General features: G+C 38.1%; 1 protein-coding gene and 1 long non-coding RNA gene across 2 annotated transcripts; both read left to right on the top strand.

Annotated features, from left to right (window-relative positions):
- The first annotated feature begins 24784 nt into the window (after positions 1 to 24784).
- Positions 24785 to 29252, top strand: TMEM18 (transmembrane protein 18). Its single transcript, XM_064650428.1, has 5 exons — positions 24785 to 25014; positions 25308 to 25428; positions 27518 to 27572; positions 28486 to 28579; positions 28654 to 29252. The coding sequence occupies exons 1-5, from the start codon at positions 24967 to 24969 to the stop codon at positions 28741 to 28743; spliced, it is 408 nt and encodes a 135-aa protein (XP_064506498.1). The 5' UTR covers positions 24785 to 24966; the 3' UTR covers positions 28744 to 29252.
- A 12137-nt stretch (positions 29253 to 41389) lies between these two features.
- Positions 41390 to 50687, top strand: LOC135412054 (uncharacterized). Its single transcript, XR_010429474.1, has 2 exons — positions 41390 to 46437; positions 48490 to 50687. It is a non-coding gene; the product is annotated as an uncharacterized LOC135412054 (long non-coding RNA).
- Positions 50688 to 72089: the final 21402 nt, after the last annotated feature.

Raw genomic sequence — 72089 nt, 5'->3', positions numbered from 1 at the left:
GCAACACAGTTGACTATCAGTGACTGACATAGAACTAGTTGGTTGCAACTATTTAACTGGAAGCTAAAGGAGTTGCAATTAATTTCCCAGAGAAAGATATCTCAGCATGGTTTTATGATTTGCTGTATTTTCCTTTTCCATCAAAATCTCTCGTTCTGTTGCTTTATCTGGATATTTTCTGAGGTTCCTTCTCTTCTCTGCAGCCATTGAAAAAGTGATTTTCATTATACTTCATTCACTGTCTTATCTGCTATCTCTAAAGGTTGCCCTCCAGCTGCTGTCAGATACTACATATTTGACATAACAGATACTGCAGGGAGGATAAAGTTAAGAGATTTGATAAGGAATGGCTGAGGAATATTGCAGAACAAAATACCTCTGGGGCAGGTAGATTTGCTGAGGTCTGGCAACAGACTTGCTGCCCTTTGAATGGTCTTGCCTAAGAGAGCCATGACAGAAAAGCACTGACCCACCAGCATGATCTGAGTTTTCTCTAATTCTGGTTGAACAGAAGAGCAGCAGGTCTCCCATAGATACAGAGTAAAATGCAGGTATTTTTAACTGTTATACAACTTCATCTTGAACTGTAACCTCAGTCTACACAAAATTATTTAAGGTTGAAGGTCTCCTTATATACCTTCTATTTTCATTTCAAATGCGTCTGTTGCTAGTCAAAAGTCAGGGGTTTTTTAAGGTAGAAATCTTTTATTTGGCCCATTGTTATAATGGTGCCTAAGAAACCTCTTGCCTTCAGTTGGTCTGAAAAAACATGTCAAAACATTCTTCCAGATGGAAAACTGACAAGAATTATCTAAGATTCAGTTTCAGTCCCTAGAAGTCAGCTGCATATTCTACGATTCAGCAAGGACTGGCCTGGGTATCAGTAGACTGAAACTAATGCTGTATTTGGAGGGTAGAGATAAAATAAGGAAAAAAAATACAGGTATTGAAAAGCAACTCAAAAAATCTCTCATAATCATTTACCTGGTTGTACCTCTATTCTGACTTCTGTTATAGATTGTTTCTCATTAATTGCTGGCTTAACCATTATAAAGGAATTGAGACCTTGTGTTCATTCTCTTTTAATGTATAGAAAGCCTAGCTCCTGACACCCTGCCCCTTGACCAGTATCACCAGCCAAGACAGGCTCTGATGCCCTGTCCCTGACCAGCATCAGACCCACTGACAGATGGCCAACACCCTGCCCCTGGCCGACATCGGCAGCATAGGCAGGATGCCACCCACATTGTTCATCTAAAGTAGGATTCTCTCACATTACAGAGCCAATGATTCAGCCAAAAGGTGGCATGATTCCTCATCACATTCAAAGGCATTTGCACAATTGGCTCTTGTGGCCAGATGATTCTGATACCAAGTCCACCAAAGCCATGGCATTGCTAATGATGTTGTTTGCTAGAGGGGTTTGGATGAAGTGCCATATGGCTGTGTCATTGCTCATCTTTTCCATTGCCTCAAAAAAATCTTGGTTTATAATACGTTGTCAAGCTCCATTACTGTTCAATTCACAAATTGTCTCAGTCTGAGGAGACTGGAATGTTTGCTAAAAAGGATGAGTTATGAGATAGACCAAACTTCTCCCTCTCAGCAAGTGTAAATTCAAAATTAAGGGGCTTTAATTGTGGAAGTGTGGAAAAACAGAAGAAATAACAACCCTTTATTAAAAGATATATGTATGTTGGCAAAAACAGTAACAGAACACAGAAAAAACCTAGACAGTAGTCCTAGGGAAAAAAAAAAAAGGTCTGACTGAATACTTCTCTGTCCTTTAGCACAGTCCTAACCGTGGCCTGCAGGGGGCGCTGTTGGATTGCTGAAGGAGCAGGGCCTGCAGTTCTCCGTGTTGGCCTGCAGGGGGCGCTGTCGGGCTCTGGCGGTCACCACGCGGGGAGGGGGGTCGGGGTGGGGGTGGTCTCGGATCGCGGGAGAAGCAAGAAAGAAACTGGGGGACCCTTCCCTCAATGGGAGAAAAAAGGGAAGGGAAGCAGTTCACTCCCACAGGATCACTCTTGTCTCAGATGATGGTGTCTCAAAACTCCTCCCTTTTCTCCCCCGTGGGCACACAACTCTCCAATGAAACACAGTAGATCTGGGCTGGAGACAAGAGACAACTTGCAGGCAAGTTGAGGCCAGTAGTCCGAGCTGACTAGGATGAGAAGCCAAAAAGCCAGATCCCCAGTCCTTCTCTCCAAATGCCTGCACACAGACCCCTGTCTCCACCCGAGAGAGACAGCTCCTCCGTCTGCCTCTCCCCTCCCAAAACTTCTCTCTCCTCTCCCCCCAGCCTCTCAGACGGGCCATTAGCTAGGAATTTGGTCAGATCTTTTGTAAAGCTAATTGACTCCCTTCCCCCCACTCACTCCATTTTTTCTTAGAGTGGAGCAGGGGAAGAAAAATTCCCCTATGGAATTTATAACCTATAACACAAATGTATAGAAAGCCTCATTCCTGACAAGATGTATAAATTCACAAAAATTGTTATATATGTAAAAGAGATGATAATAGGTATATCTTCCAGTAAAAAAAACAAACAAACAAACAAAAAGGAAACAAAAAAAATCCCCCCAAAACATTCATTTATAAAACATTTCAATTCATCGGCAATATTGACATTATAGCACCAAAATTTCAATACTAACATTATCAGCCTTGGTCACTGAAAGCAGAAGGTTTTGAAATTTTTGCATTTTTTATTTAATACATATGTGCTGCAGTTCTTTGAAGAGAGGGTCTTTGAAAACTCGAGAACCATTGAGGACAGCCAATGTCAGCAGAAGCAATGGTTTCATCCTATTCAGTTTCCAAAATGATTCACAGGAGCTGATGCACTGCATAAGGGACTTTGTAAAACAAAATACTCAGTATCTGTACTTTATTATCAATTTACTCTGCAGTTCAGCAGCTGTGCTATATATTGCTTAGTTGCAGGTTCTCACTCTGGTAAAGGACAGATATAGTATCACATTTTTAGTTTGAAATACCATATGAGTCACATTAACAGAACAGCACAGCACTAGTGTACATCTAGCTTTGTCTGCTGGGGCAGATTATGCACAAAATGGACATGAAAGAAACAGGAAAACATTTATAAAATTGCAGCAACAGGGAAAAGCTGTGTTTTCTTTCTGTAGTGATGCCTATGAATTTTTGGATTTTTAGCTTTTTGTAGATTTTAAAGTAGCTGTATTATATCCCTCACCCTTTATCACAGTAGTTTACACATTTTCCCAACACTGTTACCCCATTCCATATCACTCCCTCAAAATTCTGTTAGCTTGTTTAGACTTCCCTCAACGTAGGCCTTCATTCTGTTTAAGAACATCTGCACCCTGGCTTGAACAACAAGATACTACGCAGGCACAGCGACCTTCAAACCCAGAATTTTGGAGAAGCTCCAAGGACTGGACGTGCTGTGGCGAGGAGGAGGATGAGGAAGAGGAGGTCCCAGAGCCCTCTGCCTCAATTTCCAGAGGGGCATGCCAGGGGAGGCGCTGGGGGGTGGATAAATCTGAGGTTGGATGGGTTAACACCTTAAATTGTAGAACCCCGTGGACACAAGAGGTGCATCATGTGTATTCCTATGGGCCTCAGGCTTGGAATTAAAGGACCTACCCTCTTTATCTTATCTTATACACTAAGTTGGCTCAGAGTCCTGTTTTCTGCGGTCTCTTATGGCAAGAGTAGGGATTAAAAACAGCTCAATGAATGAAGAACAGCCTGTGATACTTCAGAAACAACTTGTCATATCACCTCCTATCCATGTAGTGCTATTGTACTTAATGTCATTATACAGTAGTGCCCTCATGGACAAATAATGTGGTCAAAGCACATTTCAGCATCCTTCAGAATTATACCTGTGCTTTTGACAACTAGTTCTCCCTTTTGCAGTAGTATGATCAGTCTTCTTTTATCTTCTGGTCAGTTGAAGTGGGCAGAACAAAAACAGTTGGCCATCTTTTTTAAGATGCAACTTGAGATAAAAATCTCAAGCCTACATTACAAAGACTTTTGTCTGCCTAAGCAGTCTAGTATAATGTTCTGTGAACTCTTTTCATAGTCACCAGCTGCAGGTTTGGAAATTCCAGGCATCCTTCTGATTGTTCTTCACCTTGCCTCCTTCCTTTACCCTTCTCAGAAACAAGAAAGATTTCCTATGGCTGGTAATGCTAAAAGCATAAAGATGTCCTCTCTGTATGCCAGGACAATGTGCAAGGACACAGTAACACTGAGAAGTCTTTTAAAGAAAAGTGGATTTGTTTCTTGCCACAAAGATATCTCGAACAAAATTCCAGAAAGAAGACAATGCTTTCCTAAAACTAGCCATGAAGCTCTTGGGGACTAGAAGAGATCCCATGGGGCGTGCAGGTGAAACAAGGTGTCAAGCACCATCTGAAGCACTCAAAGGGTGTCTGCATCAGCAGCTTAGTGAGCAACATAGACTCTTTCTAGGTGTGACTTCTACATATGTTCGTAGCTGGAGTTACGTTTATTGCAATAACAGGTAATACTGGATCACATAAGAAAAGTTACTCTTCTTGGTGGAACCAAGCAGGAAGCTGCACACTGGAGCCCATGTGAAGTGCCCCTTCTGCAGTGAGGACACAGAATACTGCAGTTCAGGGGGTAGGGCACCAGTCTTGCATTGCCCTAGCAACGACTGCATAGAAATACAATATTCGAAACACCTACAGATCATGCACATCCTCTCAGATTACCTGTGCAATGAACCTCTGTTGGTTACTTGCAGCATGAATTGATCAGATTCATCTGGTGAGAACTGGACAACAAATATACCCATTTTTCTGAAACATACCAGGGCAGAGCCTGAAGAAGAACATAAACTATAATTGGTAGCAACCTTAATTGGCCTCAGTGATGGAGGAAGTTCAAGAGCTGGTCTGAAGCTACAAAATTAGCAAAGCCTTTAGAAAGCAATAAATAATTATGGCACTATCTGCTTGAAAGAGAATCATAATACACAGATGTCTAACATTTACAGAAGCAAAAGTGCAAGGAAAGGAACCACCATGTGCAGGAGTTGAGCTGGCCACAGTGGATGCAGCACGTAACCAGTCAGAGTAAGCACCTTGCTTCCCCATTGGTACTTAGCTGGTCTAAACCAGACTGGTGGGGCTGAAGCTCTGATTCGTGTGTACATGTGCACGTTGGTGGGAGGGAGGAAGGTCTGCTCATAGACCAGGAATTGCTATATCTGTGCTGCTGAGTAAGTAAACATATATATCACTGAATGGTATAGTTCTCTTCTAGCACTCACAGCACCCTGACTCTGGTAACATTGGCAGTCAACAACAAACTTAAGAAAAGTCTTTAATTTTATGGGGGTTTTACCATTATGTCAAAATGAGATAATAAAAGTATTTGGACCATCTCTACTGAAAAAGAATCTCATATATTATCTTTAATAGTAGGCTGTAGTTTACCTCAGCCATTTATGTGCTAATGCTAAGAGTTAATCTTGTTTGGAACACGGGATGTTTCTCTTCTCAAGAAGTGAATCGCCCTTCATTGCTCTCCCTCCTGGGGAAATAAGGAGCTAACAGAAGGAGAGGTTTTTACACAGTGAATTGCTCTTATAGGGAGTAATTTCCAGTATTTACGCTTTATCTTTGACAAAGAAAGGGACGAATATTTGGTTAGGGTAGCTATCTCTTCTAGGAGGACATAAATGCACAGGTCATTGATATGAAGAGCCAAGTACAGGTGAGAATATCCAGAGTACTATCAAGCACATTTTTCCTGAAATAAAGGGGTTGAGAAAATCACCTTTAGCAGACATTTGGTCATTCATGCAGCTGTGATTAGTTCCAGTAATAATTATGTTTTGCTCTTGTTTCATTAAACAATATCTCCTTTTCCCTACTGCTAAAATCTAGACTGCCAGAAGAAGAAAAAGCAGAAAAGGCAGAGGCAGACATGAACACTTTATTTCAGCAGCTGCATGTGAGATCTCCTGCGAACAACTTCCAACTTTCTAAATGCAGAGCAGTGGAACGCCTTCATCTCACCCCTCACTGTCCAAGCTTGCTGAGCCTCCTTGAAAAGAGTCAGTCACTACTCAAAGACTTCCCCTCACTTCTCCCTCTCTCTTCCCTCACAAATTTTACAATGCTGCTTCCTCTGAACTGAAAGCAGCTTCCTTCAGCAGCACGTAGCTCTCCTTCGCTGATGTTTCTTATGTTTGCAACAATGAGTCTCAGTCACATTGACAGCAATGTTTGGGGGTTTTTTTGGCAGGGGGGTTCCAATATGTGTTTTCACAAAAGCTCCCCTAAACTGAAATTTTCTAATTATGCAGTTCTTTTTTGGCTGGCAATCACCTAAAGTGCTGCATGACTTTCCTTCCCTCTCTGGAGTGATGTGCTCCAGCACAGTAATTGTCAATCACTGCATTATGTTTTCCCAGTTCCTCTATCCTCTCTGTTTTTTCAGCTGTGTTCCAGAATGTCCTCTTTGCCGATCTATCTCACATTCCTCTTCCTGCTTCTCTTTTTACCCCTGAAATACAAACTCTTTGTGTATCAATGTCACTTCTAAAAGGAGACCTGTCTCTCCCTGCCACCCACTATAGGTGTGTTATCCTCCTTGCCACCCACCAACCACTCCTCTGGAGCTCCTGTTCAAATGACACATGCACTCCCTTCTGTATCTCCACCATGTAACTTCACTTTTGGACAAGTTCCCCATCCTTATCCACAGCTGCTGATGGAGATATGGGTTCTCTAGTTTTATGCATGTCCTTACAATCTGCTGAGCTACACACTGATGAAAAAACATGCTACAAGTTCACACATACACATCTAAGGTGTAGGTCTCTATGTTGCCCCCTGTACTGTCACTCCAATACCTGGATGTTCATGGCATATGACTGAGTCACACTCACTCCAAGGTCTCTCCTCACAATCACAAATTTTCAAGCTTTCTTTTACTTTCCAAGCTGATTTTTTTTCTCAAAACTGTCTTGGTAATTTCTTGGTTACAATTTAATCATAATGAAGGTCATCTAAAGCAAACTCAGTCACTGTTATTTTCTTCCAAGCAGTATCAGGTTTTGGGCAAACACACCTCAGAATAGTTTGGGGTATTGTGTTCACTCACTCGTATTTCTGTTGTATCAGCTGTTGTTACGCAGGCCATATTATCAAAAAAATGCCATACGGGTTTCCACACAAACTGTTATATGTGTGACCAGAGCTGGAAACCCTTTCCTCTCACTGCTCTATAGAGGTCTATCTTATTCCCAGCAAAGGTTATGCAGTTTCAACTGTCATATATGTAGTTTTGTTATGAGATTACATCTATAAATTATCCCTTAGAATAGACTACAGCAATTATGAAAGAGGCATTTACATTATCCTAAAATAGGGAATTTCTCATTTCATACATACTCATGACAATACCAGTCTTTGCATAGATTCTGACTCATCAAAGGCCAGAAGAGAAGACAGAAAGCAATTGAACTGGAAACTATCACAATGATGTCTCTGAAAATCAGGATGGATTTACGAGATAAGTAATTTTTTTTCCTAAAATAACACTTCACTAGCAATCATTTAATAGATTTTTTTTAATGATAGGGAGAGTTATCACCACCACTACTGATGAGTCTGCAAATAGCACTTCAGATTCTGAGATCCTCCTGTGTATTACATGTGCTGCAAGTAGTTGCTGTAGGCTGGGAGGAGAGCTGTTGCAAAAACTGTATTCCTGTCACGGTAAAATATTTCACCTGCATCTTCACATTGGTAATGAAGAGCAAATCAGGCTTCAATTATTCACAAAGTCTTCGAAACATTGGCACTTACAAATCCCACAGCCATCTCTGCCTGCAGAAATACTACCAAAGGAATGCTCCATCATGCTGTGGCACAAAAAAAGTGTATGCCTGAATTGGCAATGTGATCCTTTACTGTCTGGGTAAGGTTGTATTACCCAGTGAGAAAGAGGATTCACCCCATCAACTATATGCAGATAAGCACTAGGACTCCATTAATTACTTTTGTCCCCATTTGGAAAAAAATAACGATAAAATACTGCAGTATTCTTCAAATCTTATGCAGTATTCTTCAGATCTAGACCATAGGGAAGACTACAAACACCAATATTTTTCAAACAGGCATGGCCCAGCATGTAGTGACAGCACACATACCCTCTCTGTCTTCTACATTTATTGAAGAAAGCTGCCAGAGATGTCATGATGATTGTATTGGGTATACATGGTACAGTGCTGGACAGCAGGGGCTGCAAAAGCAGTCACTGTGAGCAGAGGACAGGGCTGTCCAGTACCTGACACAGCTGGTTCCAAACGGCTCCAAGCAATCCACCAGAGGGCACAGCTGAGCCCCACAGCCACGATGGTGGCACCTCTGGGAGAATATTTTTAAGAAAAGGCAAAAACCACTATTCATTAGAGTGTTAGGGGAAACACGTGAGAAACAGCTCTGCAGATCCCAAAGTGAAGCAGGCACGGAACAGATGCTCCACACATAGGAGCAGATTCCCCTGCAGTCCATGGAGAAGACCATGGGGAAGCAGGTTGTCACCCTGCAGTGCATGGAGGATCATGTTGGAGCAGACATGCACACTGCAGCCCATGGTAGACAGTGTGACAGAGCAGATGGATGTGTTCTGAATGAACTGCGGACTGGAGAGGCCATGCAAGAGTGACTTTATCCTGAAGGACTGCAGACCATGAAAGGATCCATGCTGGAGCAAGGGATAAGTGGAGGAAGGAGGAGTACAGATGAAGTGCTATGAACTGACTGTAATCCTTATTCCCCATCCCTCTGTACTGTTCAGTGTATGGATAGAAGGACATAGAGGAAGCAGCAGAGGAGTGACGTTTACCCTGGGAAGAAGAGGGTGGGATGGAAGTGGTTTAGTTTTTGTGTTTGTTTCTCACCAACCAATTCTATCTTTAGCAGACAATAAATTAATGTTCCTGAAGTTGAGTCTGTTTTGCCTTTATGGTAATTGGTAAGTAATCTCCCTGTCTGTATCTTGACCCTTGAGAGTTTCTATCTTATTTTCTCCCCCTGTCTTGTGGGAATGAGAGCAGCTGGGTGAGTGTCTTGCAGCTGGCCATAGTCAACCCACCACAATGCTTAACCATGGAAAAGTAAATGATGATGCAAAATCAAAGTTTGCAAAAGTGTCAGTTTCACATTGACAAAGGAAAAATTTGCAATATGAACAATATGTGGGTCGTTCTGGTTGAAGCCATAGTCCTCCCTACACAGCTTCTTTCTTCTTAAAGCATTTCTTCTCTTTGGTACTCAGCAGCTCTGGAGGACTGCATATATTTGAAAATCACTCACTGGGATAGCTAGTTCTAACCCATTGATGCTTCTGGCTTTTTTTCTGTTTGTTTCCAGACCCTTAGTCCTAGTCCTTTAAGTCCTTCTTGTTGCTTCCTTCTCTTCACTACTGCATGCCACACTGGCTTTTGCTACCTTCTCTTCATCCTGCCCCAAATGTGTTAGTGCCTCTTATGTTTCTGAACTTTAGCAATGGAACATTACTGTCTAGTACTGTGTAAAAAATTTGATGGCTAATATTAATCCATGTCCCCTCTGCAAGACTGAATAGCTTGCTACACTACATTTCATTTGATAAGCTGTTACCTTAAATTGCAACAGCACCTCAGTACCACTAAAATTATCATAGAAAAAAAAATCAAATCACTTTTTAATACTTTATGACTTCACCTCACTCACAATAATGCAACCACCAAAACCAGGATGATAATAAATAACAGAAACAGCAGAAAATTGGGTAGCTGCTAGATCTTTATTTTGTGCTAACCTCCTCTCCTGTATTTTTTCATAGCTTTCTGCTTTAAATTTTACAGTGCTGAGCTTGCTTTAGACAAGCTAGCAGAACTAGATAACTTGGTGCATGCTTTCTCCCCACCGAGAAAATTAAAAGCTACCCTCTCATGGCAAGGAAAGAAGAGAATATGTGGTTTTGTTCAGGATGAAATATTAGTAATTACATTCTGTCATTGTGTCACTGCATGTTTGAATTGTACTGTTAGCCTTTGGGTGGCACTGGGTAACACTACAAAATGCACAGTAATTTGTAAATTTTCCTGAACTGACAATGATATTAACTTCATCTTGATGTCAAAAAAATTATCTGAACAACTTTTATAGGTTTAGCTTTTGAGTTATTTCTTCTGTTTTAATATTGCATTTTTATATGTGTTTTTCAATTCCCATAATAGCTTTTAAAATATAATTCTTTGGTGTAATCCTAAACAGCCTTTGTTATTGGTTTTGTGAGTGGCAACATTTGACTTCAGCAAAGGTGTTGCTTAAGCACTGCCAGAGAGTAATTTCCCAGTTAATGTGTTCTCTGTTATGAGAACCTCACAGTCTCTAAAATGATGCCAAGAATTCTCAGCAATCAGCCTAGACTCTGAAGGACTGGGTATGTCTTGATCTGGATCTAGGCTCTAGATAATTTTGACTTGAGGGAAAAATGCCAACTCAACTAGCATTTTGAGGAACTGATATACACTGGGCTGTCACTCTGCTACACCTTGTGTCTGATTAATTCACATTTCAGCAGGATTATCAAAAAGGCATTTTCTCAAAGCTGAGCATACACACCTGGTTAAAGGCTCTTTGGTGAGGCTGAAGAAGCTATCTCATGGCCACCACCATGCCCTGATCCTGGAAGAGCCTCAAGATGCATGCAGTCCCCACCAATTTCTTTGTTCCCACTCCTCAGACACTCTTAACTCCTAAATGGCTTCTTTGGGAATCTCCCCTTGGTATGAAATTTGTGTTATCACCAAATGTATCACAACAAAAAACAAACATTAAACTCTCTCACTGCACAAGAAAAGTGCCTTCTAATACATTAAAAAAAAAAAAAGTGGGCAATTAAGAAATGCTTGGAAAGCACATGGAATGTTTTATGACTAGCAAATGGGTACTGATCATGTCTGTAAAAGTCTGTCTTCTTTAAAAAAAAAGTCTAATTCAACAAACACTATTCATCATCAAGGTGAAGGAAAAGAAAGGAATCTTCTCATTCAAAAAAAATCAAAGAGAAAAATTCTTATAATATTTGTTTATGGAAAAAACTGCTATATATGCCTTATAATGAAGGGTTTGTGTCAGAATAGAACTGACTTATCTTGCCTTTATAAAAGAGGTATTTTAATAGTTAAAACTGAATCTTCACGATAATACAAAAATTCACAACAGAAGGGACCATAGAGGCCATCCAGTCAAGCCTCCTACTCTCAGCAGGGCTAATTTCAAGGTTAGGTCATGTTGCTCAGAGACTTGTCCACTCAAGTTTTGAAAATATCCAGAGATGGAGATGCCATATTGATAGCACTCACCTGGAAAAAAAAAAAATCCAGTGAGGGAACAGTGACATTTTTTAAATCCTTAGTTATGCTCATTGATTCTCTAGACCAGTATTTACAAATCCATGTCTGAAGATGGGTGACTAAACAAGGTACCGCCAATTTTTTACTTACAAATACATAGAAAACTATGGAAAACTGAATATCCCCAGCAGCCTGACTGGCTAGGAACAACAGTTGGATATTCTACTTATTGATTTGTCTGAAAAAGGTGGATTAAGTGTTTATTTAGAGAATGTCCTAGCTATCACAGTAAAAAAAAAACACACCCCAAAACAAACAGAACTTTATATTATACAACTTTCAGGTCCTATTTTTCACGTGCGCTTAAGTTTTGGTTATTTCTTTTTCCCACATTTGGGCACACAGTCAGACTGAACTTTGCTGCATACCAATACATTTCCCAAACAGGCAAATGAGCACGCAGAAAGGTCAGCTTGTACTTCACCGCTAATCCCACTGACAATATATACACAAATTCAACAAGATTGGTTTCATACAGGGTTTTCAATAATCTTCAAAGCCATCTCAATAAGCCAGAGAGGCACATGTCCCTCCCCACACTAAACTCCCATTCTTATACTACTGTTCACCATCATGCTAACCCATTCTCTACCAAAACTTGCATTCTCCAAAAGGTGGGAAATACTCCATTCATTCTTAGGGTAGTTTCTCCCTACTACATCATCATAAGTGTCTAGAGACTATAAGGAACCCGGATTCTTGTGACAGCAGCCCAACGGCACCTGTCTGTAATAATTTGCTTTCACTTAACAGATAGCCAAAACCTGCTTTAGCCAAACACTTCAGCACAATATACACAAAATCAAGAAACTAAAGGAGGATGAACTACTTACCTAATAAGTCGGATCTTCCCTCCTCTGTGAAACTAAATTTTATGCCAAGATTCAACTTTCCATAACATCATCACATGAAGCTTGTCCACTTCTGTGCAGCTAGTAGAGTTTCCAGAGCCAACCTCAACAAAGATACCAAGAAGAGGCACCAGGATCCCCATTTTAAGTTGCACCATGGAGAGTGGCAGAATCCACAAGAAATCAGAACTCTCAGGTAATTCCTTTGTCCCCGTAAATCTCAAATTATTCTTAGATAAGTGTGATAAGTGTAATATGAGCACTTAGAAGGCAGTAGTGACCAAGTACAGCACAAAGAAATTCTGCTCAGTAAAACATGTCACAGGGCACTACCAGCTAAATATAGTTAGTGCTTAGGCTTTGTGTGCATGGCATGGCTAGAAAGCTCAGAATCGCTTTGGCTGTTCACCAGCTCTCCCGTGGTTAAAATTCAGACTTACCTTTCATACTGGTAGCAGCAAGAGCTGTAGGACACAGCATAACTGAAAGCAGATGCTGCTTCTCATGTACAGCATGGTAAATTGTGCACAGGGCAGACACACTTGCAGTAGCTGTTGGCTTACAGAAGACACTCAGAAAAAACAGTAACAGTTTTCAGTGTTTCCAACTGAGATGCCCAACACAGTTCTTTAAGTCTTACTGGTGGCATTTATTTTGCTTTCCTAATCCTTACGCGAAAAGGCCTCTGCCTGTGCCTTCTGATCGACAAGGAGGGTCCAACAGAAGTCTGCAGTGTCTTTGTACCCACAGAATATATTTAGCAGTAGGGACTAAAAGAGCAATTATTAACGCCTGCGGGAAGCATAGGTGCTTTTCCAAAACTTAAAAGGGTGAAGATCTATAGCACAAAACTTCCTTCATCTGCGTGTATCTCAAAACCTGTTTTGTGAACACTGCTCCGGTGCTCCCGAAAAAGCGATGTCCTGAGGAAAAACAAAGTCAGAGCGCCACCTACCGCTGCTGTTTAACAGCACGGAGGTGCTGGATGCCAGTTTCTACTCCTCACCTTTCGCTGTGCACTGAAGTACACCTGGGCTCACAGTCATCTGAGTGATACCGGGTTTCTTGCACGTGTAGTTGGACACCAACAAAAACCTGAATCTGTCGTTCACCAGGAATTGGTTAATGTTTTGCACTGAGCCTTTAGCAACTTCAGTTTAACTCGGTCACAGAAAATTTCTCTCATCCCTCAATATGCAAAAGCAAAAAGCTGCAAGACACAGAGAGAATTAACTGGGAAAATAATGCTACATGATTGTCCAGTTCTTATGTTCTTCCCTAGGAATCTGCTAGTGGACACTGACAAGCGAATCTTAATGTTGTACCAGTTAGTCCATAAAAGTTGATAGTCCATAAAAAGAAGGCTTTCCTCTAATAACCTTAACCTGAAAACAGTATGACAAAATAATAAGAGGTAAGCCCTCAAAAATACTCTGGATATCTGCGAGGAAAAAGCAATGATTAGTAGTTAATAGGTACTAAAGCCAGTATTTTGATTTTTCTTTTATATATTTAACACATCAAATAAAATAAACTATCAAACACAGAGATAAGCATTTAATTCCCTCAATTTTAAAAGAAACAAGCTAAAGTATATATTTCTCTGAATGTTTCCATGGAAGAAAATTCTTGCAGATTTCTTCAATTTTTCTGTATTAAGCCTTCTTCCTCGGACTGCCTTTAGGAATCTTATTTTCCCCAGTAAGGATGAACTTCTCAGTTAATTAACTAAGCATAACATACTTAATTTGAACAGTTAAGGTGAATCTGCATTAGTGGTTTATTGAGCAGCATCATGTCTCCTGAGTATGAATGTGCTTTGTATCCACGCTTGGAGTTACAGGAAGCATACTTTGGGTACACAACCTGTGCACACACTGTGGTTTCTCTCCTGATCTAAGCAGAAAACTTCACACTGAGATGCAATCCAGAGTGCCCAAGGTTAGTGAGGACACAAGGTACAGCCCTTAAAACAATAATTCAGCAACTCTGAAGTCCTCCTGTTATATGCAAGCAACAGTTCTTGAAACATTTATATCTCGTCCTTCCTCTGTAGCTGAAGGTAATCCAAAATGATCAGGAAGGTAATGGGAGATCAGTCACAAGCTTATGGATCTTCAAAAAAAATAATAATAAAAAAAAGCCAGAGCAGCATCTTGGTGGGATCAGCACTGCAAACTGCTATCTGAGACAAAAACCTGGCCTTTCCACTTTCAAAGAGGAGAACTTTAACACAGTGTTTATCTCACCAGTGTAAGTGGTTTTACATCTTCAGTTCAGGAGAACCAAAACAAGGGTAACTATCTGAGGGTATATGAGGTATATCACCCTCATTCTGTCAAGAGATTATTACTCTGGTGAATTCAGTCATGGAAAGGGCCAAAAATTTCATTGGGAGGTTAACAATCAGATAGCAGTCTGCACAGGTCACAAGGAAGGGCACTGCAGAGTTCCACCCTACAGAATCAATGTTGCATGAAGTTAAAATTAAAATGAAGAAAACATTTGAAAAATAGGGACAGAAATTAAGTCTACTAAACTCAGACAAATCCATCTCTATTACAAAGAATTGAAGAATTTTGTCTGCGAGAAGGAAATCAAGGCTACTGCACTACTCAACCTGCAGTCTCTGAAGCCTGGAAGAGACTAAGGACCTTCTTCAGAGATATTCAAAAGTTTTGTAAAAAGGAGATTAACCACCCTCCCCAATGACAACATCCTAATACTCTGGAGTCTCAGCACAGACATTTCTGAAGCAGAAGAGATGTGATAATGTTAGAGCTCTGTGACTCAATATTGTACTGGTCGGAGACGGTTAATTCCTATGGTTCATGATGTCTGGAAGATTGCCTATCTACTGCTAGTAGTGAAAGCTTAATCTTTAAGGGAAAGATCTCTGTCTACATCTTTTCCCTATCAACAGCTCATGACACAGGGAAGCCATGTTTCCATATAGCTGCAATAGTTTGATTTCGGGAATAGGGATCAAGGAAGGCAGAGTAGCTATTTCCATATGATCAGACATTTAATTATTTTTCATTAGGACAATAGTGAAACAGTTTGTCTCCCTGTCCCTATGTGAATGTGTTATCCATACTCATTTAAATGCAGCATCTGGCAATACATTGCGATAGTCTGTTCTGAAACCAGAGACACACAGTGCTGTCAAGCTGTTAAGCTGCGTAAAATTTAATTCCACTCCAGAGAAAACAGAAGTAATAAGGAAAAAATGCTACAAGGAAGACTGTTCCACACACTGCTTCCTTTGTGTTGGGTCAAGCACACAGAGAAGCACTATCCTTTAATTGATAATGAAGGCTCTAGAATAGATTTTTAGCGGTGTCCCAGGTGGCACCATATTTTGTCATTGTCCTTCCTCTGATGTGATTTTTCTTTCTTATTCTGTATTTTCCAGTATGCCACCAAAAGGCACTGCAGGGGATAATTATTTTTCTTTAAAAAATGGCTACTACCTTACTTTCTGGCAGTACTGTTTATGGTAAAAGCAGGGCATGGAAGGACTGGACACAAAAAGTAAAAATGGGAGGAGGGAGCTGGAGGAGGGGATCTCCAGGTGTAGAATACTTTTCCAGGAAGGAAGTATAGGATATAGTTACTAGAGAGATATAATTTTTGCTGAATTCCTCTATTTCAAGGGAACATGAGTTTTTCCCACCTAAGCTCCACAGGTCTGATTTTGTAACTGGCTACTTTTTGCATTGTACAGCTCTTCAACATGTCCTATGTACAATCACTCCCACGGTAGTCTTTCTTTGCCAATGGCAATTTTAAAACAGATATAGTTGTATGTGAGTGGGGAGTCAATAACTAAGCAATTCCAGGTATGGGGTAAAAACTGGAATACTTTATTGAACACTCAAACACAACTTAAGGGCCTTGGGGGTTGGACATGTTAATGAGGAGGATGAGCTGTGTTAATTAGGGAATTACACAAGTTTTTACTACAGTTACCCAATGGATTAATATTTTCCTCAATCAAAATTACATTGGGGGGGGAAAAGGATTAAGGGGTTTAAACACGGTCTGATACAATCATCTCAAAGTCCTTTCCTATATTGCTGCAGGAGCCAGGTTAATCCATATGGTTGAACTTTACAGGTCTTGCGAGGAAGGTCCAGTCCTTCAGGTCACGGGATTCCTCTCAGACCCTGTTTTCCAAGGTTTATGGCTCAAGCCCTCTAAGCTCCTTTCTGTTGACAGCTGGGTTTGGGCTCCTACATATGTGTTTCACTGTCCCAAATATCACACAATCCTGCAACTGCAAATATTAAGTCTGCAACTAAGAATTTTACAGTTAAGTCTGCAATTCTTTGGTCTGCAGCTCTAAAAATTAGTCTTTGCCCAAAATATTCTATGCAGTCTCTTCCTTGCATTCATCATTGACTTGGAATTTTGCAACATGACTTTTCCCACAGGTTTTTCAGGTATGCCATGTGTTAGCTTCCTAAACCTTTTTTCTGATTTAACTCTCATACAGTTCCTTTTCCAGTGCTTCCACCCATATTAATTCCTTGTAGAAGGATGATGTTTCAGCTTTTAGGGGAGTGGCAAGTCTCTGTCCCTACCACAGACAATATAGAAATGCCAAAAATAATGTTTCACCATTGTTTCTCCATGTCAAAACTTCCTACCAAAAATTCTGTCAGCTTTTTGCCAGAAGCCCTTACCAGAGCTTACTGCTGGAGTTTTCCTGCCAAAACATCCTGCTATTGTTTATAGTTATCATATCTCTTTGAATGCCTGAATAGGGCTACGTGCCAAGAAACCACGTACAACCTCCTTTGAACACTATAAAAGCTGAGGAAAAAATTTGGAAAATCAGGGAGAGGAAAGGGAGAGAGAACTCTTTACTGTAGCCGAGAATCTATTCTCCCCTTTCCTCTACCACCACATGCTGCCTGCCTGCCACTGGAGACTGAAACTCTGCCAGTCCGGAGAAGAACTGAAACCCACCGTGCCACATGAATGAGTTATATCTTCTTCTACCCTGACCATATTTCTGAGAGCCGAAAGGTGCTGCTGAATCAGGACCCTGCATGGCCTGGAACACAGCTCAACGTGAGCAGGGAAGCCACACATCCTGGCTGCATTCCAGAGAACTAAAGCTGCTAAGACTCCCCACAGCTAAAGAAGATAACATCGAAAAGCGGCAGAGATAGAGAGAAAAAAAAAGCAGAAACTGCTTCTCCCCCCACACACACACCAGCTCGGCGGAAAGGTAGTTTTGGTGGTATCTTTCCTATGCTTCTAAAAGTAATCTTAGCTTTTTCTGACTTTTTCCTATTTTTTCCTCTTTCTCTTTGCATCTCTTACAATTAATAAAAATATCAGGTGTTGGTATCAACAGATAACTTGTGTGAGTTTTAATTTTGCTCAGGGGAATATTCGAATCTGAAGTTCTTTCTGCAACTTTTAAGCAAACTGTAACACATAGACACCTACAAAGTTGGGAAACACTCGTAACTCAAAATCTCTGATGATTTCAGGGAAATTTCTGACACAGAAGTGTAATATAAAATCCATGTACAGAACAGTATCTAAAACCTCTGTCATAATCTTCCCAACAGTGGACTTGTCAGCATTGGTGTGCTATTGTGAGAGATATCATCATCATGGCTGGGCTTCGCGAACGAAGATTAAGGGAAAGATTTGTCACAAACATGCTGGTGGCTAAAAAGGCCAATACGAGACAGGCATGTCCGATTGCAAAAGGCACAACAGAAAGACTCCTTAGGTGGTAAATTCTGCAAGGCACGATTCTTTCTGCGTTGTCTTTTCTCCTCAAGAGTGATCCTGCGTGCGTTCTCAAAGGAAACAGCAGCGTTACAGATGGTGTGTCTCCAGGCCTACTGATTGGAGGCCAGAGTAGACCAGTTATGTTGATCAATATGGCCAAGGCTGAGATGTTGTTTCAGGGAGTCCTTGTATCTTTTCTTCGGGGCTCCTCTCATGCGGCAGCCGGTGGCAAGTTCACCATAAAGCAAGATCTTAGGGAGGCGGTGGTCCTTCATCCTGGAGACGTGCTCTGCCCAGTGCAGCTGTGTTCTCAGCAACATGGCCTCTATACTTGTGACTGCTGCTTGCTCTAGAACAGATGTATTGGTCACAAAATCTGACCAGTGGATGTTTAGGATTGTACAGAGGCAGTGTTGATGGAAGCGTTCTAGGAGTCACAGGTGGTGGCGGTAGATGACCCATGATTCAGATCCGTATAAGAGAGTAGTCAGCACTATAGCTCTGTAAACACTGATCTTTGTACTTTTCTTCAGGTGTTTATTTCGCCAGACTCTTTTATGAAGCTTTCCGAAGGCACTATATGCCTTTGCTAACCTGTTGTCTATCTCCCCGTCAATCTTACCGTCCGAGGAGATGAGGCTGCCTAGGTAATTAAACTGCTGGACCGATTTGAGCTCTGATTCACCAATGGTGATGTGGGGATGATGGAAGACTTCCTGAGGTGCCGGCTGATAGAGAACTTCTGTTTTCTTTAAACTGACTTCCAGCCCAAAGAGCTCAGCAGCATCTGCGAAGCAGGATGTTAAATGCTGCATTTAACAGCTCTGCAGCTCTGTGAGAGACAACTTTGAATTAAAATACACATATCACACATTGAAGAGTGGTATGTGAACAAGTCAAAACATCACCACAGCAACACCTCCAGCCAGTCAGGAATAGACCAGCAAAAGATAGAGACATATCCCACCAATCATGAGGGAATGACACTGTGGAACAACCCATGAATCTGCAAAACCTCAAACTGAAAAAAGCTGGAGGAAGACAAACTGACTGCTTCTCAACACTTCTGATGCAAGATGTTGCAACAGAGCTACCACACCCGTGCCAGAAAATTGCAGTGTGAATACTCTCAGGTCATATGCTTTTAGCTCACAGATAGTAAAAAGGAGCTGATAGGTGCTATCTCAGTACTGTGATGTGTTTAATGTACAAATGTTTATACCTTTGCAATTATCACTGTATTTGAAAGTATCTTATATAAGGGCTTATAATGTATGTCTTCGTTTCTATTTCCAGAAATCAAATCTTAACTAACGAGCTCAATCTGAGCCATGTGGTCAAACTATACCAACAGAGCTATGGATTGCTGAATATATGTAATAGACAAACATCAGAAAGCAAACCATGGATAGCTCCAGGATCAATGGCTGGATGTGCTGGCTTTCTAGCTCTTGGCTGTATTTGTTGCTTAATTACCACCATTTTTCCTCCCTTCACTCTTCATTCATTAGAGGAAGATGATAAACAAGAAGCAGCAGGAGCCCCAAAGTACCAGATTTATATCGAGTGTTCAGTCTCGGAGATGAGAAGGCTGAGATCCCTCAGAACAACGATTTGTTCAAACAAAAGTCTCTTCCAGTTGCCGATCCTGTTCCTGCTGTTCCCTGCAGCTGGTACTTCCCCTGCAGGTTAAGAATGACAGGCAGAAGCAGCTAGGATGTGTCTTAGGGGCATGCCCTTAAGCAGAAAATACAATGCTGACATCAAGCTCCTCAGTCAGATCAGATACAATCATGAAAATTGTCCTACACATCCTAAATATTTCTTTTCCCCCTTGCAATAGTTGTGTTGCAACTTAAATGCACTGTATTGTGTGCCCAGTTCAATGCAGTCACACATCAAAGAAATGTAAAGGTGCTTAATTTCCATACCATCCCATGGAATGACAAAAGGTGGTACTTCTAAGATCAAAAACAGTCAATACAGCAATTCTGTGAAAAGAAAACTTCAGAGGGAGTCAAAGAGAAAGTAAAGTGTATAATTAAGAACAGGATTTGAGATTGTCAGGACTGCTTTTTGCTTTCAACTACTCTTGGCCTCTTCCAACCTGACTGGACAATGATCCCAACAGAAACAAAATCTGGTTGCTTTGCCAGAACACAGCAGGGCTTTGAAATAATTCTGAGATCTTTGGTGGGATTAGTGGAACAATTTAATAGGCGGTCTTGTTAGTAGGTAGAGAAAAAAAAGACATTTGCATTTCAGACTGCCTGTAAAGTTTGGGAATAGCAGAGGAATAAAAATAAGCCTGAAGATGTCTGAAACTGCTCTGAAATGAGGAAAAAAAGCACTTGCAGAAACTGGATGAAAGAGATGATGTTAAGGGAAAAAGATTCTGAAAAAACATACAAAAGCATTTATTTAACTTTCAGACTAAAGCGATACTTGTTTAGTGAACACAGCTAGACAGTTGATTTTTCTCATTTTAAATTGTGGAATCATGGAATCAGAATAATTCAGACTGGAAGAGACCTTAGAAACTCATTTCAATCTCCTGCTCAATGCAAAATTCACTATGAAGCCAGACCGGGTTGGTCAGGGCTTTATCAATCTGGGTCCTGAAAATCTCAGAAAAATCCACAACCTCTTTGGATACCTTTTCCATTATTTGATTGTCCTCATGAGGAAAAAGCTTTTCCTTATATCCAGCCCAAACTTCTAGTTTCAATTTATGTGCACTGCATCTCATTCTCACAGCACACCACCAGAAGAGCCTGGCAGGTTGCCAGCAAGTTTCCCCTAGAGCCACCTCTTGTTCAGGTGAAACAAGCCCAACTCCCCCAGCCCCCGCCGCAGGACAAAGGTTTCAACTCCCTGAACATTTTGACAGCCCTCTGCTGAATTTTCGCAGTTTATCATTATTGTTCTTGTATTTGAAGTATCCAAAGGTAGATGTAGATGTGTTCTAATGAATGGTGAATCCATTAATCTCCTGAGTATGCTGTTAACATAGCAAAGGAAACTGTTGGCACTGTTTGCTGCCAGGTTACACAGCTGGTTTATGTTCAGCTTTTTGCCCCCCCTAGGCTCAGCAGTGGTGCCACCCAGCCAATCGGTCCCAGTCTACATCACTGGAAATTAAAAATTATAGAGCAATGTAGGTCAGACCTCTGCAGGTCATCCAGTCCAACTCTCATTCTCAAAAGCAGAACTAACCTCAAGCTTAGAAGTAGCATCCATCATCTAAACCTGAAACCCACAAATGATATACAAAAAACTATCCAGAGTAAGTTTTAAATTCTATTTCTAAAGAAATCTTTATAATACTATGACTATTATTCTTTTTTCCAAGTACATCATAATCAATAAAAGCTGCTACTATAAAAAGGTAAAGAGATGACAAAAGCTGCAAAAAATAATGGAGGCACTCAAAAATAATCTTTTGATAAAGGACAGGGAAAGTGAAGGATTTCAGTGAAACCTGTATTAGAATGAATACCAGACCCAGGCTTACTTCAGTTGCATTGGGAAGCAAATGCAAATTTAAGATAGCTTTTGAGCATAACCATATATATAAGGAAAATCTTCAGGACAGATAAAAATGATGGCCTGGAAGTGATCACAGCAACAATGATCCTCCAGACTCCTCTCCCAGGCTCAGGCTATTTTCATAGTGAAACTGCTCATGCCTCTCAGAGCTCTGAAAAGACTATCCAAGACAGTCAGTACAACATTCGACTCCCCAGGAGCAAGGCTGTGAGACAGGCAGGAGATGCAGAGATGAGCAGTCGCTGTCCTCACAGCAGAACTCAGCAGTGGGATCTTTGCAAAGCACAGAAATTGGGTGTACCTGTGACTAACTGCCTTCTATCTTTGCCTTGATTGATGCTCTGGAAGGGGGCTGCCCCATTCACTTGCTCGCGCATCTTCTTACATCTTCTCGCAGAGACTGAGAGCTGCATTCCCTCAGCAGGAAGTATAAAAGGCACTTCCAAATGGTTTCTAGTACAGCGCCATATGATCTGCTAGCAAACGTGCATGTACCACAAGAAACCTAATTTAGCATTTGTTTGGGATTCCCCATCATATGCAGGTTTTTACAATCCAGCTTGTTTTTTCAGCAATCTAAACTTAAGATTTCTGATTTTAGATCCTTTCCTAGGTAAAGTAGATGAAGTTTTTCTGTTGTAAAAAGGGAAAAGTATTCATTTTACCAATCAACTATTTTTTTTTTTTAATTTTTCATCCAATCTACTTGGATAATATTGTAGTGAGAAAAGAAAGTACACAGGAATCTGAATCTTACAATAGAAAAACTGAGACAGCTTTAGAAACTACTTAAGTTACTTATAATAACATGAACAGTAATATTTATATATTATTATTGGTACAGTATATTTATAGTTAGAGTATTTTAAAACTTATGATCTAACTGTAGCATGCTAGCTCTACAAAGAAACTATAAAAGGAAAAATAAACAGGTTTTTCCGTATAAAAGAGTAAGGTACCTGTTTATTGCCTTCTAAATATCTTCTGTTCACATTTCATTCTCCACTAAAAATAAATATAAGAGAACATATACCACACAAAGGATCTGGTAATCCTTATGTATCTGCTACCATCTGCTGACAAACAGCATTATTAACTTTATCCTAGCCAAAGAAGCAACTTCTACTTCCCTATAAGAAAGTTTCCACTGATGTGGCTGATAGTAAAAGCTACATGAAGTTTTAATTCAGCATGTTGTAGCCATAGTAAGCCAATATTTTTTTATCCATCCAGCTTGTCTGCACCACAGATTAACTACTGACCAGTATATTCCAGTCATGTAGCAGTGGCTGTATCCTGCATTTGTTGGAGACCTTCAGCTATTGCAGACAGTTTCTGTAGTCAATTACTGAACAATTACAAGAAACTCATTCCTTATTTACGAAACACAAAACCATTTGATTTGTTATTAGCTGTGAGACTTTCCAAACAACAAGTCACAGAATCACAGAATGACAGAATAGGTCAGGTTGGAAGGGACCACTGTGGGTCATCTGGTCCAACCTCCCTGCTCAAGCAGGGTCATCCTAGAGCACATTGCACAGGATTGTGTCCAGATGGTTCTTGAATATCTCTGGTGAGGGAGGGTCCACAACCTCTCTGGGCAACCAATTCCAGTGTGTGATCACCTGCACAGTAAAGTTCTTCTTCCTATTCAGGTGGAACTTCCTGTGCATCCATTTCTGCCCATTGCCTCTTGTCCTGTCGCTTGACACCACCAAGAAGAGACCGGCTCCATCCTCTTGACACTCTCCCTTCAGATACAGACAATTGATGAGGTCTCCTCTCAGCTGTCTTTTCTCGAGGTGTCTTTTCTCGAGGCTGAACAGGCCCAGCTCCCTCAGCCTTTCTCATAAGAGAGATTCTCCAGTCCCCTAGTCTTCTTTGTTGCCCTCTGCTGGACTGGCTCCAGGAGCTCCATGTCTCTCTTGTACTGAGCAACCCAGAACTGGACACAACAGTCCAGATGTGGCCTCAGTAGGGCTGAGTAGAGGGGCAGGATCACCTCCCTCGACCTGCTGGCAATGCTCTTCCCAATGTACCCCAGGAAACCAATGGCTTTCTTGGCCACAAGGGCTCATGGACAGTTTGTAGCCCACCAGGACCCCCAGGTCCTTCTCTGCAGAGCTGCTTTCCGGCAGGTCAGCCCCAGCCTGTACTAATGCAAGTGTTTATTCTGGTCTTACTTCCCTATCTACAACGTGGAATCAAAACATCTTTTTCCCCCAGTCTTAATTTTAAGAGCATAATGCTAGTAAAAATGACCACCGTTATATGACCTTACTTAATTTTACAATGTTTTTAAGTGAAAGTCTTTATTAGCCTCCAGATACTATTGTTGTTGGGGAAAAGATTAACAAAAACCTAAAGCAAAAAAGAAACACAACCTCAGTTTCAACTATCTCACACTAAATTGCAGAAGTCTGACAGTGAAGAGAGAGCAGTGCACAGTGATGACCTGCATTTGACTCTGTGGTAGACTAAATGAAAAGAGTGTATATAATATTTACTCATACAGTAAGATTTTTTCAAAAAAACATTTGGGAAAAAAAGCCAAAGCTTTACATCTGATAAGCCAAACTGTCAGAAAAAATAATTTAATGAAAGCAGAACGTGGAGGTATACATGACATATGGTTTGTTCGACAAAGCTAATCCTTTTAGATTTCACAAAATCTCCAGGCTTACTTGATAGGAATCTGAGTTTGAAATTCTTTTTAAGTGGTAGGTCTTAAGAATGGCTGGTTCTTCCAGACCAATGTACACTTGGCAAAAGGGATTATAAATTAGGAGGTTTAGCCTTTAAATGTGTTGTTGACCTTCCATGGTAATGATTTTTATTTTTTTTTAACTTGAAAACAAGTATTATTTTTCCATTTGACTTAAGTTCCTGCCTGGAGTGCTCATCTGTGTTTGTTAGGAAATTTCCAGCCGGGATTAAAATTACTTTTTTATCTGCCCTTCCATTGCTACAGGCAACAGTAGGTGTTGCTGAGAGGAGACCAAAAAGCCAACACCAGTGCTGGGCCACGGACCCTGAGACCAGGCTGGCCCGAAACAGCAGCTGGTGACACTGGTGGCTTCCCAACGGCAGCATCAAACGCCGGACACAAGGGCAGAGCTCCCTCCCCGCTCGGAAAAGCCAGCGCCGTTTCTGTCAGACACACAACCAGGAGAGGCAGTTCTGGCCCAGTGCCACCCTCAGGAAGAGGTGTGAGAAACCACTTCTGCTCGTCCCCCAAACGCGGGACGAGCCGCCGTCCCTTCCCTCCCGCGAGATGCGGAGCCGCGCCAGGAGCCGCCGCCGCCCCGCAGGGGAACAGCCGGCAGCCCGAGTCTCGCGAGAAGCACCGCCGCCGCCGCCGCCATGGAGCCGCCGCTGCAGGGCCCGCCGGGGCTGTCGGCCGTGCTGGCGGTGAGGGGGAGCGGGGCCGCGGGGCTGCCGAGGGAGCGGGGCTGCGGGGCTGTCTGAGGGAGCGGGGCTGCGGGGCTGTCTGAGGGAGCGGGGCCGTCCGGCGGGGGGGAAAGAGCCCTTGCTGTGTGCGCGCTCCTTCCCGAGCACGGCGCGGGAGGGCTGCGGGGCGCGGTCTGTGACCGAGAACGGCCGCGTTCGGTGAGGGAGAAGGAGCGAAGGAGCTCCGGTCGCGGTGGCTCCCGGCGACGCCTCTTTTGCCGCCGCTGCCTGATGCGCTTTCGTTCCTCCCGCAGAGCACGGACTGGTCCGAGCCCTGGCTGCTGGGGCTGGCCGCCTTCCACCTCTTGTGCTTCTTCCTGACGTGCGCGTCCCTGCAGCACCGCCGGGTGCAGGTCGGGCACTTCCTCTGCATGGGTGAGTGCACGGGCACACCGTGCTGTGCTCGGGAGCAGATGAAGTCCTCGCAAATTCGTATTTCTCTTGTAGCAATGCATGCGCCTGTAGGTGATGATGTGCTGTAGAATCTGCCGTGACCTGTAAATGTGTATTTGTTTTCTTTCCAAGAAAACGTATGAAGTAGTGACTTAAAATTCTGGCATTAGTGAGGATCTGGGATGAGTAGGGTTTCTTCAGGGTCATTGCCGCGTGTATCACAGCTTCCCAGTAAATTGTTGCTGTGCTGGAGAAGCAGAAAAGAAATCGACTGAGTACAGTTACTTTGTACTCTGTCTTGTTCTAATGCTGCAGTTCAGTGAATATGGTCGTCTTTAGTTTCCCCAGCAACTTCACCATGTGCCCTGCTGACAGCCATGATAATGGCATGAGGAATAACAACTTGTATTATCTCAGGGTTTGACAGCCTTCAGCCTGAGAATCCACAGTGACCTTGCTTTATCAAAGCTATATCTTCACAGCTGACTGACAGAAGACCTGCTAGCTTTGGTTTAATTAAGATCACATAGATTTGGATTAGATCCATGTATTATGAGCACTACCTTGTGCCATGTGTTGGATTTTCTGCTGAGTTGTGTTTCCTTACACAGTACCACAGCTCTGTCATGGTTGCAGGGTGGAGTTAGAAGAATGAGCAATTGAAAGAGATTTGCAGGCAAAAAAAGCCACTGGAAGACTATGTTGACTTTAAAAATACCATTTATTTGGTAGTCAAGTTGGTAGAGGAATTATAGCTTCTTCAAAATGGCAAATAACTCAGCTAAAGCTAAGGTTTTAATAATATGTAATACTCCCAAAAAGGAATCTAGAAACCTTACTGTACTTCCACTTATATGTAATGTCTCTACATCCAGTTGTACCTGGATTTATTAAATGATCTACAGAGGGCAAACTAACAATGCCCTGTTCTTGACACATCAGGCCTGAAGTTCCCTATAAGAATACAGCCTTTTCTGTGTTAGTATTAGACATTCAGAATTTCCAATGGCATGCTGTTTACTTTAGACTCCTAGGAATTATGTAAACTTACTGATAATACAGAATGCATAAAACTACCCATATTGAGTACAAGCCTTGTTTGTACCTGAGAAACTGAACCATTTTTGATATGTCTGCAATAGAAATTATTTTGTATTGTAGATAATTAGAAATAGCTGAGGAAATTATGAAATTATCAGATTGGTCTGCCTTGGCAACCAAGCAGCCATAGGTATGTTTATACCGTACAGTACCAAGCACAGGTAATGCAGTTGATGGCACATCAAGATAGCACTCCTTCAACCACCAGACTAGTTATTGAACTGCCTTGTGCAGGTCATCTTTAGCCATTGAATCTGGGGGGTTTTCTTTGTTTGAGGTTTAAAATTTTGTAGGTGTGTTACTTTTCTGTTAAATGTGATTGTGCTGAAAATTGCCATTTTCTTAATGTCTTGATGGCTTCATATTGAATGTAATTCAAGTAAGAATATGCTGAACTCAAGTAAGAACATGCTGGTTTGCACCTGATTACAGTAGACTACTCTGCTGTATACCTCTTGAAACAGTTTGTATTTTACCAAAGTGCTTGTATATTATTAGTAGCCAAACATGAGATAATAATGTTAGATGTAACAGTGTGACACCATAAAATGTATAATAATAACTTAATTCCATACTAACTTTGGGGAACGCTTGCATTTCTTTTTACAGATGTAACTTGGAAGCAGTCACTAAGAGGATTGTTGGGAAAAAAAGCAGTTTGGTGTTTGGGTCTTTTCATTAGTATTAATTTGTATGGTGAGCTTTTTCTATAAGCTGAGATGACTAGGATTTTACATTTGTTTGTTTGTTTGTAATATAGGGGGTATGTTTTGTGATCACTTAATACTTTTTAGTAACTATATGAGACATTTAAATCAGAATTGGTTTTGTGCAGTTAAATATTGAAGGATCTTCTGAGGATCAAGGGATTCTAATATCTGATATGTACACATCTTTAGTATACATCACAGAACTGATGGCAGTATTTTTAAAGAAATACTGAATCTAATAGTTTTCTTTTGTTGTACAGTGGGCTTAGTGTACTGTGCTGAATATATCAATGAATTAGCAGCCATGAATTGGAGGTAACTGCTTTCACTTTCATTTTTTAAATAAAACTATACAATACAATATAAATATCACTTAGCTGATAAGAAATGATAATTTTTTGTAGCTAGCATGCCTTTATTTTACTGCTTAAAATCTGTGTCTATAGGTATGGTTGTAAACTTAACTGGTCACAGAACTAAGAGAAAAGCAGAGTGCTATGGTTAAGAGGAAAAGGGTGCAAACTTTGGGTTTTGTTTTTGCTGGGTTTTCTTCAGTAGTTATTCACATTTAATAAGCTGAAGAACTCCTTCTTAAAAATATCACTGCTGCTTTATATACATACTTGTATGCATAAAAAGCATTAAAATTTGTCTGTTTTATTAAACCTGTATACCAGAATTAAACTGATAGCTTATTTTGATAAACTTGAACTAATCTTTCCCTGGCAAAACTGCAAATTATGCATTTAAAACTACTTGATGCAGGCAGCTAACTGTGAGTCTTTTATGTTTCACTTCAGGCATACGTGATTTAAATTACGACTTTATTACATTTACTATTTCTGTTATCTTTTCTAATATAAGTAAACAAAATACCTAAGAAGGTAATTGCAGGCACTTTAGGATAAAAATGATTTCTGAGGTACAAATATACGTACCCTTGTAGTCGCGTTGCTAAGTTTCTTAATTCATAGTTGTTTTATTTAGTGTTTTGCAATAAAACTTTAAAGAAGAGAAATGCTGGTATTGTAATAAATATTCATAACTGATGAGATATCAACTGCCTCTTTTTTCTGACTTAATACAGTAGAATGCTGGCCTATGCTTGGGGATCCCGAGAAGTAGGATGATTTTTACAATGTCCATGTTAAATAACTACTGTGAAAGTCTAATATATGAACTACACTGAATAAAGCTTCCTCTCTCATTTTTACTGTATTTCTTTCAGGTTGTTTTCTAAATACCAATACTTTGATTCAAGAGGAATGTTTATTTCGCTTGTATTTTCAGCGCCACTGCTGGTGAATACTATTATAATTGTGGTATGTATATGTTCATTTATATGAATGCTTTCATTTAATTGATAAGTGGATTTCATAATATACTTACTTTTCAGGTCAGCTGGGTTTACAGAACTTTGAATGTAATGACTGAACTAAAGATGCTACAACAGAGAAGGAAAGCGGAAAAAGAGAAAAAGAAGTGAAAGCACCTTACGCTATTTTTTTCAGTTATAATAGTGCTTGTCTGGGTAATCAGTCCTTCTATATGATTATTCAGAAACAGAGATACTTTTATGTCTGATGTCAAGAGGACTTTGTAACATGTGCCTGTGGACAAGGTGAAAGCAGGTACCTACAATACATTTGAATTGGCTGTGAACTTGAGAAACCAATCAACTGGTTTTTGTGCCCTTCATTGTAAGATACTTTTCCACTATGACCGAGGTGAGACACAATGTTCCAGTTAGTTTCGATTTGCGTTTGTGATTTTCAACTGTATCTGAACTCTGTGTTTATCAAGTATCCATTCTTCTGCTGCTTAAGCCATTGGAGAAGCGTTCTGAATTACAGTAAATGAGAGATTGTATTCAGAATAACTCAGGAATCCATGCTTCTGTGAAGCATTTCACTTCTTTATAAGTCAAGTTTCATACTTTCAATGTGTATTGTGTGCCAGTGGCATTTTATAAATAAAACTACCCACTGTGTCTTACATTAATTTGTATTAATTTTTAATCAGACTTTTCCCTTTTTTTTTCATAAAAATTCCTAGTTTAGCAAAATCTTGTACTTAATTTGCATAAGTAATTCAAAATGATCACTGCCTTTTTTTCAATTTACAGTTCATGGTTCTAAGTCTTATAGGTAAACATCTTTTCTTAAAACTGGATGAAATTTTTATAGTTTTTGGCTTGTTTATAGAACATAAAGGAACGGGAGAAACTATAATGGTTTTTTAATAAATAACTGAAAATGAAAAATTAACTGGTAAAAAGAAGAAGACTTCAGTTTTGTTTCAAGTAGTCTGTTTTTATTGAATTAAGGAAATTTGAAGGGGGGTGTGAATACAGAGCAAACTGTCTGTATTTAGTAAAAGTTGTGTCTTTGTTTGGAGATGTACAGTTCTATCTAAAGCAGGTTTTATTTAAGACATAGGGAAAATGATCTACAAAACTGAACTTAGACTAATGTGAAAAACACTTGGGTACAAAATCCCAGACCATTGGTAAGTTTATAAGCTAAGTAAGTATTTCTGAAATTAATTTTAATTACTTGAATAGTGTTCACACCAGTGGAAAAACAAACTCAAGGGAGATATGCTATCTAGGAGACTCACACAGTTTATGAGTCTCCTAGAGAGGAAGGAAGTGAAACTCTTACTTGAGGGCTTCACAGCATTGTGGAAGGGTAGTGAAGTGTTAGTCTTGGATCCATTTCTTTAACTTTCCCATGACTCTTTAGCATTTTTCTCACTCATTGCTCCATCAAGAACTACTGACAAGACTACTTTATATTAGCAAACTAAATAGATGCAGGTTTATATGTTGTCCCATTCTGACCATTCTCTTTTGACTCTTGTGCAGTGTTGAGTAGTGGCAACTGCATGGAGAACACCTGTTGTTACACCTGTCTTACCATGGTCTGGTAAGACAGCATGTGCCTTTTGGGAAGGAATTAATAGAATCTGTCCAAATGTGACTGCAAGACAGGCTGTGGCACTTGTCTTCAGGACCAAGGAATAGATCTTTTTGATTTATATAGATAAGATGTCCTCCCAGACTGATTTAGAAAAAGTTCATCCTTGCTTTTAGGATTTGATTGGGAGAGGGGCAATTTTCACACATGATCCTAAGCATGACCACACAAATATTGCGCTCCTGACTTTCCTGTTGTGAACTGTTCTGAAAGAATACCAAGGCACAACTGTTTTAGTGTCACACACTTGGAGCTGTGGTACCTCATCATGTGTTACTGATAACCACCTGCTATCAGTAACCTTTGGCTTTACAGTGTGAAGTGTATGAATTTGATTCACAGTAAGTGAGGTGGTTCAGAGCAGGTAAGCAACAAGTCTCTTGCAATGGAAAACAATGTACCTTATTTTGTAATATCCAAGGCAATCTTTCCCAAAATAGTTCGGTATTTTGCCTTTCTTGTGTGTGAGGTTGGTGTTTTTAAACCTTTCTTCACTGCTGAAACTGTATAAAGTAAATGTGACAGTTATATGAGATAAATTTTCACAAACATAAAAATGTGGTTTCCATATATCACAGAAAGGCTTGGATTGAAAGGGACCTTGAAAATCATCCAGTTCCAACCCCCCTGCTGTGGGTAGGGATGCCACCCACTAGAGTGGGCAGCTCAGGGCCCCATCCCACCTGTCCTTGAATACCTCAGGGAAGGGCATCCACAGTTTATCTGGGCAACCTTTTCCAGTGTCTCACCATTTTCTGGGTAAAAACTTTCCTCCTAATGTCTAGTGTAAACCTACCCTCTTATAGTTTAAAGTTGACCCCCTTCGTCCTTGTAAAAAGTTGCACTCCCTCTTTTTTGTAAGCCCCCTTTAACTACTGAAAAGCTGCAAATAGGTCTCCCTGGAGCCTTCTGATTACCTTTGTGGCCTCCTTTGGATCCACTTTAACAGGTCCACATCTTTGTTGTGGTGAGGACCCCAGAGCTGGATGCAGTGCTGCAGATGTGGTCTCACAAGGGTAGAGCAGAGGGGCAGAATCATCTCCCTCGACCTGCTGGCCACGGAGCTTTTGATGCAGCCCAGGATACGATTGGCTTTCTGCTGCAACTGCACAATGTCAGCTCATCTCCAGCTTTTTTACCACAAGAACCCCCATAACCTTCTTGGCAGTGCTGCTCTCAATGAGTTATCTCCCAGTTTGTACTCATATCTGGGAATGCCCTGACCCAGGTGCAGCACCTTTCACTTGAACCCATTGAAACTTGTGAGGTTGTTCTGGGCCCACTTCTCAGGTTTGTCCGGGTCTCTCTGGATAACATCACTTCCTTTTGTGTCAACTGCACCACTCAGCTTTGTGTCATCTGCAAACTTGCTGAGTGTGCAGCACTCAATCTCACTATGTCATTGATAGACATTAAAGAGCACCAGTCCCAAGGCAAGGGCCTTGAGAAACACCACTCATCACCAGCCTCCACCTGGACATAAGCCATTGACCACAGTTCTCTGGCTGTCTCCGTCCAGGCAATTTCTTTTCCACCAAATAATCCATCCTTCAAATCCATGTCTCTCCTGTTTAGTGATGAGGATTTGTTGGACAATGTCGAAGCCCTTACAGATGTCTGTGTAGATGACATCTGTCAGTCTTCCCCTGTTGACTGTTGCAGTCACTCCATCATAGAAGGCCACCAGATGGGTCAGGTATGATTTGTTCTTGATGGCTGTCTTGGATGACCTTGTCTTGCACGTGCATTTATGTTTGTCAGGAAAATATTCCCATTTTCTACATTTTGGAAAGACTCAAACTTAGCTAACTCTGCCTAAGAAACACTAAGTTCAAGAGCTAAGTTTTTTTGGGGGTTGTGGTTTTTTTTTGTTTGGGGGGGGGGTTTGTTTTGGTTTGGGTTTTTTTGTTGTTTGTTTGTTTGTTTTGGTGTTGGGGTTTTTTTTTGGGGGGGAGGTTCAAGAAAGTAGGTGTCTTAAACCATAACAGAAACCCTCAGTAGGTGAAGTGTGACTTTTCTTCATCATGAGTCTGGATTTATGAAGTGATACTGCAATAACATGAAGTATGGGCCTACTTGCTGACAAACCAAAATAATTAGATCATGAATTTAGAGACTGTTTTGCCTACTTAGAATTTATGAGTAAATGAGAGCCAAATGTTTAAGGTTGGTGGAATACCTTTGCTTTTAATTGGGAAACGTGAATTTGGGTTGCTTGAGAAGGAGCCTGTTTATTTCATTTTCAAATGTGAATACAGAAAAGCTGGTAACTACTCAGTTGGATACGATGGAGAGTAAGATGAGACAGAGATGATTTGTTACTGGTCTGTGTATCTTGCAGGCAGTTACTTACATCTTCAGTCTTCCTTAATGTATCTGTCCACAACAGCACATGGTCTCAGCCAGTGTGGGAAAACATTACAAGGGAGAAAGTAATATTAACCTGACAACTTTATCATAGGAGAAAGCAGTTTTGTTGCATATAAATCTGTGAAAAGATAGATTATCAGAATTTAGTTGATAAACTTGGCTGGAGGTTGAGGTTGGCCTCGTTCCCTATGAAAAAGTAATAACTTACGTGAGTTTCCAAAAATGAGAACCTAGCATGCTCTCTTTTGCCACATCCACTAAAATGCGATATCCTTAACTTGGTTGTTTTTTCACTACTTTTTGGTCCAATGAGTTTCATGATTCTAGACAAAATGTAACAGATGCAATAAGGAATTAAAATTTCTGTTCCTCAGCAGTATTTTCTAGTTTAGTAGATATGTGTATCTCCATCTCACATTAAAAAACTCCACCTATTTCTGAAAGGCACAGAAGGACAGTAAATTGAGCTCTCCTGCAGTCTTGCATGTATTCTAAACAAAGAACTTTGAAGGACAGTTCCTACTTTTCAACAGCTGCATTTTGAAAGGAGGGATCTATTCTAGAAAAGCTGTGTTAGAGTTAGATGATGATATGCTGTGGCTGTGAATCTTAAATGGAGGAAGAGTCTATGAAGAATTGCTTTGTGGATATTGAGAATCATCATCTCAGATCTTGAACTCTTTTATAGGAATTGGAAATGTCAGGAAAAAGGGAAGTAGTGATTTTTTTGTCTGAACAAGGTAGAAAAGAATACAGCTATAATGTAGAGAATGTTCTATTTCTTCAAATGCAGCTAGACATTTTTGTTTGCTTTTATTGTAAGCTTGATTAAACCATCTGGACACAATTCTGTGTCAATATGCTCTAGGATAATGCTGCTTAAGCAGGGAGGTCTGACCAGATGACCACTGTGGTCCCTTCCAACCCATTCTGTGATTCTGTTATTTTTCACTTCAGATGGACATACCATTTTTATTATTAAAGTATCAAAGTATATTTCTTTGTTTAGGAAACTCACATACTGTGTATATTTTTCTATTTAAATGTTTTTTTAATATTTTAAAATATGTTTTAAATAATGTGTCTCAACAAACACAAGTATTGATGTTTTTCTGTGCATCAGGAAGAGATCGCTACAGGTGACCAAACTCACCACTGGATGTCACTATCTCATGCAAAAGCTTATTCAAAGCTTTCCTTTTGAAATAGTTCTGTAGAGCTTTTCACCATGCTTCATAAATACTGCCAGCAGCATTTTGAAATGGCCAGGAAGCCTTGGACTGTAGCCTCTGAAAGCATAAACTGTTGTCTGAGCTCCAAGATGCATCTCCAGTCGCTTTTAAGTGTTTATTGACACTCTTGCATTTTACATTAAAAAGTACTTCTTTTCATAAATACACAGTGATGATGTGCATATATACTTTGAGTCAGAGCTGTGGAGGTGTTTTGCGTTTAAAGTTTCTTAATGTGGCAAGGGAATAAATACTCTGCTTGCTCATAGCTGCATTTCATATGGAGGAGCTGGTCTTCAACCAATTAAGAAGAAATACAACAATGAAAAATAATTATATTATTGTGTGAACAATATGCAGGGAAATTCACTGAAGCAGTCTGGTTCATGAACTAATGTGTGTCTTCTATTTCTTTGTGATTTACCCTTGCATAATACATTATTACCAGGTCTGTCCTTGATACGTGACATAGCTAGCAGTCACTTACAGTCATGATTGAGATTTTCAGAGGTCACTTTCTCCACCACCTGGCAAACAGTGCTTTGGAGTGTTCAGAGGCTTTATGACTTCATTTGAGAAGATATATATGCGGTGTTCTCCATTTGATGTTCTCCTTTGTGTACTGGGTTTTAAGTCTGTTTTTGTTTACCTTTGGAATTCATCCAAGTTCTGTTTCCACACACCGCTTCTTGAAGAATACAGACTTACATTTTGAATGGTCTTTGGCCCCCTTCCTATGAGTTACATGCTTGCACATACACATAACGACTCCGAAAAGATTAGGCACTTATAACCCACAACATGCTTGAGAAATGCCAGCCTCGTAACTCAAAACCCATGTGCTTTAGGAACCTCTGTTCTGTAACCTACCTTCTTCTAACTAGGTCCTCCAAATTGTGGCCATATTTACACCACTGCTTTGCTGCAACACAAGAACAGTGTTGTACTGAATAGAAAATACCTCAGGGGGCTCAAAAGGAAGGCCTGTACATTTCCTATATTTGTGTTTATTGTTTCATATAATTATGATCTGTAGGAACATTTCTCATATAGTTTCACAGGCATAAATAAAACCAGGAAAAGAACTGTAACTGGTAATATGTTACACTGCTACAAGCGCTGATTTTAAGTGGTCCCACTGAAATCATCGTCCTGTTTTCTTTGGCACTGTTCAGAGTTAGAACCAGTTGAAACTAACAGGACAGGATCAAATGTATTGCCTTTTTCATCTGAAAACGTTATAATAATTAACAAGGCATTCAGGAGAACTGATTGAAACAAGACACATGGACAAGTTCCAAGTGTCATTTGTAACACACTTGTTAATCCAACCCTGAATCAAAGAAATATAATCTTGTATACCCTTCCTCCCTTCTGATTGAGCAAAAAGAGTTTGCGCAGTGACCCAAGAGGATGTAGAATGAAGTTCAGCTGGACAAAGAGTTATCTAGGCTAGGACCCTTCACTGAAATCACACTTATCTGTCAGTATTGGAATCGTGTAATAAATACACCTAAGTAGTTTTAATCAACAGAGCAGGACATGAAGTTCTTCATATAGTTAGGACCAGTATCCCTTGATCTTAACACTAAGCTTGGAAGGGGTTTAATTTGGTAGGATCTAAAAGATGTGAACCATTTTAGGTCTGTAACTGTAAGAGTTTCTGATACAATACTCTTCACCTTGATTTAGGGCTTGGTGAGAGTGATCAGCTTCCTATAGCCATCCTGGAGAGAATGTGATTTGTAAGGTGTGTACTTAAGCAAAAGCATCACAAGAATCAGGAAACTGATGTACTAAACAAATAATATGGAAGCCTTTGGCTCTTCATGGCAAAATATTTTCTAGCAGATCCCAGGACACTGCAAGCTTTTTTGTTGTTGAAATACATTTGTTCCACAGCAGTGTTTTTAAAATGGGGTTAGATTTGATGGCATTACTTAAATATGTTGGATTTTTACGTTGATAGTGACAGCTTTTGTAAGCAGAGTCTGTTTTGTTTTGTTTTAGTTTAAGTCGCAGGGTCAACACAAACAAAACAGTTCAATTTTATCTTTTTTTTATTGTTTCAATGCCCCTAAATCCTAAATTAGCCTAATCATTCTAAAATATTAGCAGAGTGGGACACAACATCCCTCTGATTAACAAGAGCTAATTTATTAAAAAAACCTCATGAGACTGATTTCTTTCTAGCAAATTGTTTTATTGATTTTTACAATCAAAAATTCAAATAAATTAGTATATAGTGTATGTTATCCAAGTTTTCTGCTTCCTTCATGTTGTAGAAAGAACAAATATAACATTAAATTAGCTGACTGGATTTATATGTGAGCAATGACAATTATAATGGTATATGATTTCTACGGAATTCTCTTCGAAGTTTTTGTAAAAATATTCCAAAATATTATTAAATAAACCTCTTTCAGAAACTGATTTGTCAGTAACTGATACTTACAAAAAAGAACTTGAAAATGTACAGAACACATAGCTTATAAATGAACTATGATTCCCTAAACCATTACCTTGCATAAAGTTTATAAAAAGTTTGGCAAATTTTATATTTGAATGAAAAACACTGAAGAGATTGATTTATATATTTATGTCAGAAAAGAAAAAGCACGTTCTTCTCCAAGCTCTGAAGAAACTCACAGAATGACAGAATATTCTGAGTTGTAAGGGACTCACAAGGATCATCAAGTCCACTGATATTTCAGAGAATTATAGAATGTTTGGATTGGAACAGTCCTCGAAGATCACGCCCCTTCCATGGTCAGGGATGCCTCCCACTAAGACCAGGTTGCTCAGAGCCCTGTTCCACCTGGCCTTGAACGCTTCCAAAGCTAGGACATCCACAGCTTTTCTGGACAACCTGTTCCACTGTCTCACCACCCTCAAAGTGAAGAATTACTTCCTAACTTAAACCCACTCTCTTTCAGATTGAAGCCATTCCCCATTTTCCTGTCACTACGGGCCCTTGTCGAAAGTCCCTCTCCAACTCTCTTGTAAGATGTCTTTATGTACTGGAAGGTGCTGTAAGGTGTCTCCAGAGCTTCTCCATGCTGATTGACCCCAACTCTCTCAGCCTGTTTTGATTTTATGACTTTCAAGACTTCAACATTAACAGAAATCATCCAAAAAGACACACAGTTTTGACACTTTGAGTGAAATACACTGGAGTCTTTCAGAATTTTTTGTAGTATGGATTTCGAATCATATCATTGTATTTATAAAGGGAATAGTAACATAAATGCACTTAAAGACAACTTTTTGTGGTTGAATCATGATCAAGAAATATAAAATAAATACCAAGTTAAATTGCAGAAAAAAAATGGATATTATTATTGCATTTTTCAACTGACTGCTTCTCTAATTCTTATGGATGTTAATACATATCAATATTGACAATTCCAGCCTCCTAGAGCTCAGAAATGTCACTTGAAAATCCTTTCAATTGAAGAATGGAGAATATGCCCTCTCAAAAGAAAGCAACCTTCTTATAAAAGTGTAGCTGAATCTTCACACAAAATATTGAGTGAAAATGCTAAAAGTGCACCAAAGCCTTCTGGCTTTCTTGTATATATGCTCATTATGTAGACACATATTAATTCAATTCCAATTGGCAACAACCATTATCATTCAATATCATTAACTCAGATAGGTATGGTAGAAGGTACCCTTTTAGAGTGGTCATGTCATTTAAATTTAACACAGTAGCCTGTGATACAGTACTGTTGTATTAACTCGTCAAAAAAAAAAGATAAACAGGAGAATATAGATTATTGTTTCAATTAAGTACATAACTGACCATATAGCTTAGCTAGAAAGCAGTCTGGTTTTTTTGTAACCTTTAGAGGGCTCCACTGCTATGTAGTACTGGAAAATAGGCTACTTTGACATCTTAACATATTCTGACATCTACTCTAATTTAATTTAGGCTTTCTGTTAACTCTGTTTACATGGTTTTAACTGTGTACAGAACCTTCCAAGCTGGTTAAAAGATCTGATGATGTAGGTTTAGGATTGTGAGATGATGGAGAATGTCTGCAATGTTGTTATGTATAAATTTAATGGAATTAGTATCAAAAATGTGACAGAATTCTCAATTCCCAAATTTCAAATGCATGAGGACTGGTCTAGAGGCAAAACAATTAAATCATGACTTAATAGTTTCCCGTGATTTTCTGAATGCTTCACTGTCTATCCGGAGTGTCTGTGTGTAACTTACAGCATTGCAGTGCAGCATTTTCTCTTTAAACAGGTTGAGGCACGGTGTTGCCTCCAAACAACAAATCTCTTACAAGTGTAAGAGTACTTCCTTTTCTTCCTTCCAGGGCATTCAGGTGTGACACAGCTCCTTTCTAGAGGCACAGAAACAGCCAAAAATAACAATATCTCTAGCAAAAGGCTACCATCAAAAAGAAGTCCTTGATATGAAAGAGGAGAAAGAGCATGGATGTGGTAACAGTCAACTTGCATCCACATTTTAGCTGTCTAGAAGATGCTGTTTTAAAGGCCAAAGTAAGGATTACCACATTATCTGAGGCATAAGAGTCCTTGAAGGACAGTTTCAATTTCGCCAACTGTTCCCTTAGGATGTCATGTGTGCAGCAAATGGGAAGGGGTTTGGAATGGAACTGGAAGTGAGGCAGGCATAGAAACAGATCTGGGGGAAGTGGGGCATTGAAGTCAGTTATGCTTGTTTGTTTAAAGCAGTTTTTTTTAAAAAATCTAATATTGTGAAGGAAAAGTTAAGAAGAAAACCAAAAGTTAAGAAGGAAACCAAACCAATAAGAAGAGAAAAAAGTGCATGGAAAAGAAAGCACAAAGGTGGAAGTTTTTGTGGCAAGTGGTGAATATAAGAGAACAGCCATCTGGGACCGGGAAAAGAAGACAAGCTATATGAAGGAAAAGAGAAATGGACAGTAAAGTAAAAAGAAATGTTTCACACAACTTGCCAGCTTTCTCTGGGAAAAATGGCACATTCATTGCGTAAAAATCCTGCACAAGGGCTCCTGTGAGAGAGACCAAAATGACGCGCCACTTGTAATCTGGAAACTCTTCTAAACCCATCAAATCATGAGAATGAAAACTCTTTTTCAGAAATAGCAAATGAAGGCTTAATAAATAGGTCAGTGCTTAGAGTTAAACGCCACTTAACCTCAGGCATTGCCTCCAGCACTCTGCTGAAGATGAGGACTGACCACAACATATTACTCCCTGTTCCATTACTCTTTGGATTAGGCTATGCTTTAAGTCTCAGCTCAGTTCATCTAAAGCATGAAGAAATTAGCCATGACCATTTTAGCACACAAATCAGGAAGCCATGAAGAATTGTCTTTGCCAGGTTCAATACTTTGCTGTGCATTTTCAGACTCGCATGATTTGAGCTCACTAAAGTGAAACCGCTGCTAGCATAGTCTCTTCCTCGGCTGCCTTTCCTTTGCCATGGAAGTAGGAAGTCCTGTCTCGCTCCACCCAGAAGTTGGTGATGAGTTTCCTTCAACAAGCTGTGCTCTAATCACTACAGGATTCAGTATCAGGAGACTACTTCAGAAGGCCGCTGGTTGACCATGTATCCTGGAGCATGCTACAGAAAAAGAGGAAACTACCCACCTTGCTAAGATTCTTTCATAGTCTTGGTAATAATAGAATCTATAAACAAAAAGGTATTTTTATGAATATTAGTTTCTATTCTTGAAGGAGTTCATTTTCCAAGAGAAGAGAAAAAGAAAATAGGCAAGAATGGGATGTTAAGAGTATGAAACCAAAATTGTATGCCATCTTAATTGAAAGTATTTTTCTAATACTCATAAGCCTCCTATCTAAAATAAATTAGAAAAAAAAGATTTTAAAAGTGAAATGAATGACTGTAGTGCTAGTAGGGACAGAATAGTTTAAGGTGAAAAATATATACGGGATATATCAAAGTTCCAGTAAATTTAAAAGAAATAGGCAGGAAGGAAGGAAAATTATTGCATGAATCATACTCCCTTGGGTAACAGTGTCAGCAGACTTGAAATCATCATGTTGCATAGGACAAACAGATGAGCAAATTGATGAGTAACTGACAAAAACTTTTTTTTTCCCCTGAACACTGAACTAGCAAACAGTTCTTTTTATATAATAAAGATGTGAGGTAATCACATCTCACTGAAAGTCAGAGCTATAAAGAAGGATATAAAGGAGCAGATGGTATGGGCTAACAAATAGCTGCAGTAGCAGCCATGCTACTGCAAGAATGTTTTTTCATGGACCTATTTAATCATAGTGGATGAGTTTTGCCCTTATTACTTTAAAGCAGGTATTTATGGCATGGTTTAGCTCATTAGGTTTGTCTCAGTTCTTTATACCCTTTGGCTCAAATTTCTTAACTAGAAGGGTTTGAATTTAAGCTGGTCTCTTGCTGGGCCTAAATTCATTCCTGTTAGGCAGTGTGAGAGCCAACATATAAGCAGTTTGGATAGTAAAGGAGTATAGGCCATAGGCTGACAGTACAGACCAGTACTTTTTAAAACCATTTGTAACTTTCTTCTGTTTGTATTAGTCTTAGTGTGATCTCCCACACTAATTTTTTTTTAGTTCTCTCTGAGTTAGGCAGAGGGGTAATGTATCAAATGTATTTCACTTTGCAAGTTTGTATTGATTGCAACTACCTTAAAGTGATTCCCTCCCTCAAGCAGCACTTCAGTTAACCTTGGAAACTGTCTGCAAAGAACTAGCAGTAAGTTATTAGAAAAATATTATAATTCTAATGTGAAAAAATAACCATATACAGAAATAATTTGCCGCAGCATTGGTACAGATATCTATAAGGAAAGGATGGACACTGAGAAGATAAAGAAGACAGTAGAAACCAGAGGGCAGCCACTGGGAATATTCCCTTTTTTCTCTGACTTTTCTGAAAACTTAATATTTTCCTCTGACATGAGATTTGCAGCTTGAAAGTATTGATAAATGTTGGACTACAGCAAGATTTCAGGACATCTCATGTCTTTCAAACATTGCACATTATGCAGCCTATGAACTTTAGTTATGATTTCCCAAACTGTAGTGTGGGAACAAAAGATGAAAGGTTCCCAAATAGTGTGAGAACAGTTGTAGCCTAGCTGCAATAGGATAGTACACTCTTAGTGGTTGGGATGGAACTATAAATGGTAAAGTGTGAGGAAATAGAGAACAAATCTATGTAGTTAATATTCCAAATAATGGAAAAAAAAAGACATTGATTATAGGTAATAAAATTAGACCTGTTGGAGTGGGCACAGAGGAGGATCACAAAAATGATCAGGGTTGGAGCATCTCTACTGTAAAGAGACTGAGAGTTTGGGCTGTTCAGCCTGGAGAAGAGTAGGCTCTGGGGAGACTTTAGAGCAGCCTTCCAGTACATAAAGGGGGCTTACAGAAAAGATGGAGATAGACTATTTAGCAGGGCCTGTTGTGATGGAGTAATGGTTTTAAATTAAAAGAGGGTCAATTCAGAATTGATAAAAGGAAAAAAAATTTTACAGTGAGAGTGATGAATCACTAGAACAGGTTGTCCAGAGAGCTGGAAACATTCAAGCTCAGGTTGGACAGGCTCTGAACAACCTGATCTAGTTGATGTTCCAACCCAGATGGTTCTATGATCTGACCTACTTTACTTTGCAAACCTTTGAATTTCATATATCAATACACAGAAAAGGCTAAAATCCTCATTCTCAAAGAATATGACTATTAAAATAGCATCTGTTTCAACACTTCAATACCAAGATAATGTTTGCAATGTTTGTTTCTAAGACTGCAGTCTCAAGCATACCTCATTTGCAACTATACCTTATGTCCTTTTTATAGCCTGTGGAATGTCTGAAATCCGGTCGCCCTCTCTAAAATGTACCATTTAAACTATTTATTAAAATGTATTAAAAGCACAAAATAAAAAAATAATGATAAATAATGTCACAAAATACATTTGTGGTTGTAACTTTCTGATTTTCTATTAAAAAGGCTACTAGACAAATACAATTAGACAAACACAGACTTCTATGAAACAAAAGGCAGAAGGGTAGCCTAACCCTCCTAACAAAGCAGGAACTGGAAGAGAGAAATTATAAACCCTCTTTCATTTTAAATCTCCCTCTTTTAATTTGTGAAACATAAATTCTTAGTTTAAGGTTCTTAAATGAAACACCTGCAGAGATTCTATTTTTTAAGCACATCTGTGTAATCCAGTGCAATAATCACAATTCACATATCATTCTCAGCTGGGTCTCTTTGCTACCTCTGCTAGGTCTTTTCCAACCTTAATGATTCCATGATTCTATGATAGTGGAGGAAACACACAAGCGTGTTAATTAACACCACGTGGGTGGCAAATGCTGAGCTCTGGGCTGTCACAGAAAAAAATAGCAGAAGCTATTTGGTGTCCACGAGATTGAATTTATGTTTCTCAGTAATTGCTTTCTCCACTTAAATTATTTTTTAATTTGATACTAGAAGACATAAAAAAAAAAGGACAAGTTCTTCCAGATTAAAATACTTCAGACATGTCTGAACTTTCAGCCCTTGATGTATTCAAGAATTTTTCTGTTTTCAAATAAGCAACGAACTCAAACCCTCAGAGATACTGACAGTTTTAATGTAAAACAGTTCTATTTTCTTTGCTAAAAGCTGGGAACTGAAGTATACTACATGTTTACCAGATTCTGCATTTAAGATGTCCAGACATACTGTATATACTCAGGATATGCACTGAGTCCTCATTTTTGTTCCTTCTAGAGACATTTCCTTCACACTTTATTTTCTGTGATAAATACTGATAAAGTGCTATCTTATTTTGGATTTCTGTTTTGACTACAGTTTGAAAAGTTTATTAGAATTTATCCCAGTGTAAGGAAGAAGAGGAAACCCTATCAAAGATGCCAACAAGACATTTCTTACCCTCCCTTAATGCTTAAAAATTAGTAGTGTTAGCTTAAATATTCATAATAAAACCAAGAAACCTTTGAAACAAGTTGTCAAAAGATATAGTAGCAACAATTCAGAGTTAAAGCTCTATTATTTTTTCAAAATGTTGCTGTACAACTTCAGGTGAAAAAATAATGTGCTGCAAAATCTTAGGTATATGCATAATTTTTTAAATACTCTTAGTTCTTGCCTGATTATAATTATTCATGTACATGGGAAATTGTAAGGTGATGAATGTCAATATGTACAGTAAAAATAACTTTTAACTACATGCATATGGCAAGGAAGGACTGTTGCTAATCTTTTTGTAACAGCTTAAATGATCATAATTCTTGCTTTTGTTAATGGCTTTTTCCTGCTTAACTGTTGAAAACATTTTCGTACGGTATGGTGGCCTTTCTCCAGGTTTACAGAATATTGTTTTCTTGTTTCAAGAGGGAAAATTTACATTAACTTTCATATATAGTAATTGACATTTATAGTGCATGTGGGATTGATTACTTTACCACATGAGAAAGCTGCAGCCTTAAAATATACAGAATATGAGACAATATCATCATGTTCCAAGACGTTATTTCGTCTGTACTATTAAAAGGTCCACTGCTGGTCAGTTTCAATATTCTTGATATCTGAAGTTTTTACTATGAGAACATACATTATGTCTTAATGCACAGTCATTTCTGAATGTCCATCAACATTGTATGTATTGCTGTGTTGTTGTTTCACCTGTGTAAGTCTCACTGTGAAATTTTGCCTGAAACTCTAGCAAAGACATTGACAGTAAAAGTGTTACGAAAAATGAATTTTAAAGGTTTGTAATCTTGGTCTGAACAAGTATATGACATTTATGACAAATTCTGAGCTGCTTTTCCCAACCAAAATTATGTTTGAAATTAGCCAGATTATTTTTCTGGAAAACAAGAAAAGTTGAATTGGAATTTTGTGCAATATTTTGGCTCTTAGCATTGCACAAACTTTTGTTATTTCCAGAAGCATTAAAGTAAAGCTGTATAGCATGCATCAAAAATCGTAAAATCAACACAAGAATACTTTTTTTTTTTTAGTTTTTAATGTGAGAACCTCCATTAGCATTACCTTAAAAGTTTTCATTTCTTTTAGTATAAAAATTATGGCAATTCAGCTCACAACTTTTAGGTCAAAACTATACCTTAAATTCTGTTACAGTTTGAGGACAAAACCTGAAACAAACTTTAGCTGTGATTCTCAGGAGGAACATTTTTTAAGTAGTGAAAGGAGCACCAGCCTCAATGAAGCATAAGATTTCCCCCATCTGTTCTCTGACTGTATATGCATTTCCCTTGTGAATGTGTGTGTGTGTGTCCCAGTCTCCTTCCACCCCCAAAATTCTGACAATAAAATTGAAGTAGCCTTCATCTTAACAACTTCTAGCAATAACCAGTTTTATTTGTTCTTTGAAAATTGAAAGGAATCAGGTAACAAAATTATAGAAAATAGTTAACTGAAGTTTCACATTGTCATGTTAGAAACACAAATATTTGAAATGTGATGACAGAGAAGGTCACAGCCACACTATTAAATACAGCACCATCGAAGGCGGAGTGAGAAAGACACTTGCTGCAGGATACCCTCTAAGTGGGTGCAGCATAGAAGGAGGTGTCTTCAGGCCCTATCAGACACTGCTCTTGCCCTTCCTGCTAGTTGGGAGAAGTTGGACACTCACAGTGTTTGGATACCTGGTGGAGAGAAAGTGCTGGAAGAGTCCACAGAGGAAAAGGGTACTAAAATATCTCAGCACTGCCAATATGCCATTTATCCGTACTAATGACAGCTGTAAAACTGACTGATGGGCTCCCTGAATAATATTTCTGTACAATAGTTTGTTCTTTATTTGTCATAAACTTTATTAAATCCTAAAGCTTTGATCTTGGACATGATTTTTCTTCCGTTAACCTTGAAAATATCTCAGAAAGATTAGTAAGCATTATTATCTTTTATACACAAAAAAATCACATACCAAGTTTAAGGATGTACAGGTTCTGTTCAGGGAGAGAGAGAGAGAGGTGAGGAAGTTGCTTTTTGCAGTTACCAGAAAACTGTTACTCCCCACCTGCAGGTGACCATTAGCATGGGAAGCAAAGGATCACTTACTCTTTTTTCTGAGTTAACTTTAAATCTATCTTGGAGCAAAGAAACACACTACACTATGTAATTAAATGAATTCTAAGTCACTGAAAACATATGTTACAAAGGTGCTAAACATGACTGCAAAAAAAGCTTCATCTGAGTTATATTTCTGGTTAGTCATTGGTGGTAGGTTACTTTCAACTGTAAGTTTAAACATACATGATTAATTAAATATATATCGCTCACATTTTATATTTTCATATTGAGTATGTAAATGTTAAAGTTTAATAGACAATTAAAAGATACATTTTAGATCTTGACTTCTAACTGCTTATTCTTTAAGATTTGGTAGAGTTAACAATGCTAATTTAATTTAATTTTATTTGCACAGTTATTGGAGAACCACTTTGCCATACTTAATTTCATTTCATGGAGAAATCTTGTTTACAATGGTCTCGATTTTTTCTTTCTTCTTCTTTTTTTTAATTAAAAAAAGCCATGATCCTTCTGGGACTCTGTGAAGGATACCTCCTCTTCTATTTTTATATGATCTTCAGAGAGCTTTAACCTCTCCTACATATCACTGTCAGTTTTATATAAACACATCTATTTTGATAACTTCAACATGTCATAATCTTTTAGAGAGGGAGACAGGAAAAACAGCATGATCAGTATTATATGATATTCATTACATGTCACTGATGTACATTTAACCTTTTTATTCCAGGGCATTATTCAAATAAGTCTGTGCCAGTTCTAGGAAACCTCTGCCTTCTGAGATATTTTATTTTAATTATTCAAGACAACATTGCAATTCTACCAGTGAAATGTTTAATTTCTTCTCTCTCTCTCTTTTTTTTTTTTTTTTTTTTTTACTGCATCCTATCTAACAGATGGCAGCTTGGGTAAAAGTGGGTAAAATTGTTATTGATCAGATGTGTACTGGATTTCCTGAGTTTGCCATTACATATTTCTAAAATTCCTGAGGCTAAAGAAGAAATATGAGGTAGGACAATTGCTCAAAAATAGCAAATGAGCCTTTCTGAAATGAAGCACTGAGTGAATACTAAAATTATATGTTTGTGAGTTGTTCGTAAATCAAGATTTCTAATAGGATAAAATGAGTTTGTGGTAGATTCTGATTTGACATAGTTATTACTGATCCAGTGTCTGTATTTCTCTTTACCAAAACCACATTAAGATATGTGTATGTGTATTCCATTAGACACTAGAGATTCTACATTTATAAACAAATACCCTGCTTTCTGTTGTTTTAAAGACATTACATTAATATAATTTACTTGAAATCTTACATTTCTTCTGACTTAAGTACAGGGATTGGTCTTAAGAGCTCAAAGGAACCCAAAAAAAATGGAAAGAAGAGTATCTCACTTAATATATCTCTTTTTCAGTGTTCAGATTCTTCTTCCAAAGAGTTAATGAAGCTACACAGCTCCTTTAACCTGCTGAGAGTCATTGATCTGATCTGGCTAGCCTGCAGGTTCACACAAAGAAGATAGCTGGACAACAGCTGTTTTATTAACAGCAGAGGTAATTACCTTTTATAATGTTTCCTATCTGTGTAATTTTGTATTTTTACCTGTTAGCTCCTGATAGTATAAAATAAAAAGTTATAATTTTCTTACTATTTCCCTGTCAAACTTTTTCTGTTCTTCTAGACATCCTCTACTCCTCTCCTTTTAAAGAAGCTATTACTCTACTGCTATTGCACTACTTCTTATATTGAATATTTTATTCCTGTATAGAGTATAATATTGGGAGGAAAAAAAAGATTCTAGAATCTGAAACTCATAGTGATCCTGTAGGAAAGCAAAAATTCCCTTCTAACTTCACTAAAAAGAGTGGGGGGAAAAATCTCGTGGTTCTGCCTCTGTTGGTTCAGGGGTTTTTTTATTCAATGTATCTGTGTCTCTTCATGAGCAATTCTATTTCAGTTTTTTGAGAGTGAATTGTCATGTCGTATCTTACTGATTCAAACAACATATCTCAATGTAGTTGCAATCACAATTTCTTCTTTCTATTTTATTGAAGCTGACCTCAAATTCTTTGGGAATTATTTTTGGATAATAGTGAAATTATGCAAATTACTGAAATAATCACAAAATTTCATTGAAACATCCTTCCTGAAAAATGGCTTGTTGCCTTCTTAGCCAGAGAGTACACGGTAGCTGCTTCTGTAGCAGCTTTGCTATGCCATGGTGGGGACGGAGCATTTTCCATCAGTTAATCAGTTCAGACTTGCTGGTATTCGTGTGGGCTGTAGCAAATGGACACTGGAACAAACTCCTCTCTCAGTGGTGTCCAGATTTTCTTGAAAAGGCAAGTACCTGATTGGAACCTGGATGGAACCTTGCATATATCTTGAACCTTGCACACAATCAGATACCAAGACCTAGAATTAAACCCAGCAACCTAATGGATCTAGTGAGCTGTTTCAGAATTATGCTCTTGCTATGAAGCAACTTCTTCATCTTCCCAAAATAACTGTGCAGAGATAATGATTTGAGGATGCATAAGAGAAGGGAAAGAACTCTTTCATTTAAGGTAATCTGGTCTTACTGACCTTGTGGCAGTGTTTCCCCTGGCTTTAGTGGATCTACGCTTCTACTTACTGCATTTGCCAGAGCTACAAAATGTGCAATAAGGTTTCAACAATTCTCACAATATAGTGGGGATCAGCTAAAGGTGTGTAATTATGCAGATTTTCTGAGTGAAAGCAAAATGTGCCCAGTGGGAAGAGTATGAACCGTATAGGCAAATTAGGCTAATTTAATCTAATTTATTTCACGGCATTATCAGCAATGCCATATAGAAAACAGGATCCAGTACAGGCAACCTCTCTCTTCTTGTGTAGAATTAGAGCATGAAACAACACATGCAAGTTGTAAACACATTCTGCTTGTACCTTGGATCATCCTGAGAGAGGTGTTGTTTTGGAGGCATGGGAATTTTAAAGAAAACTGTATTCAGACATGACCAATACAGTAAATGAATGAACCATTAATACTGTTGCAATCTGTGCCTAACAAAATCATTTCCTGTAGCAACTGGAGTCACTAGAAGGTAATCAAATCACTCTTGCAGGTGGTAAATCTGTGGAAGTATCACCTCGACTGAGGTCCAGGGAATAACATGCCATAGTCACTTCTAGCTAACAAAGGTGGAAAAGCAGAGAGGCGACAATGTGTACTGAGAGACAGCCCCTATCAGGAGATGCTGACACAGTTACTTTGAAAAAAAAAGTGAACAGCTGGTGGACTGGAATTATTGAGTGTCAATATAGCTGCAAACTTGGGCTTATAGTTTACGTGTTGATGTCTTCCTTTTCTTCATAAATTTTAACTCTAAGGCTTTTCACTTCAGAAAATCTGGCTGATCATGAGTTAACCATGACACTGTCCCTGAGCAAAACAAAAGCTTTTTAACTCAGTGAATTCAGGCTCAGATAGACTATGAAGTACATTTCAAAGAAATTTTGGAGTTTGAAAGCAGATTGTTCCACAGACACTTCCTCACAGATTATTTGTTAGAAGTGAATTTACTGATATTTTTCCCATCTGTTGTTGCTCATCTCTCAAACAGGACGGTTGGTTGCAGAAGAAAGGTGGAAGGTAGGAATTTGAACTATTTTCTACAAGGAAAGCTTTGCCAGATTATTTTCAACTGATTCTAGCAAACCCCAGGGACACTGACTTGGATGAGACAACTCATGTGCGATTCAGTATCTTGTTCCAAGGATGTAGTGTCAATCCCCTGCTGGACACAGCCAAGTGGGTGAACAGTGAAGTCATGAAAAAGGGAAAGAGCTTTGGATAATAATAAAAAAAAAAGACTCAGGTGAGTTCAAAAGAGTTGTATCCTTCGTTGGTGTAGATTTTCACACTATGGCACACAGAGGCTTCCTAGGATGAGCAGCTGTAGAATAAAGTCTTAGTGAAGAATAAAACCTTAGTGGCAACATCTATCATACTATGTGAGCTGAGAATAGCAGTTTCTGAAACCATTAAAAAATAACTGCATGCCAGGACACTTTGGTAGAAGAAATGCTATGATAAGACTGTGCCCCCGGCATGGCTTCCCCTCATCCTGCCCATAGTCCAGAGCTCTGTGTCTGCCACAGGGAACATCAGGCCCTGCCCAAGCAATGTTGTTTCATTGTGCAAGATATTCAAGAAATGTACCCATCTTGCCTTCAGCTAATAAACATACCTGTTTGAGTGTTTAACAAGCACACCAGGCAAAAAAATAGTAGCTTAATAATTTTGCAACAAAGGATACTGATATTTATGAAGTAGACCAATTATTGCTTTTTTTTCATCTTTAATATGCATGTCCTGTCTTAAATTTAGATAAAATTACTGCATGTCATATACTTCAACCTGCTACTCAAAGCAGGGTTAGATGAAAATTGGATCCATCTGTGCTGGACCTTGTCTAGCTGAGTTTTGAAAGTTTCTAAGGTTGGAGATTTCACAATCCTTTTGATGATCTTATTTCAGTGTTTAACCCTCTCATTGTAAGATTTCTTTTTTTAAAGTAATGCAGTTTCAAAATGTAATGATTTCAAAAGGTAATGAAAAAGAAAACTGGAAAAAAATGGGAAAAAATTATTAATTAAAACAAGTATTTCAATTATACATTTTCTCACTGTTCATTTTTGAATGAAAGGAAAACCAAAAAAACACAAGAATAATAAACAAACCAAATGCCCAAATTAAATGTTCGGAATCATTCTAGCAGATATTTTATTTGATTGCAAAAAAAAGTTTATGTTTTTTTACTGTAAGAAAAAAAATATTTAGCCAAAATTAAAAACCAGTTATTCATGCAATCATCTAGACTATTTTGATGCTACTTATATATTACTCAAAGAAAAATTGTGTTGCCTTCTGTGTCCAAGAGTGTATATGTTCTGGGTTGATTAAGAATATATTCTTATTTTTTTTTTGTTAATACTTTAACTTTGTAGTTCAGACTTAAAGAATTGCTTAGTAGTCAGCAGAAGCAAGATCAGTTTGTCATATTCACTTTACAGTTGTAAGAAACAGTATTAGTAAATCAGAGAATTGGAAGACTTGCAAACAAGTGTCAAGAAAACTGCAGACGATGTTCAATAAGGGAAGGACTGCACATATGTTGAAAGACTAACAGAAAGCAAAATGATCATGACAAACTGGAAAAAGTCGTCTTAAAAGAATGTGATATTTAACAAATAAAATGGAAGAATCACTCCAACAATCTACTTCAGTAGTACAGAATGGAGAATTGAAAAGCTGTCAGAAGTGAAATACTTCGGGATTATAATGGCCAATGAAAAGAATTTTAACACAGTAGTATTGTGCTCCAGAGCTACAGGTGAACAGCCTGTAGCATATGAAGAGGGTCATAGTCTACATAACATAAAATCTTCCCTCCTCTTCAAAATTCATTTGAAGTGGTGTGCAAGTTTGAAGCTCTGCTCTTCATGAAAGATATGGAGTAGTTGCTGAGTGGAAAAAAGAGAATTCTGAGACAAGACATGGATCTCTTCAGAAAGGATACTGATGAGAGGAAGTGAGCAAGGTGTTTTCCTCCTTAAACTTAGACTTAGAACACACTTTAATTACAATACCTTCTAGGTTAGGCCTAGCAAAAAAATATTACCTAAAATCTTACCTTCCTGGAAAGTGATGCTATTATGGCAAGTTTTACCAGATGACTTATTAGAATCTGTAATATCTCTTCATCATTATAAAGGGCATTTTATTATTTTACTTTCTGAAATAAAATCTGTTTTCAGAGTCTGTGTCAAGATATCATTTCACTCTTAAGTGGCTGTGAGTACTTTGATTACTCTATTTTTATTAACAATATGCTATGTGAGACTGTGTAAGTTAACATATACTGTCTACTCTATAGAAAGCAATATAATTTTTCAAACTTTGTGATAAAAAAGGATGAAAATATCCCTTTAAAACTCCCAGTTTGAAATGTTACTTGTTTTCAGCTTCAAGATGCAGACTTACAATACTTCCACTCTTTTTGAAATCCAAAATGCATTGTAATGTATTTATATTTGATTACATACATGCATATGTGTGGATGTAGAGTTCAAAGAAGTATGTAAGCCACAAGTAACTTCTGAAAACCATAACTCTTTCTAATGCTGACCACAACAATGACTAGCTTAAACCTGTGTGTCTAAGAAAGGTATTGACACATCTACCTATTTTACACATATTTTGGAAGATCTAGCAAATATCGATGCAGTGAAAAATGAGGTATAAATGACAGTGGGAACTGCAAGAAAGGATCAGCTACCTTCTAGAGATTTCTGAAGGTCTGTCATAAGAAGAGTCTTGCAATCTATCCTTGAAGGCTGCCTCTCTTTCACTGGAGCTGTTGTGTGCCATATCTAATCAAACAGTGAGTCAGTGGCATGAGTTTAGTTCAATACTCCTCTTGGATATTATTACTAAAATCATACAGTTTCTTTACTGGGGCATGGGTCATCACACTCACAGATTGTGGCATCATACAAAATTCTCATTGCTTATTCTTTAACCCCATTGAGTGAAGCTGTGATCTGATTGTAATGTTTTGTTAGAGCACCATACTATACTGTAAGGATTCCAAAGCAAAAAATAGAAGAAAACACAATGTAACCTCACTATATAAATTAGTAAAAAAGTTTCTGAAGTGCATCTGCCTCCTAAAACAAAAGTATAATAGTCATTGCCAATATGACATCAGCAGTGTTGGAAACATATGCTTCCAAACAATAGAAAAGGGAAAAAGAAAACAATTCTTTCCATCCCTACCCGATCTCATAGGAAGACTGAAAAGCAACACTGTCACTGAGAGTATGCAGGGTTGCTAACAAGTCCACCAAGAAACTACTCAGTCAACAGTATAAGAACACTTCCCTCTTACTAGTGACATTTACAACAAATCCATGAATTCAGAGGAAAACAGTTATGTGAAAATTATTTTCCATAGCATCCCAAAAAATACCTAGTCCGCAGAAGGCAGGAAGCAGAGTTGTAACTGACAGACCTCTTAACTGCTAAGTGATCAATTTAAAATCATCTTCTCACTCAAGGGAAAGCATTATTAAACTGTTGCAATAACAAAACCTATGTGACCCATACTAATTGACATCTCAAATTAATTGAATTAAACCCAACCAGAGCATACAAAACTGATTTATTCTGTACAGAAACTTATTGTTATGAAAGAAATTGCAGTTACATCACCAACCTTTAGTTTTGACCTTATGTACACTGTATATATCCAGAATAACTAGTAATAGTTGCTATAGAAATGATAAAATAGAGTAGATTAGTACTCCCTATATAAGAGACAATAGATACAGCTCTTCCTCCCTGTTCTTAGCTGTAATCTGTTAGTGAGGATACCATGAGTGTGAAATATGATCAGTTAAAAAAACTTAGATAAAAGTAACTAGAGCCTGATCAACATAAATTTCTTTTCCTGGAGAAGAGAGAAAACTTACTAATTTAGAGAAAGTGAAAATGACAATACCAAAAGTACTATCAAATGTAACAAGAAAATAAACTGAAAATAGACAAGAGATTGTTTTTTCCATAATCTTTTTCCACTTATAGTCATTTCACAGATTTTTTGGAGGTTCTTTGTTTTAGTTTTTTTTTAGTAGCAGCAGGAGATAAAGTCACTGGTGCTCAACTGTTCACCCATGAATAAAAACATGTTGCTTTTGATAAAAATATTAAATGCTGCACCTGGAAGAACTCGCTGACAAATGAGGTTGTCATCCCCCTCCTTCTCCACTCTTCTTTCCGTCACATGAAACTGGGTGATTCCTGGATAGCACTCTACATTCCTGGATAGCACTCTACAGTCCATCAGTTAAAGCTCTCCTTTACTTCCCCACTCTCTGGGTGGGATTATACACCCTCCAATGCCCTCTGTAACAATATGGGACTTGGGCTCACTAATTATTTATATTTGTGGGACTCCTACACTACTTAAATGGCCTGTTTACTGGAATTTTATATTGCAGCTCACAAAGAAAATCATTCTTGCTCTGGTTTTGCGGAAGAATTAGCATTTAACGTCAGTGGCCTAAACTCACTTGCGAACAGTGAATCATTGCTCTTATTACAGGAATAGACTTTTTTTAATGTGATCATAACAATTTCCAGTTTATTAATTACTCATTCACTTCAAAATGTAATGGTAATATACAATTTGTTTTAGATAAGAAAGAGAAATCTTTGAGGAAATGCAATGATGTAAAATCAATCTCAAGTCTAATTTCCCTCTAAGCTACATCAATGCAATCAACTGAAATTATTTCATCAGGGAGCTACTTTCAATAAAGAGTATCAATAAAGAATGTTTATAAACACTTTATATACTCATAAAAATTGCAATATGAATATAGGCAGCAATACTGTTGAATCTTACACCTACCAGGAGACTACACAGTAACTTTTGGGATAAAAGTGCTAGCTTGCAAATTATAAAGCATCTCGAAAATAGATATTTTGGCTAAGATACTCCATAAACATATTCACACCTTGTTTCTTTTCATCAAGTGCCAAGTGAGGTGCAGAACTCGACACAGAGATGCTGCACACTTGGTATAGCTAAGTATAAACAGTTCTAAGGATAAAACAGATCCACCAGTCAGGTGTCTGTCTGCCAGCAGTGCCCTGGCTGCCCCGGGGCATCCAGCCCAGTGACTGGGTCCTTTGGGACTGCAGACCATTATGGGTCTACACTGATTCCTGCTTTCACAGCTCTGCCACGGCCCTGTGTTTGGATGACGTCAGAATACCTGTTTTACCTCCAAGGAATCCACAAATGAAGTCTGACCCTGATGAAATCAAAGGGATATTTTGCCTTTAACATCACTGAGCTCATTATTTGATTTTTTTTCACTCAGATTTATACCCATACTTAAGCACAAGCCCTAGCTGAGTTTTTCAGCTCACTTATTGTGAAATACTTTCTCATAGAGGTCTGAGCACAATATCAACCATAAAGCATGCTGTTTCTGTACCTTTTAACACAACCATACGTTATATGGAATTTGCTGCTGCTATCTGTCATTTGGGTCAAAACATTTTTTTTTTTACTTTCATTTTTATGAGACTCAGAAGTGTCTGTTTTGTTTGTGGTAATAACCACAGCACCCTTGGTGAATAGCAAAGAAATGAAGAATATTTGTAACCAAAATTTTGTCTTCATTATAAAGTTCATTTTATCCCCTCCCTTATCTACTCTGTTCTCCATATTATCTTTTATTCAATCAAACTTTATTTAACCTGCTGTTGTGAGCAAGTGCTAAGTTTTACATTTGGCAAGCGTTAGGACTTTGGAAGACGAGCACAGCTGGAGTGGATGTAATGAAACAGCATTCTTCCGTACCAAAGTGATCTTGATGCAGATAGAAAAAAAAAAAAAAAAGACACAACAATATGGTGTATATTTATACCACTTTAATGAGGCTCTATTCAAAATCCAGCTGTGAAAACGTGATTAATCTATATACTAGGGCTTCCAGTACTAGAAAGAAAATCCTTCACAGTAAAGACTGACTTCCACACGTTACAGATTGTATCTTGTCACTTAATCATTTCATGGAGACCATTCACAAGAGTGTAAGCACACTGGAGTTTGAATATGTTGCATGGAAAGCATAGCAGCTACTACTAAGCAACACTTTATCAGTAGGAAGCTGAGCATCCACATAATTCTAGTTCTTGAAATTATCTATTTATTTGTTTATTTTTCACTCATCTTCATTTTCCTACCTTTATTCCTTTTTTTTTCATTATTTTTTTTCTCAACAGAAAACCTTTAAAGCTAATACTGAATTACTTCTGTAGGTGGTGCCAGAGATGTTTTGATGGTTTTGCTTGCTTAGATTTAACTGTGTCTTTATGTGCAAAATTTGGCTTGATATGATACATTATGTTTTTGAATGTCTCCTTGCAATCTCTGTTTTTCTATCAGAGGATAAAAGCAACTGTTATGCAATCTGGAAACCAGTGGATTGTCATTCACATCCTGTGCACTGTACTGGTACAGTGAATTTACAGAAGGACCCTTCTAAATCTTTAAGCAACAGCATGCAAACTCTTAAATAAGCTTCTAACATCTAGGTTATCCAAATTTTGGTTTTGTGTCAAAGTTAAATAGAGACTTCATTATGAATACCACAATGTTACTCATTCTATAGATTGGTTTGGTTTGGTTTGTTTGTTTGGTGTTTGTTTTCAGTTTTGTGGTTTTGCCTTTCCTCAGATTCGCATAACAAGAGACTGAAGTGTCAGGGGATGATGCCTAGAGGACAAGAACAGACATGGACTCTACAATCTGTATAGTGTATTATTATTTATTCTAACAGATTTGTCTGGTACTCCAGACATTGAGCTAGAAGGGGAACAAAGGATAAGGTGGTACCATCACATTATTGATGGGCAACAGGAGCCAGAGGAAGCTGAAAGGAGCCACAGGAATCTACAAAGGGGGAGAAACCAATGTCCCATGTATTAAAAATGACGCATCTAATGGAGCTGTCCACCTCATAAGACAAACCTGCACTGAAGTGAGAGGCCTGAGCTTCTTAAGTATAGAGGACTTGGTTGTGCTTTTCATGATCCAGTGACATTATTTTCTAAGTAGTTTCACAGCTTCTAGAGCAGGTGTGGATTGCACCTCCTTTTTTCACTCATATCCCCATGGAATAGTCTTATTACTTGATGACTAAGGTCTTCTGTGAAAGAAGGGATGTTGATGTGCCCTCATTGGCTTATATATCCAATTCCCACTCCAGGCGCCCTTTTTATTTTGTAGGATTGGTGCCCCAGTTTCCTTTTAATGAAAAGGAATTATAGTAATTTCTTACTTCACAGAGTCATTGTGAGATTAACATATTACATACTAAGACATGAAAAAATTTAGTCTTATTTAAGGAAGTTCATGTAAGTTTTCTAGGTACACAAGAGTTAGGAAATGTATAATAGACCTGGACAAGTAAATTACGCAAAGAGAGAAGACACGAGTTCCTTTCATCCAAGGTAGGAAAGAAAAGGAGACTGGGGAATAATTCCATACATGAAGGAAGCATGTATTTCTCTCCATGGGAAAGCAGCTTGTAATTGGAGATTTCCAGTTTCCTTTTGAGGTGGGAAGACTGAAATGTTTAGATTATGGTTTCCTCCACACATTTGCATTGAAATATCCCCATTCCCCCAGAACATGTCAACAGTGACAAAGCTAGATACTAAGAAGCTTTTTCATCAGGGGATGCCTTCTCTCTCTGAATACAAGAATGAAGACTGAGGTAGCATTTTCTATGGATGCTTGTTGCAATTTATTTTAATATTTCATCATTCACCTGGATATGTATTTGACTGTGTTGACTATGGGGACAGTCGAGGAACACACCAGGCTCTGGAATTTTATACATTTATTGCCTCTAATGAGGTGATGAGATGGGAATAAATAATAAATAACCACAGCAATGCTAAAGATAGACTAGCAAACTGACTGCTTCACAATGGAGCTTTGTCGCCCAGAGCGTGTAAGTAAACTAACAGTGTACATAACACTCAAACACATCAGTGGAATAAGATATAAGTGAAAGGAAAGAATTTCAGCAACAGCAATCAAACAAGAGTAAGGAAATAATAATCTACATTTTGTCACTGTGACAGTGACATCAAAGCCTTTGAATCCAGTTGTTTCAAAATAAGCATGTTGGAGTGTTCAGAGAAGAGAGAAAAACTAGTTATACTGTATTTTGTCCCTTCCATGCCACGATTTAGGAGAAAATGGAAGCAATTATATTCTTGAAACAGAGCTCTAAGACTCCACATCAGATTCATATGCTTTGAGTGTGAAATAATTCTGGAATCTGTTAATTTATTTTCAAAGATAAAACTTGCATTGCAGGACTTCAGCAGACAACTCTGCTTGGACTTCCATCTTTCAGCAAAAAGCTATTACCTGAACCTCTTATTATCCATTGTCTGATCCAGCAGAAGAGAGAGAGATTGGATTATTTTCATCTGTAAATGGTGCCAAGTGTAAAAGATAGGCTTACAGCCAGCCTGTGTGACCCCAAAGATTATAAGATCACTGGACCATTTATGTTGGAGGGGAACTCGTAAGACCATCCAGGCTCATTTTCTTAGAGTAAGGTCAGCAATAAATTGGAGCTGCTCAAGAATGTTCAGATAGCTATTGAAAATCTCCAAGGATGGAGACTACATAACCTCTCTAAGCAGCCTGTTACAATACTTTATTAGGTCCTCAGTGGTGCTAAGTAAAGACTTAGAATAATTTTTAAAAATTAGAGAATTTTATGACTTTCATCTACTTAAGCCACAGTTCTAAAAGTCACCTTTTCTTCCCAGTTCCTATTCACAGTGCACAGGCTTTAACACGTATCAACAAGGCTGTTGATAGAAATATATTTGTTGCCCAAATTCTACATGTTAATGTTCGGTGCTGATAGCTGTAACTGGAAGCAGACAATCCTTAGGAGTGTATGATGGTAACCATTAAAAGAAGTTCTGCTTCCTGCTAGCCCAGAGATCAGGGGCACAGCTGCCACTGTGTATCCTGGTAAATGTTATTGGCTTAATTTACTATTCCATGGCACAGGCATAGCGGTTCTGTCATATCATTACACCCTCGAAGGTCACAGAACGATCCATGAGCCCCTGTTGCCTTCTCCAATGACTGCACATCAAGAAGTTCTTCCCTGTTCAGGGCAGAGATGATATGGCTGCTTCTTGTTCCACCCAGCCTTGGAGTGGTTAAAAGAGTTCTAGAAAATGTTCCTCGATCTTTCTCAGCTTTGGAGGGACTATTAGCCCTTTTAATACAAAAAAGATTAGCTCTATTGCCATTTAATTGCATATATTATATTTCACTTCAAATATATTTTCCTATTCTGTTAGTGATAAATACTATTGGACAGGTAATACTATTTATGCATATTTTAAGCATAGTGTTAAAACTCCACAAAAGAAAGGTGCCTGACCAGTTCTTCCTGACTGCAGTCTCAATGACTGTAACATGTCTCATACACCTATTATGCTGTAAAGCTAATTATTTTTGCATATATTTATTCAGAGTTAAAACATGTAGCACCATTAAGCAATGGCATGACTGTAGCTGACCTATTAAAAGATACTGGGTAAGAATGAAACGTCACAGTCTCAGTTTATCCTCAGAAGAATATAAAAGATAATGAACCTAGTAGGTTAACTTTATTTATAGCAGTAAATAGAGTTTGCAAATAGCATATAAAGCACAACAATATGTTGCTACTTTACGTCTTTGCTTTCGTATTTGCACTGCTGTAATGAGACAAGCTATTGTAGTGAGACTGGTTTGCAGAAAACAGGGAAATCTCTATTTATGACTTGAATTGTATAACGCACACTTTATATTCTGGGTGGCTGTAAGACTTGTGAAGCAATACTGTTCACACAGTTCCCTAAATAATTCTCTGTTGTGATGACCTGACAGGCTTAAAAGAGTGCATTACTTGAAAGAGTAAACATCAAGAAGCCTCCAGGGGTTCTCTTGCTTCATTCATTTTGCATTATCCCATTTAGCAATTGTAGTTACATCTCTGCAGCCCTAATAATTGTTCAAGTGAAGTAATGTTATAGTTCTAAAAGACATGAACCTACTGGGCCAAACATAATCATATTCAAGTTCCTTTGATGGACATGCAGACTAAAATGTACATAACAGCAAGGGGATATGAGCTTGCCAAATAATCAAAGCAGAGCCAAACTGACTCACTTCCTGAAATAAGCAACTAAGACTTGGGATTTTTAAAAACTGCATTCTGTACAAAATTATAAATAATTGCAATTCACATTAACATACCCAAAAAAAGGAAGCTCTTCTGGCACTACTTCGGAAAGTTTTCTTTTAAGACAACATATCTGTAACTTTCTAGCTTTTGTATTGTTCAATCATGGTCTGAAAGGGAAATTTTCTCATTTGCTGCTAGGAACAGAAGGGCTACACTGCATTCACATTTGGCACCTGCACTGGGGGAGAAGCTCTAGAGAGGTTTGTTAAGGACTGCAAGCCTGTGTGGCTTGGGAGAATTGGAACCAATGTCATTTCATCACTGTTGGCTCTGTAACACTTATGTCCATCACAAATATTGCCATTGTGCTAAAATAGAATCAGAACTTCTGCAGAAAGAGTGGACTTGTGGAACCAAGGTCAAAGCAGGGCCAACCCAGGACTAACTAATAAATAAAGAGTTTTGGATATGTTAACGGGAAGTTTACAGGTATATAACTTGGGTTTATTTCTGTCTTTCTGTCCTTTAGCTAGATAAGCTTTCTCTGTAGGTTAAAACTAAATGTCAATTTTCTACAAGAATCTTGTGTTGGAACCTTTCCTTTTCTTCATTGGTGCTTAATCTTGCTCGGCTGTCAGGTGAGTAAGGAAAGAGTAATCAGAGGAGTTTGGAAAAGGAAATCCATAATCTTCATGGAAAAACTTCACTAGGAAAAGGCCCTACAGTGGAGAAAGCATATAAATGCCTTCTGAGGCAAGGCAGAAAAAAGAATTACTGAGCCTGCAGTGCTGGATAAATAGGCTTCTGTAAATGTTAGGTTCATCTATCTAGAGCAGGAGTCTTTAACTCTTTATTTGCAGGAAATATACAGTAAATATTTAAGCATAGTTTGAACAACTTAACTTGCTCCAGTTACTCCTCATCTCGTGTTTTAAAATCCACAAATCACATCCTGAAGCTCTGTCAGGCCGCATTAACCAAAGGACCTGGTCCCACCTCACCTGCTAATCAGCACAGAGAGTCACACATAGTCACTCTCATGAGTTACTGCAGTTCTTGGATGATGGGATGAATTTTGTGCTCTTTTATTTGTATGTTTCCTTAATCCTTTGAGAAAGCAAAGATCACAATTGAAATTAATGAAGCTGCACAAGTCATGACAATCATTTTAACGGATTAAAGCTAGTATGTTAATTTAAATTATGTTTCTTATGGAAGAGTTTAGTGGGACTACATATCTGTTGATGTACCAATAGCACTTTATAGTTGAAAAAAAAATTTGTCCTTCTGATACTTTGTCAGTAACCTTAAGTAAAACTGTGTAAAAAGAGTAAGTTCTATTAAGAATAAAAATACATCAAAATGTGGACTTGGGAAACTTGCATTCAAAATAAAATATAAAATGCTTCTCTGGATCAAACTGAAGTATTGTAACACATGAGAAGGATGTTTTGCAATGTTAGATAAAAGCTAGGACAGTCTGCACTTAAAGGATCAAACACTAGAAATGTCAGCTTTGTTTCAAAATAGTAATGTTTGTATTCATGCAGATAAACTCAAGCTTTTTGACAAAGCCTCTCAGCACAGTGCTTCAGTATGAATAAAAAAAAGTATGCCAAATGCATATTTAGAAGCTATGAAGGTTGTATCTTGGAAAAAAAAATTAAGCCAAAGACAAATATCCTAAATTTTTTAGTCCAAATTACTCACTGATATAATCTTTGACATTCCTATTTGTATGGAAATAATTAACTGCAAATTTTATTTCCTTTTAACTGATGTATTTAAGTAGCTATATATTTATTCCATTTCAAACACTACAGCTCAAAGGGTTAGATGTGGATGCAAATGAAAATACCTTATTCTTTTTAATCTGTTATGACTGTTCCTATTTTAATAATAGAGCACTCTGGGGCTACAAAACCTGCTTTCTTGGCACCTTGCCTCCTTTTGGGAGTAGTCTAATAGAGAAAGATAGAAAAAATACCCTCAAGTAAACCTAAATAATATTGTCTCTCCTGAATGCCGTGTTTTGACACTTTAGGGCCAGTCTTCAACCTGTACAAGGTTTATGACCATAATAATTGATTCTTCCACCTCAGAAGGCCACAGAAATTTTTATGAAGTATTTAAAAGATATTAAGCTCTCATGATTAATTAGTTAATTTTTAAATATTATGATGAAATAAAATGAGAAATTGATAGTTCAGTAGTATAAGCCAGCGATTACTTTTTGTTCTTTAGAAGATTGCTGAATTATTACATTATTCACAATACTTCTTGGCAGGATGCCCACAAGGCAGGGAACCAAACAGTGGATGATCAGGGAAGCACTTTATCCTTTACTAAACTTATAAAATAATATTACGGATAGAAGGAGAGGACTGTAAAGTGCTGAGTTACTATGGTGATAAAGGTGATATAAGGACTTCTATAGAATGGAACAGGATATAAAAGCACTGGGAATTCTTCTTATTAAGTATGCACCAGTCAAGCTTTCTGCCTTGTGTTAGCTTGCTCACATGCAGTCTCATATATTCCATTTTTTAATGTCCTTTGGGTAATTATTTATTTATCTCATACAAATCATCTAAGTAAACACAGGTTTAAATAACTAGTTACTGAAGTTTATATATCTCTTGGGCTTTTAGTGTTGTCTGATTAGATTAAGGAGAAGAAAAACATACCAAAAAATTCGAGTTTTCTCAAGTTTCACCTTAACTCCTATAATTAAGTCAGTAGTATACATATTTAATAACACTTTGCTTTTCTATGTCTTTATATATGGTTGAGTCATATTTCCTCGATGTATATTTTCATTAGATTAAAAACAGAGAAAATGTAGATTTATGCTGCATGTATTGAGCTCTTTCTGTAAAGACTGACATAAGAACAACCCTGACTCCATAAGGGATAAACAAATCTGGCTTTTAATAGTAACTCAGGTTTGAACATTTATCATGTATATACAATTGAATTGAATTCCTTTGTATAGCTAGCATATCCTAAATTATAGCTGAGGTTATTCTCTGACGTGTATGTCAGTAATGGTGTAATAGTGCATCTAGAATAAACTGTCATGAAAAACATATACAGTACATTGTCTTCACTCAGAGTCTACTGCAGCCTGCAGTCTTAGTCAGTAGACAAATGTGTCTGATCTGATTTCTCACTCTTCTCGCTTCTTCTGCAAACTAATCAAATGGAGCAATTATTAACTTAGCATGAAGTAATTCACATATTGTACTCTTAGACCCTGCCTGATTCTCATTGCTCCTTTCTGTCAATCCTTTTCAATCCCAATTCTGCAGTTTCCTCTTAAATTTTGTGTAGCTTTAAGTTTTCCAGCTCTGAGAAATTATTATCACATATTTAAGTGTCCTAATTAAAAAATTTTGTGTGTCAATCTTTTATTTATGTCCTTAACAGAATACTGCAATGTTTGCATCTTTCTTGAAAAATATTTTTAAGTACTATTGCAAAAAACTTCCTGATCCCCCATATATACCTAAGTAACACACTCTCTCTTTTTATTTTAATGAGAAAAATGACAATTGCTGTGCGACCAATGAAGTGGGTGCTTAGAAGATCACTAAAGTGTTATTATATTATTAATGTAGAAATATTAAATACAAAAATAATATCACAGGATTTATTATATCATTTTTGGACACATTTCAATATGAAATGTAATAAACCACTAATATAAATAAATGCAAGCACACTCATTAAACTTTTATTTATGGTATATATAGCAGTAGTTCCATTACAGTGAAAAAAAGAAAACAGATAAACAGGTTTTTCTTCAGCTTGCTTGAAGATATGGAGACAAGCATAAGGACAAAATATTCCTATGTCCTTTGCTTTTTTAAAAAATTAGTGTTATCATAGCTTTTTGGGTCTCTGTTTCACTCTTTACTTTTTAGAATCTAAGCATTACAAAGAAAAATGGCAAGAGAGCTAACTGGAAATTAAATCCTTTTATTCCCATAAGTATGCATAGAAACCTAATTTCCAGATAGAGAAAAAAAAATTATAGAATTCATCAAATCCTGTTTCATTAAATCTACAGCTCAAACCTAGAGCTGCAAACACCTGATCTATGAAGCTGTAGGTGGGTACATGATTCACAGGATCAAGTGCTAATAAATCAAACTTTCTTTCCACTCAGTTTGGGAACTAGTGCATTGCATCTCCTCTTCTTACCTTAAGTGAATTTCAGTACATCAGGCATTCTGAAGATGTACTACCAGTACTTGAAAACCAAAAGCATTTCCTTTCAAGATTAAATCACTGCAGTACACATCACTAAACAGTTTTCAAAACTGATTAGGCCTCTGATAAATCAGAACAATTTCAAGGTATTTTTCTGCTAAATTTTGTATCACCTTAACAGTTTATGGCAACAGTGTTATTGAAATATGATCTTTTATTAAGTGGAATGACTGACTGGAGGAATTTTATATTTTTTTGCATGTGATACTAATCTTTTAACCAACAGTTGCACCACTGACAATTTGTTTGGCTTAGCAGTCTAGTTAGCCAGCCTAGCTTCAGGCTTCTAGACACTTATTACCTCTTTGTTTGATTGGATTTTGTTTTGTTTACTAGGTTAAACTTTCTAATATGGATTAGCAGTGAAAGTGAAGAAAAGTAAACAAATCATTATGCTTGTGAGACTGTGAGGGACAAACACATTCATCATTTAAAGGACACACTATGGGTAATGCAGCACAGTATGTGTCACAGATATGATAGGGAACAATTGCTGCTAAATTTCACAAGACTCTCAACTTCTTGTTAGGATTTTGAAGTTGTACCATATTAATTTGCTGTTATGTATTTATTAAAGTGTGCTTTGCTGTCGTCTTGCTATCAGTTATCTTTCAAATATTCACCTCTGCTGCATTCCTTGGGGACTCGCTCTGATGTCTATACAGATATTCAGTACTACAATTCTTATGTCTACTTATCTTAATATACCTCCATTTAATTCTGGTAGTAGACTTGATGGAAGGAGATAAATTAATAACCTTATGAAATTACAAATATATAGAAAACATAGTGTGGAAATGACCCAAAGAAATCATCTATACCATATTCCTGCTGTCAGGCAGCATCAGCTCTGTCTGAACTTGTTCCACTTTTGCACATCAAAAATTTAAAAATATAAATAAATATAATTCATGTGGAATTCCTAACTTAAACAGTTTTAAATAGAAGTTATACTTTTGCCATAATAGTGTAAGATTTTCAAGCACGGGAATTGTCACTTCAAGTTCCTGGAAATAAAAGAATAACTGATACTCATTTTCTCACCATACTAGAGGTATTGTTGGCCAGACTACAATTCCAGCCTTATCCTGAATTCTGTATGGGTTACTTCATAGGTATAAAAGTCTTTCTTTATAGGTTACAGAATTTAATGTTAGCTAACACAGCTAGCAACAATCAAGATATTGACTCCATTCAAATTGAACTGTGGAGCTTGGTGAAGATATTGCCATCAGCCTTACTGGGAAAAGCATCTGAGAGGGCTGTCAAAGGCACTCAGAGCAGCTCAGTTAGCACTTACAACAGGGATGTTTTAGATACCCAAAGGTATTTCTTTGCCAAATAGTGATCAACTATGCCTGGGAAATTTTAGGTTTCATAACTTCCTGTGCATAATGTTTCAAAGTACATGAAATCCGAATTCCCTTTAAAATGAAATAAATATCAATTTCAGTATAGTTCAGACAAGGATTATCATGTAGAAAGAGTACAGTGCAGGATTTCATAGCACCCCATGGTTTAAGGGGAATGGTGAAAATCTGAGAAGGTTCTTCATAGAACATTTGCTATGTAAGTGAACTACTGAAGAGTTGCCTTCAGCCAGTCTTTCCTGCCCCTGCAAAGCATTCCAGAAAGGTGACAGGCCTGAAGTAGTGGTATCAGGTAGGACTCTCATTCCAAAAGCAGGATTACAAAGATTCCGTTTTACTGTCTGCAAAACCAAGATTTTTTTCACACAAACCAGCACACATAAAACCCAAAGGTTCTGACGTGATATTTCAGTGTATCCCAGAGTGAAAATTTCTTCAAAATGCAAAAAAAAAAAAAAAGAAGACGCTACAGTCCCATATGGTAATGGATCCTCCTATACTTCCAATGCCACCAACAAAATGGGGGGGCTTTCTTTACCTACTCCTTCTCTTGTGCTGAATTCAAAAAATCTCTAGGCTGTAAGATTTATAGAAGTGGATTAGCATGTGCAAAGCATGGATGAGCATGGAATGAGACTTTTTAAATTTAAAAATCCCACAGTAATTTTCCTAAAGTCCCAACTAGCTTCAATTAATATGTCAATCACATAAAGGGTGATACCAGATGCTTACACATAGAAGGCTTAGGTAGCTGGGTCTGCTCCCACACAGTGAATTTAAAATCTAATAAGATTCTTTCCCATTTATTATATTTTCAAACATCCACAGAAACAAAACATTTTTCACAAATGAACTTACAGTTTCAGTTTTATTATCAAGTTTTAAGCTTCCCAGCCAGGAAAGTTTTCATCAGACTGATTAAACTGCTTTCCAGTAAAACTGTTCATCCCTTTAAGAAAGCATACATCCCATGATTATGAACTCCTGGGATTCAGCTCTGACCATATGTGCAGGAAAGGCACAGGCTCCCCAGGCTGTGGATGCAGCCGCGGTGGTGACAGCAGATCTGAATGTGACACTGAGCATATGCCCTGCCTACAAGGTATATACTGTGACTGTTCTGGTAAATCCATCATTATATTCAAGCCCTTGTGGAGGGACACTCCCAGAGGACTGTGGAAATGGCCCCTCGGTGTTCACACAAAGCACAGTGGTTTGCTGCAGGGAAAGCAAGTGGATGTTCAGTCATTTCTGAGGAAACCCCATTCCCTAAACTTTAAGGTTTATATTTTCAATGGCTACAGAGCTAATCCCCAAACCTTACTGAGGCAAAAGTTCTCTTGAATTCAGTCGAGGTTTTGCCTGATTTATTTTTATAGAGGTTGGTCTTATGTCCCCAAAGCTTTGCATTAAACCTTACAGTGTTTCTTAAACCAAGTTTTGGGACAACAGCTTCACCATGACATCCATCAGCAGAGATCCATGGAGCTCCACTCTGGTTAACAACATGCCACAGGTGCACAGCCATTCTTGCAAATGAATCTGCAGCTCTTAAAGCTGCAAGGATACAGGGATACATCTACACTTTCGCTAGTAAATAGAATGGGTTCTCTGACCATGAGGACAAGTGACATGGTATGGTTTGCATCCGTACAACTAAACCCTTATCTTCCCCACAGCAGGGTAGCACTGTTCACACACCCTGCTGGAACAGTACCAGGCTACCCACAGGCTGAACCCCAGCACTCCGGGAAAATGATACCTGCCATGGAACAAAATTATATGAAGTAGTGCACCAGCATTAAACCACAGGACCCAGCAATTGAGCTTAAGCTTCATCTCTGTTCTCCAATACCACCAAGAATGCCCAGTTTACTTGTACACACCTATGCAGATTTGTGAGTAAGCTTCAGATTCATTCAGTTGAAGCTAAAAGCTAATTATGTGTGTGTTTATATAAAAGTTATATGTGACATTGAAGACATTAAATATTCATGACGACAGCATGAAAGAATTTCCTTTATGCCTAAATGAAATGTTTAAAAATAAATGACCAATGTGTTCTAAAAATTAAATACCTGTTTTCTCCAACCATGTCCCATAGCTTAGTTAAGCAATTGGGAGTGCTTCATTTTAATTTTGTGCATTGATTTCAGATGACATTAATAAAATATTTCCTTTTACTGTAAATTATTAATAGAATTTTTTAACACTAACATGCACCTGAAACCTCACAACCATTCAATGTACCATCTCACCAAGAAATCAACAAGTCTATTTCCCAAATGGGCTAGTGACAGACATTTTTGCTAAAAATATGCATTTTTAGTTCTACAACAAATTCTAAAGTCTTCCAGAACACTCCCTTCTACCCAGAACCAGCCCAGTCCCATGTATTTCTTTGACAGATGAGGTCTCTGATTTTCATTGCATTAAGTAGTGCTTGTAGGGAAGAGCACCAGCCCTAGACAATAGTTGTGTCTGTTCCTTTATTTCTCTTAGCCTGCGATACTTTCATTCATAAGCGTTAAATTGGAATTGCCAATATTAACTTACCAAAGAGCTGATGGAAAAGGTTTATGTGCTATTTATCCTCAAGGGTCCAATTCAATCACAGCCCTGTAAAATGTCACTGACCCACTTCATCAATTACTGAAGGCAGGCGTGGGATCTTTACATTCCTCCTGATTGTACCAGCCAAATACGTCTTCTTTTTTGTTTATGCGATAACCAGACTGCTCAAAAAATATTTTTTTCTTTGCGTTATAGCAATTAAAAGTCCACTTCTATTGTGCTTAACAGCAGACTTAAGAAAAAGCTGGCCATGAAATGATTACATGCTGAGAGACCCGTTAATAGAAAACTACAGAAATTGTTGGGAGATTTTCAGCTACAACTACAAAATACAGCTGAGAAACTTTAGAAGAATTGTAAAATGGTTTAATTTCAGTGTTTTTTATTGAAAGGTGATATTGAAAGATTTTGTAACTTGAAAGTTATGAAGACATTTTCTCATCAGGTAGGCAGGTGTTTTCTGAAGCATGTATGCTTCTAAGGGGAAATTCTGTTTACTATTTGCTTTTCAGAGGGGAATGCTGCTCTACAGAGATTCGTCCTATATTATTTCATAATTTTTTTTCATATTCTGATTTTTGCTTCCAGTTTTCAAAAGCAATGAATTCTTTTCAAATGCTAATTACACTGAGTAAATAATTACAAAATTTGGGATGCATTTCAGATAATTGAAATATAGTTGGTCAGCCTGGGGAATGCATTCCTTGAAGAAGTTATAGCAAACAATTAAAATGAAAATTAAAATTTCTTGCAGTTAAATAATCTGCCCCTGACAGCTGGAAAGCAAGGGATATTTTCTTATAGTGTATCACAATGCTTTTTTGTTCACCTACCCTGCCAGAAATATGACACATTTTTATGGCATTTTTTTCCTGTACTTTTAGCATCTAAAAGAAAAAGATGTAGTTCAAGACCACTAATGAGACTTAATAGAAAGACAAAAAGCATTTCTAGAAGGCAATTCCTAGGACAGATATCATTCTCTGACTCAGTGGTTATTCTCCCATTTTGCTTAGCAGATGTAGAAAAGCAATCTCAAGAGACAGGATGGATAGCATCTTTTTCCATGCACAAATCTTCTTTTCTCAAGTGCACATGACTCCGAATATGCAGCCACTTCCCTGCACCACAGGGTGTCTAACAGGTGTGTGCTGTAACAGCAGTGTGACCAGCCCGGACTCCTCTAACCAACCATGGAAGGCTGTCCAAGGCATGATGCAGCTCTGGGGTCACTTAGGTGACCCTGAGGAGGCAGGAGCCGTACCACTGATGGAGTTGCTTTTGACAGGGGCAGAATGGTACGTTGCTTTCTGTCTGAGAGAGAAAGTTGTCTTAGCCCAATGATGATGCAAGGTGACAATCACATGGGGAAGTTTCTTCAGTTAAAATAACAGATTGTGAAAGAAAGCAAACTCAAGGAAAAAGAAAACAAAAAGGGAGAAGGAAAGAAAAAATTTGCAGTGATTGATGACTGATAGTCATCATAGTAGGGAATTTTCCCCATGAGCAAGTAGGCAGGATGCTCAACAGCAACTGTCAGAATAAACCAACTGTTCATTGACTGGATGAGAATTTTTACTGATGCTTATTTAAGTACTGGAGAATCATGTTAAACAAAAAATAAAAAACATGAAGTGCTCTGGCTAAAAAGTTAGTACGTCAAACAGTAATTATGACTTTCATGCACATATTGTGAAAAGTACTGCCACATGTTCTACATCAAAGTTGAGCTGACTGATTACAATTGTCTCTTCTGGTGTTACAGTCATATGTACCTGTATGACTGCTTAAAATACGTCCAAAATGTTTTTCACATTTTACTGAGAGAAATATTTCTATGTCTACTTGAATTCCGGTCAGTATTATATTCTTAATAAAATTTTTTAGGACTTGGCACTTAAGTTACTTTTTCAAAAGCTTTATGAACTTTTCCAAATTAGGTTAGAGTAGAAAAGCAAAGCTTTTTTCTCTAGAACTGAGTTTAAAATTTCTAAATGCATTGTAGATACTAACACTTTTACATGAAGCAAAGTAACTGACACAACTTGGCTGTTTCAAATATTGGTATATAAGATAATTAGAAGGATTCATTTCTAAGGGTCAGTGTAAGCAAAGCTCCTTGTACTATAAAAATATTGGCTGTTAGAAACTATGGAAAGAAGCCTTTCCTTGGAAATTAAATGGACACTATTAACAATATGGAAAAAACCACCATGCCACTGAAGTGTAGGACCTACTCCAAAATGATTCTGAGTGAAGGGAAAAAGTAGCTATAAGAGTAAAATAGACCATCAGAAGCTAAAACAAAGATGCAAGAGAAGTTTTAGTTGTCTTATTTCCTTCTAGAAAGGAAAATCCACAGTAAATAGGGATATCAATTTTGAGAAGTTCATGTCACCCATTTTAGTGGGCAGAAGGAAGTTTAATGAAGATTCTTCTCTGGTTCCCCCTCCTCTGATCTCTCTTTCAGCCCTTATTAACAACAGGCACTCTTCTCAAAGTTGTGGCTATTTTTGCTTTCGAACCTTTTCTGCAAAGGGATCATTGTTGCAAAATACCCCTGCTTTGACAGAGACAACTACAGTCACATGGCCACCATTTCTCTGTTGTGGATACAATTACTTCCTGGCTGTTAGCACCTGCTCAAGACCGCTGAGACATCTTATATTCTGAGTTCCTGTGCCTGGAACTGAGTCCGAGGCAGGGATTCCTATTCACCTTCCTCTAGCTGTGAAGTGCAGGCAGCAGCTTAAGCTGTCTGAAGGTGTGAGCTGCCCGCAGACAGACCTGGAAGAGGACACAGTGAGTTATAGCTGTTCAGCTATCAGGTGTCAACTTGTTACACAAAGCTGTAATACATCAAAATTTTATTACATCATCTGGTTCACCACTCAGCTGAGTGGCTTTTTGAAAGATGCATAGAAAATATGAAATATGATAAAAAATTTTTGTGCTGAGCATTGGCTTGTACATAAACAAAAATTAGTACTAGGAAGCAATTCTCTTCAAAACTCTTTAAATATCTCATTTTCTTCACTGTTAAGGTCTAAGAGATATAAATTTTAAATTCTGATTTTTCTTTCACCAGATATACCACACAGACAAAAAGACTGACACATAAAAGCAAAGAGGGGGCCTGTCTCCAAGGAGAAAACATAACTGACCAAAATACGTTTAAACTGCCTTTAACTGCTTTTTAATGCAAATGGTCGATATTTAATATGTGTAAAACAGGAATAGTAAAAGTGCAGGTTGTCTAGTAAAAAGTTTGGGGCTAGAGTGGGGTAAAAGATTTGAGCATAGCATAACAATGGCAAAAACAGCCCTTTAGAGTCTTTGAATGCCCTGGAATTGAAGGCTCTGAAGAATTGAAGAACTGATTTTGTGATGCAATACTTTCATGCAGTCTTGTTTACGCTGTGACATATAGAGATATGAGTAAAATGTTATCAGTGAGTAATGTAAATGTGACTGCACATTGTATGGAGGTCTTACCAGATCTGTTTTAAGTGATGACAGTCCCTTTAGTGTGTCCAAGTTCCTCATTGAAGTTTGAATATGAAAGAATATGAAAGAAATGATTGTCATTTTTTTTGTGTGCTTAGCTCTGACAAAGCACTTGCTTTTATTGATCCCAATGATCTAATAAAATAAAAAGAATAAGCAAATAAAAAGAAGAATCACTTCTGAGAGTGTTTCCAGATACTTGATGAATCAACATTATTTGTACAATGTCTTAAGTGTGCACACTGTTTTACAATGTTAACAGCAAATGATCTGACTTTGCCTATAGTATCTAGCCGAAAGTGAGAAAACTGACATTGAACTATATTGGTGTCAGATAAGCTGTGGAAAGAGGAGGCACTCTGTGCATAACAAATGAATATAGTCTTATTAGCTTATGGAAAAAAAATAGCTCCTGCCTGAGTGCTTTTCCAAATTATTTCAAAGCATTACATCAAGCATTTGAAATTGCATAGAATGCAAGGAAATGTAACAAAGGAATTCTGAAGTGAAAAAATCCCAACTTTTATCAATTAATCATGACAAGTGATCAAATAAGATTGTAAATTTATTTGTGTTTTTTGATTAAATGCAAGGAACTGAGCTTTGGAAGATTTTGGCTGGAAGATGCTTTAGCATAGAAAAGGTGAAGGCCTTTCATGCATAAGGAATTTGTCATACACCATTTTATCAACCTTTAATGTTGCTTACAAAATATGGCTTAGGATTTTAAGAGTTCTCTTAATACAGATATTCAATTAATTAATTCACTCAGGTAATAGGAATATTCCATTGCTTTTATTTCTGACATGACTGTTGAAAAAAAAAAGTCATTGGTGTAATTTTTTTTTTTGAGAGAGAGAGAGAGGCATGGAAAGCAATGGTGCTATATCTCTTAGGGCTGTTAAAATGTTGTTCTTGTCAATGGAAACTAGCCAGTACCTCTGAGTCCACTGTACACCTATACTGGGACTTGTTACAATCCTATCTTTGAGCAGTTCCAATCAGCTCCTTTCTTTTACCATCTCTTCTTAAGAACTAAAGCTCATTTCCATTTTCTGTCTACCTAAAATTTTCCTATCAATACAGGACTTCAGTAGCTGAGTAAAACAACTCTTATTGGGAGAAATATATCAAAAGAGAACATACCTAATCTTGTGCTTATTCAAAACTGAGTTAGAAGATCTCCTCCTGGACTTTATATTAAAGTAGAGCAATAGCAGGAACCATATTTCCCTTGCATGTCCCATTCTGTATATTCAAACTATGACAGCTCCATTGGAAGCAAGACAAGTTATGTTCCCCTGTTGTAAGGCACCTTTCTGACCGCACTTGCTCCTGTGATGCCCCATTAAATCCTTTTGAGTCTTGCAGGAACTATGAGCTCTCTGAGACCTCTATGCCTTCAGAACTATTATTTTGGTTCTTGCAGACAGAAAAGTCTGCAAATGGATTTTCCTGGAATTGAATATAGACAATATATATCACCCAAGATGTCTTTCTATCTTCATTTGGATTAACTTAACCTTAGGAAGAGCAGCCTATTCTAAATCATTAGCCATATATTGTATTTTTCTCTGCTATTGGTCTAGACTGAAGGTGTCAGCCTCAAAACAGTTCATTCCGCTTATGAAGTTGCAAGCAAT

This window comes from Pseudopipra pipra, chromosome 3 (assembly GCF_036250125.1).
Source record: "Pseudopipra pipra isolate bDixPip1 chromosome 3, bDixPip1.hap1, whole genome shotgun sequence".
Classification (NCBI taxonomy): Eukaryota; Metazoa; Chordata; class Aves; order Passeriformes; family Pipridae; genus Pseudopipra; species Pseudopipra pipra.
This window is presented reverse-complemented; position numbering and strand designations above follow the sequence as displayed.

What these genes read in the sequence shown, in the direction of transcription:
- TMEM18 (XM_064650428.1), top strand. Translation starts at nt 24,967, where the DNA reads ATGGAGCCGCCGCTGCAGGGCCCGCCGGGGCTGTCGGCCGTGCTGGCG. An exon ending in GGCTGTCGGCCGTGCTGGCG is followed by an intron (nt 25,015 to 25,307) that starts GTGAGGGGGAGC and finishes TTCCTCCCGCAG; the next exon opens with AGCACGGACTGGTCCGAGCC. An exon ending in TGAATACTATTATAATTGTG is followed by an intron (nt 28,580 to 28,653) that starts GTATGTATATGT and finishes CTTACTTTTCAG; the next exon opens with GTCAGCTGGGTTTACAGAAC.